Consider the following 72,089-nt stretch of genomic DNA (forward strand, 5'->3'; position numbering starts at 1 on the left):
ACCGAGTTACAACCATATGATGTCACTCCATGCTTTCGTTCTTTTTTAAACACAGAAACAGTTTTGTTTACCTGTTTGTAGCTACGGTTTCGCCGACAGCTGCCGGCTTCTTCAGGCTGACGCTGATGGTGGCGCGTCACTTCCTTCTCCGTTTATCTGCGGGCAGCAGAGGACGTTGTCGCCCTCTACTGCCCGCTCTCCCCTCTCCGACGATGCAGTCCCATGCGTGGTCCAGCGTGTAAACTCCGTCGTCCCTGTTCATGGTCCCACATCCAGGTCTCCTTATCTCTATTGCTTCCTTGATCCATCTTTTGTATTTTTGTTGTTCAGTGGTTATGATCCGTGTGCTGTCCCAGTCCATTATATGGTTTTCTCTTAAGCAAGTAGAGGGCGACAACGTCCTCTGCTGCCCGCAGATAAACGGAGAAGGAAGTGACGCGCCACCATCAGCGTCAGCCTGAAGTAGCCGGCAGCTGTCGGCGAAACCGTAGCTACAAACAGGTAAACAAAACTGTTTCTGTGTTTAAAAAAGAACGAAAGCATGGATTTACAAAGACACAGCAAGAACACACCTAAGATATGATGTCACTACTCAGAGTGCATTGCGACGCTAACGACAATGGCGACCTACAAGTTAAACTATTTTTACAAATTTTAAACAAAAACGTTAAACAAAAACCTATGTGAACTTACTGGAAACTCATGTTCTCGAGCATTTTCCTACAAGATCAGGAATTGTTGACCCAGTTTCTAAAAACATTTGTTGCTGAAATGACTTGATGGGATCTGAACCTGATGGAAAACATCTTTTGATTTGACAGAAATTGTTTTCAATTTTGAGAAGTTGGAAACCAGCTGCCTAAAGAGCCAAGAGGTTCAAGTTAAGAACCCAAATGTTAGAGCTGAGGTTGAACTCTGCAAATCCCAAAAACATTGTTTCTAGATGAGTCACACTAACAAGGCTTTAGGGCACAGTCTGATAAAAGAAAACATTTGGAGACACATTTTTCATCCCAAACCGGACCTTTGTAACACTTGAAGCTTCAGAACAAGCCTTTACCATCAAATATTTTATTTTCCTCGTACCAGTCACAGCCCAGTCAAACGTAGAAGCTATGACCATTTTTTACAGCAGCATCACAAATCTGATCCAGCTTACAAAGAACTCATGATCAGAAACAGAACAGTTCCTCAGAAACGGCAGAAAACTCCAAACAGGACGGAAGCAAGATGATCATCTCGGCAGGCGGATTCTTCAGAACCCAGCTCTTCATCTTTATTGAAGCCTGCCTTTATCCATCCCAGTGGTGGTGCTGAACATGTCCATCCTTCACTGTCCCATGATGCTTCATTATTTCTGCTAATCCACTGAACAAACAGCCTCTAAAACACCAAGCTAACACGGAGAAGAAAACTGTGACGCACAGGAAGTAGAATTCTAACTGTGTGATGAAGCGCTAACAACAGAACCTATTACTGAAGTTTTATATTGATCTGTATTGGCTGTTTGATGATGAGAGTATTGATACGGAGGCATAGGATGGGTAAAGTTAGAGGACCACACCGAACCTGCAGGAGTTCTGCCCATTGATCATTAAAAAGGTTTAAGTTCTTATTAAAATGCCTCAGAGGATGAAAATGAATGTCAGAATAAAACAAGTTTTTTTTTTTCACAACATAGACATTGTAAACATTGTCAACTGTTGTCTGAATTAGGTGCTTTGAGTTTTTTTAAAGGGGAAATATTATGACTTTTATTCTTAAGTTATAATATTTCTATGGTTGTTACCAAACATGTCCGTGGAGTTCTTTGTACAAAATCCCTCTCACATAAAGCTATTTCAGCATTCCTGACAGTTTCAGTATCTTCCAAAATTAGATGTTTCAGCTGGAGCTGGCCATGCCCACCCATCCCAGGGAGCTATTATATTAGCAGAGAAGATGTGATATTCAGGAGGGGCTCGAAGTAGAGCCGCTGCTCCTCCAGCAGCAGCTCTCTCTTGCATGTGAGCGGTGGTTATATTCTACTTTTCCTGTTGTGATGTCACAAACAGGGATTTTTTTAAAGGTTTGTTTCAGACACATAATTCCTAAAACCAAGCACTGACCAAAAATGGATGGACACATTTTTTCCATTTGGAGTGTTAATGGAGGCAGTAGGGACCCACGAGGTAACTTTAACTTTGTGAAATCTCCTTTTGGAGCAATTCAGTTTTGTGTGAGACTTTGTTATCTTTGGTATTTTTATAGCTTCAAATGAGAACTAATGTTTCTCTGTGACAAGTAGATCTGATTTATAATCTTTGCTAAGTCATAAGTCATTTGGTAAAATATTTCCAGCTCATCCCCTGGATTAGACACCTTTTTATGGCTGAATGAGTGAAAATGTTCAGGTACGAGGATTGAAACCAAGTGAGAAGAGTCTGGAAAACGTTTGATCCTGAACCACTTTAACAGATTACCTGGACGTCTGGCTGCTGGGATGGGAAATACAAATAAATCAGGAATAAACCAGGAGTTCTAAACCGGAATTCAACTGGACTGAACATATTATTTTAAAAAAAAGAGAGAGAATAAAATTGAGTTAAAATTAAATTATTAAAAAAGGTTGAATATTTCAGGAAAAAAATAAATATTTCAGATTTTCTTTGATATATTTTTTAGAAAAACAAACATTACACAAAAAAATTTAAATATAAATAGTAATAATTTCTGAAAATAGAGGATAATTGGCGTATTAGCAGGAAGTCCTGCTTGATCTGATCCTATAATAAAGGGGGATCAATAGATCAATGGGCAAACATGGAAACATTCATATTGTCCATGAGTTTAGTCTTTCAGTGCATTAGCCTGCAGAAAAAAAAACTGCTCATCACAGTTGGACCAACAGAACCAGAGTTCTGCCTTATTGCTGAAGACATTCAGACTTTGGCTTTTCCAGCTGCAGGTTCAAACACCCAGCAGCAGTTTGACAGTGGAGAAGACGTTCAACAGATCTGTCATGCAGGTTTCAGTCCATTAGGAGGTGAAGAGATGAGGAGCAGCAGGGAGGAGAGAGCTGATGCTTGGAGAAGGAAGAGGAGGTTGGCGTCGGACCGATGCCTCGCTGACTGTGATCTCCTATGGGGGGTCGTCTAGAAGGTCAGCACTGAAATGGGGAGGACAGTCATTCACAGTGGTAGGCTTTCTGCTTCGTGTGGTGGGAGTGGCATGCAGGAGTAGGAAGAGGAGGAGGACACGCAGGCCACTCACTTACAGTCAACCTCCAGGATGGATCTGACAGACCGTGTCAGCTCCTTCGCCTCCTGGGCGAGTGAGGCTGCCGTCCCGTGACTCTTCCTGTAGCGAGAAGGGATGCTGTGAGGTGAAGAGCCGACTTTCACATCTCCAGCGCTGCAAACAGAAAGGAGGGAAGTCAACAGAGAAAAACAGGAAGCACCACCACAGTAGGGGTCAGAGCAAACCTGTATAACAATCCATCTGATTGGCTGAGACCTTCAGACAAGATGGAGATTTTAATATAGAATGACCTCTGACCCCATTGCTGAGGATGTCATTGGGAACAGCTGCTTGTAAAAAGGATTTCACGATCAAATTAAGACGAGACAAGCAAGAAGAAACCGAAAAAGAATAAACACCAACAGGCCAAATACACACAAACAAAACACACATAATCCCTTTTGGTCTACTAATTAAATCTGTTTGCTTCTCTCAGGGGAAATTTGGGACAAAAATCCCACTGAAGTGATAAAATTCTATAAAAATCACAGCAGATTTAGCAACTAGCTAACTCTAAACAGTAAGGCTCATGATAGAACGTCTTTTCATAAAGCTGCAGGTTTGTCACAAACACCAAACTGCTTCCTGCATTTCCTCCTCTTCCTCACACAGAATACAGACAGAGCACTGGACTGTTCATCTGGACCTTCCTCAGAGGTTCTGTTGGTGTTTAAACAAACAAACATCTCACTCGCATCTTTGGTCTCTGTGGTACTTTGAAGGTGTCATAGATCCCCTGATGACTGTTTCTCACTTAACCGCCGTGCTCTACGCCGCTGCTTCTCTCAGAAGCTAACCTTGTTATTTTCATATTTTATTTTCTGTTGGAGCTTTGAACACAAAACGAAGCTCAGCTTTAATGTGAATCAGGAACCAAAAACTCTTGAAATCAGCAAAACAAAAAATAAATAAATAATTTTTTCTTTCTTACAACACGAACAAAGCTTCAAATGTTCCTCCTTTAATGAACTGATGATTCAGCTGTACGCTTTATCAGGCGAGTGACCCAGATCAGACAAACAGGTGAGTAAAAATAAAGCGAGGACCAAGGGGGGTCCGGTGGGGTGGGGGGTCCAGCAGTTATGAAAGCTGAAGTGTCCCACTGACCTGTAGTGAAACAAAATGTAGACGGCAGGAGATGTGATGGATGACTTAACAACATGACCAAGTGACCGGATTTCCAGCTTACACAACCCACCAGACGGAGCTGATAAACTGGGATTAAACACCGCAGAGGAAGAAAGAAGGAGCTGCGATCAGGATGGCAGATGGAAGAAAATAAAGATAAAATCTTTAAACAAAAGATGGCTGGAGAGAAGAAGGAGCAAAGAAAAAAGCAAAAATAATAAAAAACTAAAAAAGAAAGAAAGGAAAAAATAAAATCTGTTTGATAAAAGGTTGGAAAATAATTAAATAAATCAAGAAAAATAAATAAGAAATTTAATCTGTATAAATATATAGTGACAGTAATAGTATAGAATAAAAAAACATTTATAAAAAGGACAGAAGTCCAAACAAGACCAAGACAACGTCTGGGAACCAGTAAAGGGAACAAAAGATGAAGAGTTGCTGATAAACTGGTGAACTCATTATTGAACTAAGATGTCTCTGACAGCATTAAAGTCTGAACGACTTTTAATGATTTGTTTCTGAACTTAGACAAAAGTGAAACGAGCCAGATATTTCCTCTATGTTGTTTTATTCGGAAAACACTTTCCATATTGCATCTGAACAATATTATTAAAATCAGGAACTTCCTGAAGAATGCATATAAATGTAAATAATATGCATGTATTGCTTCTAGACTCAAAAACTCGTAAACACCTCCAGCTAATCCAGAACGCTGCTGCAGAGCTCAGATGAGTTAGGCCGAGATGTCAGATTTCTACTAATTTTGCAACAATCCTGTCAAATGCAGATTGGAGCTTTTAATTTAGGAAACTCTAAAAGATCAAGCTCCATCTTATTACAGATCTTATTGTTCCATAAGTTCCCAAAAGAGTGTTTCCCTCTCAGTCATGCAGGTCTACTACGTTCTAAAACTAGCACAGGAGGCAGAACCTTTTCAGGCTCCTCTCTGGTGGATCCAACTTTTGGTTTCCATCCACGAGGCAGCCATCCTGTCCAATTTTAAGACTAGACTCCAGACTTTCCATTTTAATAAGAATGGATTATCCTGGCTCATCCCTTTACTTATGCTGTTATGCAGCTGGAAGACACACTGGGCACATGTCTACTTCTGCTAGCTTTACTCACCCCGTGTCACGGTCCGTGGTGAGCCTCCTGCATGTAACCCTGTTTTCCTCTGAGCATTGTTTCAGGTGGGCGTGTCTGAGAGTCTCCAGCTGCAAATCCTGTCATCAAGGTCCAGGGTATTTAAGGAGCAGTGTGACACTTCACTTCACCGGATGATTACTCTGTTTGGGTAGCTCTAGCCTTTTACCTGTCTCGATCTCGTGGTTTTTCTAGTTCCTGTGCGCCTGTTTGATCTTATGAATTTTTGCTGCATTTCCTGTCGCCAGAAAACCCTGACTACTCTTCCCTGCTCTGCTCCAGGCTTCGCTCCACACCCCACCATCTCCATAACCAGCTTGGTCTCCTGCAACCCAGATCACGCTGTCTCCTCCCCTGGCCGCCAGCTCTCAGCCGCTCACCTGCTCACACCAAACCTCTGCTCCTAACTCCCCTCTGGTTCAACGGTTGCTTCACCTTCTGGATCCTTCCTGCTCACCCGGACCTGACCTAGCCCTCCCTGAGCCTCGGACCTGACCTAGCCCTCCCTGAGCCTCTCACCACCACCTACAATCATTCTTAAGATTACCCTCTGTCATTCCCACCAAATACTCACTCTGTCTCCCTTCTCAGAATCTCCTCCTGGAATCTTGCTGCCAGTCCTGCACTGCGTCTGTTCCCGTTTTTTCCGTTACTCTTCATCTAAAAATAAAGATGTTTTTACGTACTCACCTGTTCTCAGTGTTGTGATTCTGCATGTCGTGGGTCAAGAAACTGCCACCCACCATGACAGAATCATTCGGCCTAAACGTTGACTCCATTGCAGAATCCAATCCGTCCACTAACTTTCCGTTTGCTGTTTCAGATATACTCACACGCCATGAACACGCCATCCATGGCTTACTGGAACAATTCTCCGACTCTCACCGACGGTTACTCCAGATGGACACTATGTTACACAACCTCACTACTAAATTAACTCCTCCGGAACCTACAGTTCAGCAGCTCCCAGTTTCTCCTCCGTCCGCACTTCCGGTTCTGCCTCCTGTTGTAAACTTCCGGATACCTAACTCTCCTCCTTCAGACACCTATTCGTGAGTTCGGCAAATGCCGTGGGTTTCTATTTAATTGCCAGTTAGCTTTTGAAAGTTCGCCTGAAGCTTTTACTTTAGATTCAGTGAAAATGTCTTATATTATCGGGCTACTCCGTGGCAAGGCTCTAGATTGGGCTGAAGGCAGGAACCATGACACCGGTTTTCTGCGCGGTCCGCTCTCATGATTCCTAACTGAATTTAAGCAAACATTCGATCATTCAGAATCCCCAGCTGAGGTAGCCAAGAGATTGTGGAAACTCTGTCAGGGAAATCAAACTGTAGCCGATTTCGCTATAGAGTTTCGCACGCTGGCAGCAATTTCCTCCCTCGATCATGGGTCACTACTCGGGGCATTCACTCAGGGATTAAATGACTGTCTCCAGGATCAGTTGGCATTATGCCAAGCCCCCCCCCCACCCCACCCCACCCCCCACCCCCGACCTGGAAGCTCTTATAGCCTTGTCCTTAAAGATTGAGAAACATCTCAAGGAGCATTCTAAGGACTCTACAATGTAATTTCCACCACTAACTCAGACCAGAACTTCTCAGCCACCAGTCGCATCATCTTCTGGAGGTGAGCCTATGCAGATCGGCAGAACCCAGTTAAGCCAGGAGGAGCGGCAACGTCGTTTTGCCGCCACCCTTTGCCTATATTGTGGTCAGCCGGGGCACAGAATCTCAGGTTGTTTCTTGCGGTTAATAGGGGAAGCCACCAGTAGTTCCGGGATTACTGGTGGGTGGTAATGGTGGTTCAAATTCCCAATGTACGCTTTCCTGTACAGTGATGTGTAATCAAAGAAGTCGTGTGTTGAAGGCCTTGTTGGATTCTGGATGCGAAAGTAATATGCTGGACCAGTCATTCAAGATCTGGACATCCCCACTATTCCCCTTCCGACTCCTCTGCGAGCATCATCCCTGGATGGCAATACCCTCACTACTATAACCCACCAGACCGTGCCAGTCAGCTTACTGGTGTCAGGCAACCACCAGGAAAGTATCACGTTTTTTGTTTTTCCATCTCCTCACTCACCCGTAGTCCAAGGATATGATTGGCTGGTGACTCATAACCCGCAAATAAATTGGAAAACATCCCAGGTTACTGTTTGGAGTACCCACTGTCTAACTAATTGCCTTCGTTCTGCTTCACCTATCTGTTCAGCACCAACATCTGATTCCCCGGTTCTCCCCGACCTGTCAGGAGTGCCGGAGGAGTACCATGACCTCTCCCTTGTGTTCAGTAAGGACCGAGCCTCCTCTCTACCTCCTCACCGACCTTATGACTGCGCTATCGATCTCCTGCCAGGCGCCACACTTCCATCCAGCAGGTTGTATAACCTTTCCAAACCCAAACAGCTCAGGATGTCCACCTACATTAATGAATCCCTTGCATCCGCTATTATCACACCATCCACTTCACCACTGGGGGCAGGCTTCTTTTTCGTCTCTAAGAAAGATGGCTCACTTAGATCATGCATTGACTACAGAGGTCTCAACCAAATTACCGTAAAAAACAAATATCCGCTTCCGTTACTGTCATCCATATTTGAACCAGTCCAAGATGCTACCATTTTCACAAACTGAATCTACTCAACGCATACCATCTCGTCCGTATCAGAGGGTGATGAATGGAAAACAGTGTTTAAAACTCCCCTGGGTCATTTTGAATACTTAGTCATGCCTTTCGGTCTCACAAATGCCCCCGCAGTATTTTAATCCCTGGTAAATTCTGTTCTTGGCGACTACCTCAACCAGTTTGTCACTGTCTATTTGGATGACATCATAATCTTTTCCAGATCCCCTGCAGAACACCGACGGCATGTTAGAAGTGTACTTCAATGCCTCCTGGAGAACCGGCTTTATGTTAAGGCAGAGAAGTGTGAGTTTCGCGTCTCTTCAGTTAAGTTCCTCGGTTTCATCCCTGAGAGCGGGCGGTTGAAGACAGATCCGGAAAAAGTCAAGTTGGTTCTCTCCTGGCCAACTCCCACCACACGGAAGCAGCTTCAACGCTTCTTAGGATTTGCAAACTTGTATCGTCGCTTCATTAAAGTCTACAGCCAGACTGCCGCCCCACTCACTCAGCTCACATCCATAAACAAACCCTTTATTTGGTCCTCCTCTGCTGAAGAATCCTTTCAAACCCTAAAAGACAAATTCACACAAGCACCTATCCTGACCAGTCCCGACACTTCCGCCCAGTTCACCCTGGAGGTTGACGCTTCAGACTCTGGCGTTGGTGCTGTACTGTCGCAGGTTTCCCCCTCAGATCACCGTCTCCACCCATGCGCCTTCTTCTCTCGCCGCCTCTCGTCAGCTTAGCGGAACTACAATGTTGGGGATCGGGGTCTGCTGGCCATTAAATTAGCCCTAGAGGAGTGGCGACACTGGCTGGAGGGAGCGGAACATCCCATCATCATCTGGACCGACCATAAAAACTTGGCATGTTTAAAAGAAGCAAAAAGAATAAATCCCCGACAGTCCTGCTGGTCCCTGTTTTTCTCCCGTTTTCACTTTCTCATCTCTTTCAGACCCAGTTCAAAAAACACTAAACCTGACGCCCTGTCCAGACTACTCGCCCGACAAGGATCCTGAATCAGCTCCTATTCTGCCACCATCCTGCATCGTGGGCGCAGTTGCTTGGGACATCACAAAAAGGGTTCAGGAGGCCCAGCAGACTGAACCCGATCCAGGTACCGGTCCACCACAAAAGATTTATGTCCCTACCCGAGTTCGTGGTGACCTTATACATTGGGCCCACACTGCTAAATTCTCTATTCATCCTGGGGTCGGTCGCACTCTAGCTCTCATCCGCAGAACCTTCTGGTGGCCCTCCATGTATAAAGACGTCCGTGAGTACATCAGTGCCTGTTCCATCTGTGGCCGAAAGCCGAAACAAATGCAGTAATCAACCTCCAGCTGGCCTTCTCAACCCTCTTCCGGTACCCACTCGCCCTTGGTCCCACATAGCCTTGGATTTCGTTACCGGTTTGCCCTCCTCTAATGGTTTTTCAGTCATTGTCACTGTTGTTGATTTTTTCTCCAAGTCCTGTCACCTAGTTCCTCTCGTCTCTCCCCTCATCTGCCGAAACTGCCAATCTACTAATCAAACATGTTTTCCGTCTTCATGGTATTCCAGCAGATATCTTGTCTGACCGTGGTCCTCAATTCCTGTACCGCGTATGGAGAGACTTTGCCAACCACCTGGGGGCCCGTGTTGCCCTGAGCTCCGGATTCCATCCTCAGACCAACGGGCAATGTGAGAAGATAAATCAGGAGCTCGAAGCCATGTTAAGATGTGTGTGTTCATCCAACCCCTCTGGATGGAGTTCCCAACTGCCCTGGGTTGAATATGCCCACAACGCTCACACCTCCGCATCCACAGGTTTGTCTCCAATTGAAACCGTTCTAGGTTACTAGCCCCCTCTATTTCCATCCAATCAGGACCCTCCTACCTCAGCCCCCCAGTTCATTTGCCATGCCAGGTGCACCTGGGCTCAGACCACAGCGGCTCTTCAAAAGACAGCTAATCGCAACCGCCGCCTGGCGGATCGCCACAGACGACCCGCTCCTGTATATGTCCCTGGGCAGAATGTCTGGCTCTCCACAAGGGACATCTGGCTAAAAGACACCAGCAAGAAATTAACTCCTCGGTTCATTGGTCCTTATCCCATCACTGACGTCATAAACCCCTCCATTGTCCATCTAGCCTTGCCCCCGTCCATGAGAGTCCACCCAGTGTTCCACGTCTCCCTGATAATGCCTGTTCTGTCCAGCCCTCTGTGTCCTGCTCCCACTCCTCCTCCACCAGCTCGGCTCGTCGGAGGTGGCCTGGTCTATCCGGCCCGTCGTCTCCTCGATGTCCGTCCCCGAGGCAGGGGTCTCCAGTACCTAGTGGAATGGGAAGGGTATGGTCCGGAGGATTGTTCGTGGGTGCCTCGCTCCTTCATCACTGATCCGGATCTCATCAGAGACTTCGAGGCCTCTCGGGCTTCCTCCTCCTCCTCTGCTCGGCCGCCAGGTGGTGTCCGTTTGGGGGGGGGGGGGGGGGTACTGTCACGGTCCGTGGTGAGCCTCCTGCATGTAACCCTGTTTTCCTCTGAGCATTGTTTCAGGTGGGCGTGTCTGAGAGTCTCCAGCTGCAGCTAATCCTGTCATCAAGGTCCAGGGTATTTAAGGAGCAGTGTGACACTTCACTTCACCGGATGATTACTCTGTTTGGGTAGCTCTAGCCTTTTACCTGTCTCGATCTCGTGTTTTTTCTAGTTCCTGTGCGCTTGTTTGATCTTATGAATTTTTGCTGGATTTCCTGTCGCCAGAAAACCCTGACTACTCTTCCCTGCTCTGCTCCAGGCTTCGCTCCACACCCCACCATCTCCATAACCAGCTTGGTCTCCTGCAACCCAGATCACGCTGTCTCCTCCCCTGGCCGCCCGCTCTCAGCCGCTCACCTGCTCACACCAAACCTCTGCTCCTACCTCCCCTCTGGTTCAACGGTTGCTTCACCTTCTGGATCCTTCCTGCTCACCCGGACCTGACCTAGCCCTCCCTGAGCCTCTCACCACTACCTACAATCAGTAAGCTCCCTTCTTAAGATTATCCTCCGTCATTCCCACCAAATACTCACTCTGTCTCCCTCCTCAGATCTCCTCCTGGAATCTTGCTGCCAGTCCTGCACTGCGTCTGTTCCCATTTTTCCTGTTACTCTTCATCTAAAAATAAAGACGTTTTTACGTACTCACCGGTTCTCAGTGTTGTGATTCTGCATGTCGTGGGTCAAGAAACTGCCACCCACCATGATACCCTGCTGGTAATTACTGTTATCGCTGCCCCTAACTTTGTTTTCCTTCCTATTAAAAATAAAAATGGCCCAATCCTGCCATCTTTATTGATCTGTAAAAGTGAAGCTTCATTCCAATCAGATGTCTCTTTCACGTAGAAAACCTCTTCCTAATCAGCATTTTATTTGATCAAAAATTGACTAAATCTGACAGCACTTAGGATAGAAATAGCAGTAAACCTTTATACTTATTTCTGAGATGAATTCCTTGTTGAATTTCTGCAGTTTTTCAAGATAAAACCAATAATTGGAAGTGTTAGAGGGAGCAGCGGACCCTCAGTCTCCCTGCAGGTCAACACGTTTCGTAACGCCACCACTGCCTTTTTGCTGCTCACTGCAGGTGCCCATTAACAGGTGCCAACTGCTGTCCTACCTGAGCTGAAGTGGGCCAAGCTGGACCACTGAGTGTGTGTGAAGCCCAGACTAATGGGCTCTCTGCTGGAGACATCATTACATGGCTGCTACACACTTACACACTTCTGAGGAAGTCACTTCCACTTGAATCCATTTCCTAAACACTTATCGTTCAATTATTTTTTATACCTCATTCTAACCTGGTCTAAATTATGTAAAAACACAAGTATAATGTGAACTTTCATGAGTAATACATGTCAAACAGTGTTCAGGTCTACAGAAAAAATAAGGAAGCCAAGGAGAGGAAAATGACATAACAGTCAATTTGAAACCATAAAAACACAAAAATGATGATAAAAAGTATTAAATTGGCCAGCTGTTGCTATGACAACAACTGTCAGAGGAATAAAAACTCATTAGCTGGTGTGCAGTGTTGCTATCGAGCAGCAGACTGCCAATCAATGTCTTCTCACTCTGTCATAGAAATGTACACACACACACACACGCACACACACACACACACACACACACACACACACACACACACACACACACACACACACACACACACACACGCAGGCAGGCACCATCATACACAGACACACACTTTACCTGAAGCTCTTTGTGGGTCTGTGACTTTCCAACAGAAACTCTTGAACATTCTACAAAAACAATCAGAAAAACAAACAACACTTTGTATATTTTTTTAGATTCACCAGTTTTGATTCATAAAGGACAATTCTGTTGTGCATCTTGATTTAAAATAACGTTACAACGCAAAAAAAATTGTAACTAACGTCCTGTTTGCATCAAAACTAAATGCAGCTGTGAAGTGAAAGTTTCTGTTTATTGTTTGTTTTGACTGTTTACCTCCACAAAACTTAGCAGTTTTCCTGTTGACATCTCGAAACTCTTTTTTGCTGCGTCACTCTTCCGTAGTTGACACTCAAGAACAGCCACCCTCTTCTTCAGCTCCTCTGTCTCCTCCTGAAGTAAACAACAACAACAACAACATGAGGTTGTTTCATGAGATTTTGGAAAGTTTAGACTAAACCTGAATGCATGCTAATGCAACAGCTGATCACAATAAACAAACATGAGTGGCGTTTTCAGATTTTACACAATAACATTTGAATGCTGCTCCTGTTAATAAAGAAGACATCCCTCTTTAGTTCCAGAACTTTTGGGCAACTTTGTGATTCTTTACATCAGAGATGTAAAGCATCTAAGAAGATGGGAAAAAGTCTCATTGTCAGTGAAAACATGTTGATTTTACAAGATCAACTATCAGAACTCAGTGATGAATCAAACTAGATGAACTGACTCGGGGGAAGTAGAGTTCACAGTGAATCAGCTAGAATCTCTGTAAAAGATCTCCAAAGAATATTAACAGGATTCAAGCTGGCTGGTTTGGATTCAGCAAATGAAAGCTGGTTCAGCTGGAGGTCACAGAGGTTACCTTCTTGGGTGCTGGGTGGTCCAGACTCTGAGTCTTCAGCTCAGCGATCTCAGCCTCCAGCAGGTGGATGACTTCCTCATAGTCCATCTCCATCCCCCTGGCTTGCTTCTGAGCTTCCTCAGCCAGCTGGATCTGAGTCTTCAGGGCACGGCTCTCCTCTGCTCCAACTTTCACCTCCTGCAGGGCGGACGACGAAGATGAAGGGCAGGTTTACAGGTGAGGAGGAATGCATTCAGGGCCAGCATGGCTCATAGCGTGACCATGATGAGACTTTTCGAAGCTCAGGAATGTTTCTCTGAATCAGCAGGTCACTGAGCTCCTGTCACTGTGCAGCACCTCCCTGAGTTTGAAAAGGTTAAACTTATTTAAAAAGAAGCGTCACTGAGAAAACCAGGATACGACTTGAGACAAAGGAAAAAGCTCTTTCTTAATGCGGTGAGAGTTGTGAACTTTTCCCCTTTATGTTTATTATTGATTTTTGGTGAGTGTATTTTTTGTTTAGGTTGTTCAGGTGAACACACTCCATCCTCCTGTTTGAATTGCTGGTAAACGACAATAAAAGAGAATGAATCTGAATCTGAAACTTGAAATGAGGGCTCCATGGTGGCACAGTATAAGTCCTGTTGCCTCACAATAAGAAGGTTGCAGGTATGAGCTCAGACTGCAGCCTTTCTGAATGCGGTTAGCATATCCTCCTCGTTTTGATTGGAGAATATACAATAAGAGTGAGGTTGAGTTGCCTGTCTTGTTTGTGTGGCTATGTACGGGTGACGTCTCCAGGGTGCATCTTGCCTGGCAAATGACCTGTATTTATGTAGCACCTTCAATGGTTGTGAAATCACAATGCAACCATAGAAACACTACTTGGTAGGTGTGTGTGTGTTTATGTTTATGTTTATTCATTTAGCTGACGCTTTTATCCAAAGCGACTTGCAATTTATAACCTATAGGGCATGTTGCGATCTGTGGGGGAAACCGAAGCACCCGGAGGAAACCCACGCATGCATGGGGAGAACACGCAACTCCACGCAGAAAGGCCGCAGTCGAGCCGAGTTTCGAACCTGCAACCTTCGTGCTGCGAGGCAACAGTGCTAACCACTGCGCCACCATGCACTGTGTGTGTGTGTGTGTGTGTGTGTGTGTGTGTGTGTGTGTGCGGGTGTGCGCGTGCGCTCTCTCTTGTCTGGCAGATGGCTGCTTATACTGAGCCAGGATCCTCTGGAGGTTTCTACCTGTTAAAAGGGAGTTTTCCTCTCCACTGCTGCTGCATGCTTGCTTAGTATGAGGACTGCTGTAAAGACTCTGACACTAGTCAGTAACTTGATGCAATTTGCTGGGTTCCTTATATAGGAAACTTTTTACTGATTGGCTTAAAGAACTGACCCTATATTGGAATGTTTACTATGTGAAGTGCCTTGAGACGACTCTTGTCATGATTTGGCGCTATATAAATAAACTTGAATTGAATTGAATAAAACCAGCTATCAAAACAAAGAGCCTTAAAACATCTAAGAGAGCAAAAACAAGCATATAAGGTGGTCATATGCCAAAGGCCAGTTCATAAAAATGGGTCTTCAGTCTTGACTTGAAGACAGACACCAATGATGACTGCCAAATGGTGATGGGGAGGGCATTACGAAGGATAGGTGCGGCATGCACAGAAGCCCCCTCCCCACTTGTTTTATATTTCATTTTGGGGGTGTACAGCAGCAAGCGGTCGGCTGACCTCAGAGAGAGCTCTGGCACATAGGGTGTGAGTAATTCTGTAAGGTGAGCAGGTGCCAGGCTGTTCAATGCCTTATAGGCAAAGAGAAAGATTTTAAAACAGACCCTAAAGGTCACGACCAGTGCAAATGTGCCAAGACCGGTGAAATGGAAGTACGTCTACTCGTGCTTGTCAGAAACCTCACAGCAGCATTCTGCACAATCTGCAGCCGGTTCAAGGCTGAGGAGCACCAAAGTACAGTAAATTTGCATAATCCAAACATTAGGTAATAAATGCATGTGTCACTGACTCTTTAGAAAAATATTGTCGACTTTGTGACACATAGCACATATGACATATAAAGTACATCAGGAGCTGATCTAGCATCTTTAGGGGCATCTTATTAAATGCCATGTTTCCTTCTGGCCGGCCTCAGGGTCCTGCCAATGATGTCACACTAGATGATTGGCTGTATGTACGACCTACATATCAAAACCTGGATGGCTGGGAGCTTTCTACAGCTGAATCAAGATAAGACTGAGATCTTCATCTGTGCCCCAGACAAGCTGGTTCCCAAAGTCAGAGACTCTCTTGGTCAGCGTTCTTCTCACACCAAACCCTCTGTCAGGAATCTTGGTGTGACCTTTGACCCAGCTCTCACCCTGGATTCTCATGTCAGTTCTCTTGTTCGCTCTTCCTTCTTCCATCTCAGGAACATTGCTAAGCTGAGTCCCATTCTGTCCCGCTCTGAACTTGAGACAGTTCTCCACACCTTCATCTCCTCACGCTTAGACTACTGTAACTCTCTTTTCACGTGTCTGAGCAGAACCTCCCTGAATCGTCTGCAGGTGGTTCAGAATGCCTGTGCTCGGCTTCTGACCAAGTCCTGCAAGCACACCTACATCACCCCACTTCTCCTCCAGCTTCACTGGCTGCCAGTCAACTTCAGGGTTCATTTCAAGATCCTGGTTCTGGTCTTTAGGGCCTTACATGGACAAGCACCATCTTACATTGGTGATCTTCTCAGTCCCTACACCCCCAGCAGGTCCCTGAGGTCCAGTGACCAAAGCCTACTGGTTGTGCAGCACCAGGCTAAAGACCAAAGGTGACAGATCATCTGCTGCTGTGGCCCCCAGACTCTGGACCTCTCCCCCTGAGCCTGAGATCAGTGGACTCAGTGGTCTCCTTTAAAAATCAGCTGAAACTCACCTGCTCAGGCTGGCTTTGGTGATCTTCATCACCACCCTCTTCTTTTTCTGCTCTTTCTACTTATTCCGCCTTTCCTGTGATCCACCAATTTCCCTCTTTCCTATTGATTTTCTCTCTCCCTTTCCTTTCATTATTGTTTGAATGCTTGAAACGAAAAATACCACCGACCACATCTTTTATAGTACACTAATGATTTTCTCAAATTTAGTAGGTTTTTTGTCAGCTTTAAAGTGATGTCTTCGGTTTAGCTGTTGGTATTACATTTTTTGTGCTACAAGCCCCAGAAGGAGGGCTGTGCCAGCTTTCCTCCATTTAAACCCCTTTAAAAAAAAAGGCACAAGTGGCCGACAGACAGCTGAAATGTTCTCCTCATATCTTCTAGAACATTTGTGATAGGCACACAAGACTTCACACACAGGACCACCAAAGCTTTTTGCCACCCACACTTTTTGAAATTTTCAAATCGGTGTAGTACTTTTCGAATGCTTATGAGAAGTTTGACAGGTCCAATTTCACTTCTGAAGGACAGATTTAAAGGCTTCTCTCATTAATAGGAATACAGCTGCATGTCTCCAACAGCCGGGGGGAAAGGCGGGCAAACAGTGCTGCTCTCTGATTGGTTGAGAGTGTTCAACCATTTTCTGTCCAAGCAGGATCGAGCACCTGGGACGTAATTTTGGGGGGGGACGGGTGGGACATGTCCCCCCCACTTTTTCAAAAGGCAGTTTCGGTCCCCTTCACTTTTTTCCGTCCAAAAACAATATTACGCTCCATTAAATGGATTTGATTGAGCACTAGGACCGAAACGGAAACCGGTTTCCTATTAGACCCACCCAAAAGCTAATCTATTGGCTCTGCTGATACTTGCTAACGTATTATTGGCTGTTGCTGCTGTCACTCCAAGTTGTAAACAGAACGTGCTCACGTTGTTTTGCTAGTTTGGAGCCGCTAGGGAACACCGGTACTGAGTCACATCGTCAACTAGACGCTGTGTAATATCAGAGCTCAGCTCAGCTTCCATTACATAACATTTGAATAAGTGTTCATTTGTGAGTCTTTGGTAGTTATGCACAGCCAGGCGGCAGCATGTCAAGAAACGAAAGTGGATATAAGAGACTTCTTTCAAAGTCAAAACGTAAGTTGGAACATGTGACACCGCTGCATTAAGCTCAGACTCACCTCCTCCTTCACACACATACTCAAAACTAACTTTTACAAACTAATCTCCTCCACATAACTGACTCCTCAGACACAATTTATTCGTATTATTATAATTATTATTATTTATTATTATTATTACTATTATCATCATGATTATTATTACTAGTAGTAGTAGAAGTGTAACTTCAAAACTTTTATCATTTAACTTTATTGTAAACTTATCTATTGCAATGTATATTTTCACATTAAAAAGCTCTGAAAAATTAACAGTATCATCATCGTCAACAGATTTTTTTAAGCTTAATGTCAAAGATGTACTCTTTTCATTAGATTTATCTTATTTTTTCCATTTATTTTTTGTGTGTTGAAATGCAACAACTGTTTAAACACTTTTAAGGGAAAAAACATATTTAATATGTTTTTATACACTCAAATTGGTAATGAATAATTTACACATTATATTAATAATAATTGTGAATCATACTAGAACCATCCTGTAAATATTTCTGTTTGTTCCATTCCAAAATCTCCCACTGTTTATAGTTCATGCATCTTTTTTTCAGGTGAGTGACAGAGATGCAGGAGGAGAGACCGGTGAAGGTACAGCAGGAGAGGCTGTAGGAGATGGAGGACGAGAGCCTGGAGGAGATGGAGCAGAGGCTGGAGGCTCACAGGTGAGGTTGAAATAATGAAGATACGATAGACATAAAATTGATCATTGTGACAAATGTTAGGGTGATGATCATGTGTAAAACATTAGTTCAGCATGTCCTCTAACACAGCAAATGAAATAACAGCAAGATCTCAGGAGGGACCGTTTATGTATAAATAATTTTTATACTTTTGACTAGGCCTGGGAAAGTAACAAATTTTGCTAGACGATATTTTGTCCAACAAATTGTTGATGATAAACGATATCATTGTCAACATTATCTAGACCAAAATAACCACTAATATAATGTTAATATATCATAATAATGCAAGTACACCCTTTAAAATGCAACAAATAAACCTTCATTTAACATTGAAATGTCCAGAACCAGAACTTCTAAATGAATAAAAATAACAAACAAAAATTAAATAAAAAAAAGAATCTCACTCCCTGTTAGAAAATGTTGCACCAAAAACAATAAAAAAAAAGACCCAAAACAATAAATACAATGGCCTATCCATTGTCAACAGCCAAAACTGCACTTCAATAATGATAATAAATATTAATGATAATAGAGTTGTACATTTTTTAACTTTGATATATATATATATACATATTGAGGATGGAAAAATTATTGAGATGGGCATGTGACGTGTCAAAGGGTCTTTACATAACACCCCCACCCCAAATCCGCACAAGCCTGCTGTGTCCCCCCCACTTCTGAAATCAAAATTTCGTCCCTGTCGAGCACCCACACATATGATACATCAAATCGACCAGCTTGGTCTCAGGAATCTCGTATTCAATTTTAAATGTGTTATCTGTTACCATGGTAACACAAGTGCATAAGGACATCCCCAAACTAGTCTCACTGAAATGAATGTGAAAAGCCTAATATTGAGCCTTTAACATACTGCTGTTTCTTATCTTTCTAAGCTATATACACTTAAAACTAGCAGCATAGCTGACATTTTAACACTAGTCAGAAGGCAGGAACTGCCCCCTCCTCCTTCACTGCCCTCTCATTGGCTGAGAGTTTTCAATCGTGTTCTGCCTAGAAGGAAATATGCACCCACACATATGATACATCAGTTCAACCTGCTAGGTCCCAGGAGTCTTGTATTTACTTGATATTGTGTTCTGTGTTACCATGGCAATGTGCTTAACAACAACATTTAACAACATTTTAGACACAACTGTATCAACACACTTTAATATAGAAATGTTAGTCAAAATTTAAAAGAGTCATGTGACATTGTACATTGTTTTGTTAATGCAGACTCCTGCCATCTGTTACCATGGCAACTTAAGGAACTACAAATCACTTTAACCTACTCTCATAGGAATGAATATAAAAAGCTGAATATTGAGCCATTGACAGACTCCTGTTTTTGATCTTTTTGAACTGTTTTTACTTAAAACTAGAAACAAGTTAAATTTGATTGACCGTCAGAAAGTGGGAAAGTGTCCCGCTCCCTCCCAGCTTCCTGATTGGTTGAGACAGGTCAATCATCTTCTGGCTAAATGGACTTACACACCCACACATGTCAGACATCAAATCAATCGGCTTGGCCTAAGGAATCCATCCATCCACATCCATACATTCTTCTATCCATGCATCCATCCATCCATCCATCCAATAAACCATCTAACATCCATCCAACAATCCATTTGTCATTTCATTCATCCAACAATTCATCAATTCCATACCAAGTCTGAAAATATGTTAATCTATCAGTTTCAGATATCAGTAAATGTTTCTGAATTCACAGTTCGGCCAATTGTAAAAATGTACCTATTAAACTATTCTCATTCAAATGCCAGCTGTTTAAACATTTCAACTTTTGAGTTTTTAATCAATGTTCAAAGATTTAAGTTTTCTGCTGTTTAGCATTTTTTGTCCATTCTCCACCTATATTCTGAGCTTTATTACACTTGTTGGTGATTTTTGCTTCTAAATATTTCAATACATTCAGCTCATTTGCCAGTTTAGCTTAGTTTCAGCTTCACTTCAGCTATTCAACAACTTCAGCAATCAGTTACCAAATTTAGCATAAGCTGCTAATTTCATAGTTCAGCTAAATGTAAAGATTAAACTGTTAAACTTGTCCAACTGAAATAACAGGTGTTTAGACATTTTAGCTGTACAGATTTTTATACAGTGTTCACAGATTTCAGTTTTTTGCTATTTAGGATTATTTTTCTCCATTCTTCACTTACTTTTTGTGCTTTAGTGATTTTTGCTTCTACATCTTTCAACACGTTCAGCTCATTTTGCCAGTTTTGCTTATTTTCAGCTTCAGTTCAGCTATTAAGCTGATTCAGGTAACAGTTTAAGTTATCCAGCATTCAAACAGTATTTCTGCAAGAAATGCAATCTATCTAGCTATTTTTAATCACAATTTTTATTGTTTTTTTCTCATTTAAACATATTTTGAAATCTTTTTTATACTTCAATTGTTTCTTTTGTTCGTGAAGGGCCTCATGGTTTTTATCTCGAGAGGCGTTATATAAAGATTGTTTCCTTTTCTTCTGTTACGGAGGTTATGTTACCATGTTCACAAACATTTAGGTAGTAAGAAACATGAATTTAATAACAAAACTGTTACATTTTTTCCAAAACATATGTGAAAGAACAGAATTGGAAAAGAGATGCAATATATTTTGGCCGATTGGTGTTGTAGTAGCATGATGACATCATCAGCAAGCATAGGACCCCGAGCAGATCCAGCGCCAGAAAACTAGCATCAGCGTTGCCGTCCCTCGATGGAATTAACTGAAGGAGCATCCAAGTCTGAGGAGTCACGACGAGGTTGCATGCTTTCTGCTTCACAGGTAACAACATTTACTGTAGTGTTTCAGGAACTAGCAACAGTCACGACCATATGGTGTAAAAGTACCCTGAAATGTATATACTGCCCCCTATATATAAAGCATCAACAAATATGGCCACAAACACTATAAAGGTGGGTGCTCTCTCCACATGCTTCAGTGCTTCAGAAAAGAAAGAGATCCAACTCTCAGCAGGGGCATGAAGAACATAGCAACAATTAGACCTTCTTAGACAGAAGCAGCCCCTCCCAGAAACGTTAGAACCATGTTAGCTCGCTCCAGCTGTGAGCTGCTCCTCCTGCTGTAATGTGATCCAGTGAAGAGGGATTTACAGTCATGTCGTTTGTCACACTACTCTGTGCAACTCTATCTGGGAAACACCAACTCTAACCTGTTAGACCATCAGATCACACACACACTTTTGCTCTGCTGACATCTGATGACTTGTAAACAAAGACTGAGGGAACACTGTGAGGAACCCTTGAGCTCCTGAGCACCCTCTGCAGGTTAAAGCCTTCAAAACCTTTGAGTCAGTGTTTTATCTTTATTTTTCCTGACATCCCTGCAGCAGGTTCAGCTGAAAGCAGAGACAAAAATGTGTCTCTGTTAGAGCAGCATGGGACTGAGATCAGAAATGTTTCTGGGTTTCAGGTAAAGCCTTCTTTGTGTTGATGGATTTCAGCAGGAAAAATCCCTTCTGAAGGAAGCAAGGTTGCAAACAGGAATGAACTTGGCAGCTCTGGTGTTCCTCCTTCAGTGTTGTCGTATTGAATGTGTTTTTTTATCACACAAACAGGGAGGCCACACTCTCCATCTGCCAGCTCTAAGGGCTTCAGGTGAAACTCTGTAAGTCCCTGACGCATGTCTAGAAAGTTAGAGTAGAGATGCACCAGGTAACGCATCTGGAGATCCAAATCAGACAAGTATTATTATGGTTAGCTTTATTATTAGAACAAAAAAAATCTGCTGTTCTTATTTAGTCTGTGAACACACCAAATCACATCACCAATAACTAAACTTCCAAATACCCCACAATCATAAAAATTTTGATTGTGAATTGAATTAAAATTTATTTAAAATTCATTCAGTTTGTTTATGGTTCTTTGTGATAAATCTGAATTTGTCTGAAATCTGTATGGACAGGCCAGACCTGTGCAAGAATAAGAAACAGTGCATTTCTATTAAACTTCATGTAAATCTGCTGAGGAAACACTTTAAAAAAGTATTTTTAAAACAGACTGTTTGTAAAGCTGTAGTTTATTAAAAGTTCTCCATTTGAAATTTAATGTCTAAAAATCACTAAATAAAGTTAACATATTTTTGTTTTAAACCGGAGCTGAAAACACGATGACAAACAGTTTATCTAGCCATCAGCGCCACCATGCATCCCGAATCTCTCTGCTCTGAGAGTCTAAATTACATATGGTAAGTGTCCTGGTCTGCTTTGCTGTTACCGTACATCTCTTAGCTGCATCTGAATTTAGATATTGATTAGTTTATGCAATGGTAGAGAAGCTGAGAGGCAGCAGAGAGAAGGGAGGAAAGCGAGAGAGGCTGAGACCCTAAGCAGTGAGTCACAACAAATGAGCAGAGAAACTATTTTAGAGACAGGAACAGAGGCCTTACAATCCTACTGCAGGAGGCTTGGTGCTGCAGTGTAGGTTTACTGTAACCTCTAACACACACATTGTGTGTGTGTGTGTGTGTGTGTGTGTGTGTGTGTGTGTGTGTGTGTGTGTGTGTGTGTGTGTGTGTGTGTGTGTGTGTGTGTGTGTGTGTGTGTGTGTGTGTGTGTGTGTGTGTGTGTGTGTGTGTGTGTGTGTGTGTGTGTGTGTGTGTGTGTGTTGTGCACGCTAACTTTACGTGAGCAGTTCCTGCACCATCTTTGAAACACAACATGTGCTGGTTTTATTTTTACTCTCAAATCCAGATTTTTTCAACCTTATCTTGAGAAACCATCAAGTTCAGCTTCTACTTTAGGCTACAACAGTGAAGCATCTTTCTGGACCATAGAGAATTTATGAAACTTGGCAACACAGCAGTTTGGTTTGATTCTTTTGGATCCTTGTCTCCACCAGGCCGGCACTGGTTTCCACTGGATTAGTGTAGCAGGTGTGAGACTCACCTGTTTGACTTTGCTGAACTCCTCCTCCAGATCCTGGTGAACCCTCTGGGATTCCACCAGCTGCTCCTGCAGGAACCAGAATCAACAGGAAGCTAAGCCTCTAACCGGTCCGGTTTCATCCTCCAGCAGAAGGTGAAGGTGATATTACCTGCAGCCTCTTGATTTCCCTCAGAGCTTCGATGTGCTCCTTCCTTAGACGCTCCATCTCCTCCAAGTCATCAGAGTCTGATAGTAACGGCTGTGCAGAAACACACATGGAGAAATAACCTGACTCTTTCAGGATATTTTGTTTCTTTCACAGAAAACGCTGACAACTTGAGATGATCACAAAAATATTCGTGCACTCAAATCCTGTAATTTCTAACAGACAGGTGTTTCTATATTGTTCAGTCACCGGCGGCTGCACATTATTCCTAATGAGTGGCCCTGAGTTCATGCTAGAGAGTCAATCAATTCTGATGGCTTCACAACCCTGTGAAGTTAAAAATCTTTACATCTTGTTGATTGGATGGTTCCTCCCATCAGAGCATCAACAGATCAGTGAATGGTGTCAATAAGCTTCCATCACGCTGCTCTGAAAACACAGTTAGTTCTGATTAAAGTAGTACATGTGATGCATGATTTCTGCAAACAGAAACCTCCTCAAGAGAGGCACCAGGAGGTGTCAGAAACACAGGAGAAGAGGGTTCTGCTCAGAGTCTAAACCCAGTCTGAGCCTACTACTGCAGCTTACTCTGCTACTTTGCGCATGTGTCTTTGGTTTGTACTTTGACATCCCACGCTGGGTCTGCAGCTGAGTGTCTTTATGAAATTTCGATGTCGGTAGTGTTCTGGTACCGGTGGGTTGGTGGGAGACTCCAGCAGGCTGCAGAGGTCGTCACAGGTGAAGCTGGACCCTGATTGGGTGCCGAACAGCTCGTCCAGCTGAGGTTTGAAAAGCTCCCGGATCAGGCTCTCAAAGTCTGGAAGCAAGACAAACACACACACGCACGTGCACACGCACATGCACACACACACACACACACACACGCACACGTAAATGTAAGGGTGTTTGTTGGAAAGGATTCTGCATGTTTTCTGTTCACAAACGATGATCTGATCTATCAGACAGACTTGTCTGTGCTTGACATTTTTCACGCTGCTCGTTAGATTGGTTTAACCTGCAACCCTTTCATGTTATCTATCATTTAAATATTGCTTCCAGACTTTGAGAGCAACCAGTCTGACTTTTGAGCAGAACTAATTTATCAAATTGATTCAAATCTCAGTTAAAAATTAATAATATGACACATTTCAAGTAAAATACAGAATCAGCTCAAGGAAACAATCTGGATCCAATAACAGAAACCCAGAAACTCCAAGGTTCCAGAACAGTCAGTGTGTGTGTGTGTGTGTGTGTGTGTGTGTGTGTGTGTGTGTGTGTGTGTGTGTGTGTGTGTGTGTGTGTGTGTGTGTGTGTGTGTGTGTGTGTGTGTGTGTGTGTGTGTGTGTGTGTGTGTGTGCAAGTGTGCATGGGTGTGAGTGTGTGTGTGTGTGTGTGTGTGTGTGTGTGTGTGTGTGTGTGTGTGTGTGTGTGTGTGTGTGTGTGTGTGTGTGTGTGTGTGTGTGTGCAAGTGTGCATGGGTGTGTGTGTGTGTTTTTGTCATACCTGCGAAGGCCACGGTCCCAGTTGCATCCGCTAGTAGTCTGGACCTGAGCAACTGTCGCTGTGTGTCCGTGGGCTTCAAACCAATCAGGTCCAGGGCCTGGACACACACGGACACACACACACACACACACAAACACACACACACACACACACACACACACACACACACACACACACACGGGTCAATACATACTGGGGGCAAAACCATGAACAACTGACACATGCAGACTCTGATCATGATTTGAGGACTGTTTGGTTCCCATGTCTATTTATGTGCAGTCATTTCACTAAAGAACAAAATCAATTTTATTTTATTTTTCTTTGATGTTCATTGCCATTGGTCGCAAACTGTCTTTTTGCTCTCTGTGGAACAACTGACAGACCCAGTTTCAGAGAAATAAGGACCTGCTCGAGCCTCTCCATCTTGAACCGACAGCCGGCACTGAGGGAACATTTCCTCTGAGGTGGCTGAGGACTCGGATCTGAAAACACACCAAAAAAAAAGTTTCATCAATATTTTATCTATTATTATCTGTTCAGATCTCAGCATGAACTCAAAGAATAATTCAAACTGAAGCAAAATGTCAGTAATAGTATAAAAACCAGCAGCTTGTTTCATCTTTTAGCTCACAAAGAGATCAGTCACAGCTTGCCAGAGAAAAAAATAGCAATACCATTACCTTTGTAACTGGAGAGAATAACCTCCCATAAAACCCCATCCCATGTCTCAGTCCCGAAATATGACGTCAAACTCAAGCACCTGCAATAATCTGACATATGGAGGAAGACCTCAGGACTCCTCGCACACAGAGACGTGATGAAGCTTCACACCCAAGCAGCCAATGGGGCAACAGACCTCCCACCGACATCACTTCCTCCTCACCATCTGCTGGGCTTTGATAGTAAACTCAGACTGGATCTTGGGTTTGTAACCAGTCACGATGTTCAGATAGAAAACACACAGATCATCTCTCAGGGAACAAAACATCGTGTTTCTGCTTCTAATGAAGCAAGTGGGTTGCCAGTTCAAACCCAGGCTCCGTCTGATTTAGTAGTTGTGTCTTAAGTAGTTGTGACATTTCACCCGCTTTGCCCGCTGCTGGTGGTCGGAGAGACAGGTGGCTGCTGTTAACGGCGGCCTCGCCTCCATCAGCATGCCCCAGGGCAGCTGTGGCTGTGCCCGCAGAACACCAACCAAATCTTCTACGCTGTGCTCACCCTACTGACTTTTCTGCTTGAGTTCAGGTGAAACAAGTTCTACTTCACTGGTTTAAACTTCATCTCTCACCTGGGTTTGTGTCAGAGCTGCTGTCACTCGCGGGTGGAGATGAAACACACGTAGGTTCTGTTCTGGCTTGAGACACTCGCACCTGCAGGTATGAACAAAAAAACCTTCTGGATGACAGTCATGTGGTCTGGACCAGAGCTCAAGAGAAGGTAAATGAACTGCAACATTCTGGATTCGTTTTTCTGCTTTTACTTTAACCCTTTGATGCATGAGTTATGAAATCTTCAACTATGATTTTTTTAAACAATTTTTTTCATTCATCTTTAGGTGTGAATGAAACAAATTTCAACAAATATCTTTTGTAATGTTTTGTTAATTTACAAATAATTTATTACATGTCCGCCTCAGTGGACAGCGTGCATTCTGAACATGAAATATGTTGGCTTGACTCACTGAAGTCCAAATGGAGGGGCTCAAATGCAATAAAGTCTTCAACACCTGTGCTTAATAGCAAAAATAAATAAATAACAATTTTGAATACCTGTCCACTGTAGTGACCATTATGCATCAAAGGGTTAAAAAATGTCAAGGATGTATAAATCAGCTATTCTTTTTTTTGTTTTGTTTTACAAATTAAATACTGACCGTTAATCTCTCTAAATGTACCCCAACACCTTGATCAAAGGACCACATGGTGATTCTTTGTTCAGGACTCTGCAGCTTAAATAATTTTTGACTCTCTTTTGTACGTTTGCTCTGTGTGTAACTTTATAATCTATTACTTTGTTTTTTTTTACACAGCCTGTGGATTATTTTTGACGCAGTTTCAGAGTCGATATAAAAGCTGAACCGTCAATAAAATATTGTGTTACACGTAAAGGTTTTCATTAGAAATATTCCCTGCTAATTTTCCTAGTCCTCTGACTTGTGTGTGAGCCACACTTGTGCATCATAAAACCATTGAATCAGTGTTTTAAGAAGCTGTTTCTGTAAATAAGCTGAAACGAGAGCCGGTTTGCAGCAGCTCGTGCGTATTTGTCTCCTCTCAGACCTGGGTGATGTTGACTGGGGGCAGCGTCTCACAGGTTGGGTTTCGGCTTGATGTGATCTTGGTGACAACACTTGGCTGTGGAGCCATGGGGCCTGGGCCAGTGGCCCTCGACTGGGGCCCACCTCCACCCCCCTGCAGGCAGACAGGGCTGTGTGAGCCGCTACTGGAGCTGGAAGACGATCTCCTTCTGATGAAGGCAATTTCCACGGTAGGGTCAGGTCTGAAATACAAGGTCAGGATGAATTCAAACTCTTCCCCATTGGTTGGTGAATAACTTCCTGCTCCAAGTGAGTTGGACCTGAGCTTGGTGCGAGTCAGGATGCTCCTGGCCTCCTCATATGTCACACCAATCAGAGACTCTTTGTTGATGGACACCAACTGGTCTCCCACCTGCAGGCGGCCATCCTGAAACAGAACAAATCCAGCAGTCAGGTTCTGCTGTGTACCAGGTCTCCTGACCCAAAGTCTAATTGGAAAAATCATCTCCAAAATTTTACTACTGAAGATGTTTTCAGACTTTAAGTTGGAGGAGATTTCACATGAAAACAAAAATGCACAGCAGATGATCTTCAACAAACTTAAAGATGAGTCTGGAAAACAAATACCATCCTCAAATGTGTGCTGAACATGGCAGAAGCTGACCTTCTGGCAGTCTCCTCCAGAAACAATTTCCTGAATGAACACCATTGGTCCTTCGGCTCGATTGGCTCCTCCCTTAACGACCAGCCCCAAGCCGGTTCCCTTGGCCACACATATCAACTGAATGACACTGTCACTGAGGAAAAGGAGAAGAGACGAGAGGATGACTTAGTCAGCAGCAGCATGAAATAATCTCTAACCCTCCTTCTCTTGCTCTGCATTTAAAAGAGCTGAAGTAGCGTTTCACTATTTATAGGTTTTGCTGGTGTTTCCATGAAGCAGGTTCACAGTTTAACGTTTGTGTAACCGAGAGAAAAACATTCTGTAGCAGCTGCATTAAACAGGATGAAAAATGGAGAGAATCTCAGTTAGGGATAACCTCAGGTGATTTCATTTTATAAAGGCTGACGACAGGAAAATACCAGCCTTATCTAAACACACTCTTGGAATTCTCTTGATGAGCTCCAAGAGGTAGTCCTTTAAGACTGGTGGAAACCCCTTTTCAGGGGACTACCTCTTGAACCTCATCAAGAGAATGCCAAGAGTGTGTAAAGCAGTAATCAGAGCAAAGGGTGGCTATTTTGAAGAAAATAGAATAAAAAACATGATTTCTGTTATTTCACCTTTTTTGGTTAAGTACATAACTCCACATGTGTTCATTCATAGTTTTGATGCCTTCAGTGAGAATCTCCCAATGTTAATGGTCATGAAAATAAAGACAACACATTGAATGAGAAGGTGTGTCCAAACTTTTGGCCTGTACTGTATATATATATATATATATATATATATATATATATATATATATATATATATATATATATATATATATATATATATATATATATATATATATATATATATACACACACACACACACACACACACACACAGCGTCTCCCCTAGACTATGACCCCCCCCCCCCCCACCCCCCCACCCCCCACCCCCTCACCCACCCCCCCACCCCCCCGAACTTCACTTACTGTGGGTGCAATGGGGTGGTGTGGTGGCATCAGCTGGCATAGGCCAGACGAAGGCCGCACTGCCCGCTCACCAAAGCCATGGAATACACCTCATCAACACACACTAACGCTATATTGGAGCAGGCGGAGGGAGACTAGGGGTCTTTGCACACCTCTATTGTTGCTTGGCTTCCTGGGGCTGGAGGCTAGGAGGGAGATCTGGCCATCTGGTTGGAGTCTGGGGTGGTGGGTTGCTGTGCTAAGCGTTGGGCGGGGGAACCTGCTCATCAGCACCCCAGCAGAAAGGGTCAAACTCTGGGAACCGGCAATGGTTGTACCCCATGTGCAGCAGTACCGGGACCAGAGTGAATAGGGTGTGTATGGAGAGCATGAGTGGGTGTCCAGCGTGCATTTTTGTAAGTCTTTGGTTGTATGTGTATGTGTGAGCATGAGGAAGGGAGTGTGTGACTTGACTGTGTTTGTGTATGACTATATATGTCAGGTGGGGCCTTTGACTCCTCCCTTCTCCTGGGACTTCTTTTGATGATATAGATCTTCGTCTTCCCCCTCCCTGCCACACCTGGTGTGGAGTGCGGTGCCTTGGTCTGCCTGAATGTTCGTGGTTCCCGGGCATGGACGTCATTTTCGCTTTAGAAGTGGGGGGGACACGGGGGTGGGGGGGTATCTTTACAGTATGCTCTAATGGGAAACAGGCTTCAACACAAACGGTTGTTTTCCGCTTGGTCCTAGAGCTCAACCAGTGTCAATTTAATATAAAGTAATATTGTTTTTGGATGGTAAAAAGTGCAGGGGTCAAAACTTGACTTGGAAAAAGTGGGGGGGACATGTCACCCCCCCCCCCCCCCAATTATGTCCATGCTCCCGGGTCAGGGGGTTTAAGATTTTTGGCGTCTGCCTGATCAATCCCGGTGGCTGCCTGGTGGGGTCTGGGTCCCTGGGCTCTGCTGGGTCCCCGGCGGGGGTGGTCGCCCCTGGGTCCCGGGTCGCTGGGTCCTGGGCTCGGCCGGCTAGGGGGTGGGAGGCTGCGGGCGGGCCTGTGGGCTTGCCACTTATATCTCCCGGGATTCTGCCGGCTGCTGGTTGTGGCCCCCTGGGGCAATCCTCTGCACCTCTTGAGGGGGGCGGGGGCCTTTCTGGTTGCAGTCTCCTTGGGGTTCCTGTATTCTGGGGCAGCACCTGGATCTCTGGGACTTGGAGCTCCCTCCATCTCATATGCATCTTTGGGGGGCAGATATGTGGCCCCTCACACTCTCTACTGGATGCTCCCATAGAGAAACCTTACATATACAAGCGCGTGTACGCACACAGGTACTCACATGGTGCTCTCATAAGTATGGCTTTGGGCACGTTCAACACAGGTCTTAAGGCTATGGTGGGCACTAAATGCACTGTGATTAATTATCGTGTGATTGTTCAGTTAAACAATGTTGATTGTTCAAGTTGACGCAGTGATAGCTTGCTCTTGTTGTATTGTTGTGTGTCCCATTTTTTTTATTTTTATTTATTTATTTTTCTCTTTTTTCTCTTTTTGATCACTTTTTATATTAGGTTTATTCTGGGTGTGCAGCACAGACAACCCCATCAGTCTTCTCAAACCCTCTGCAGCTGTTGTACCTGAAGGCGTGCACTGATGTGTGCATGCTGTAGGCGGGGTTGCTAGTGTAGTGCGGCGTGTGGGGGTAGGCAGTGACACCTCCCTCTTTGGGACTGAGGAGTTGGGGGCTCTCTGATCGGGAGGAAGAGGAGGAGGATGCCGTGTCCATCAGTTTCCCTGAGCAGAAACAAGAGAAAGTAGTCAGCAGGGAGAGGGAAATATGAAGGGGGTTAAAGGAGCTAGAGAAACTGGAACAAAAGATCCACCTCTTTATATAAATATGTAGAATATCTTTCACCATCAAAAGACATTTTTATGGCAGAACTTTTAAAAAGGAACATTCATTAAATTAAAGAACAACATTTATTTACTTATAAAGGACAGACTTTTAAAAACTATTTTAATTCGTTTTTATTGTCAATCATTTTAAAAAGGTTCAGAAATATTCAGACACTGATTTCTGACTCAACATAAACATTTTTTGAAAGCTGTGCATTTAACTGCAAATCTGACCTCGTCGTTCAGAACTATAACAGCAAGTTACCAGCCAGACGGTAAAAAACACTTCCTCTATGCTGGAGGCATATTACCGTAGTGCGTGTAGTAAGTGCTTCCTACCATAAAACACCCAAGAATGCTAGCACCAGATATGAAAACGTATTTATCTACTTATCAACTTGTTTAGCTTGTCGTCTAAAACCTTCTGGTGCTGATCCATAACTGGCAACAGCCACGAAAGCTTAAGAATCAGGAGTGAGAGAGTGATTGCAGTAACCAAACCTGACCACAGGGTGTCATCTTACTCTATACAGACTTCACCTTTAAAGTCGTCACGTCAATATTTTGTGAAACAATTAAAAAGCTTTTAAAAAGAAATGCTCAAAATGTCAAACCACATTCCAAGAGAAGTTTTCTCACATTTGTGATACAGCATTGTGAAGAGAAACGTTTTCTTTCGTTTGGTGAAAGTTGCGAAAAACCTTCCATCTGTTTTTTCTTTAGAGAGTTTTGATGTGCGATGTTTATGTTAGTGTGTTTTACCCATCGACAGCTGCGTCGGAGAGATTCGTCCTGAAGCCGTGATGTTGTTGGAGCCGTACTTTTCCATCAGCTCTGCAAACTCCCTCCTGCAGCACTCAAGAACACATCATTAGATCATTTCTGGTTTCCCCCTCATTGTTGACACCAGTGATGAGACTGCTGTAGTTCCCGCATCTCAGACAGTTAAATGACTTGTTCTGATTTAAACTATTCAAATTTGACTCAAAAATCTACAGTTTTATCTTTTCACTGTTTTTTCTTGCACCTGAAAAGCAAATTGATGAAATGTGCTTGATAAATAAACCTGCACACATTGATTATTTCACTTTTACATCTATTATTTTCTAATGTGTCTTTTGATTTCACATTAAAATGTGATTATTTTAAATCCTAGAATAGGATTTTGAAGAAAAATATAAGATTTTTATGAAAAGCAGTGGGAACTTTTGAATATTTAAAATAAAGACTCTGTTTTTTTGTTCTTTGTAAGTTTGCTTGAGGGTAAACTGGTCTGGAAAAATTAAGAAAGCAAAACTGCAGCTCATCTGAGGATTTGTTTCAGTGCCGTTAAGAGCTTTTTGAAGCCGATCTGTGAGGGTTTGTCTCCCTCACATGGAGGTCAGCTTTCCTCACACCATCAACCACCAGTCTGATCAGAAGCTAATCCAGTTCGTTCAGAATGCCTCTTATACCGAATCTGCACTAAGGCAGATGGAAAACACTACAGGTCATGCACCAATTCCTCTCAAATCTTAGAGATTGTCATGGATGAGACCAACATCTGCATCAACATCTCTGAGCTTAGACTGAGAGAGCATCTAAAGGCTCAGGAACCCTTTGCAGGTGTTCTGGAAGAATTAGCTGATTAGAGTATGACACTAGAGATTTTGAATATGTGCTACAATCTAGATTTCACAATTCGATTAAGATGATTGTGTCAATGATTCTGTTTGTTTGCATCACAATTATTTCTAATGGATTTGTTTTCATCGATTGAAAGAAGCCAGATATTTGCTTTTTTTAATAGAAAACATGTCAGACACAACATTCCATCTCCCAAAAGCTCTTCAATCACAACAGTCCTTAAGAAAATGTAAAAGTGCAAAACATTTTAAATATTTAAAGAAATTTAACAAAGAAAAATCAGTTTCCTCATTCAACATCTCAGGATGTGGGAAAAGCATACTCTACAGATGCCAACAAAATCTTAAAAAATACTGAAAACCTAGAACATGTCCAATTCATGTGTTTAATTTAGCATATAAAATCCATAATAGAATAGAATAGAATAGAATAGAATAGAATAGAATAGAATAGATCCCACAGTGAGGAAGGTCACTTGCTACAGCAGCACCACTTGGAGAATAACTTGAAGAAAATAATAAAAGTACATGTATACACATTGTGTTGGTGAGAGCTGCCTTCACCCCAACAGATCACAGCAGAGTGGATAACAGGGCCAACAACAGAGTGATAAAAGGATTTTAGCAGATGGAAATTAGGGCCTTACATGGACAAGCATCTTCATACATTGGTGATCTTCTCAGTCCCTACACCCCCAGCAGGTCCTGGAGGTCCAGTGACCAAAGCCTACTGGTTGTGCCGCACCAGGCTAAAGACCAAAGGTGACAGATCATTTGCTGCTGTGGCCCCCACACTCTGGAACGCTCTCCCCCTGAGCATGAGATCAGTGGACTCAGTGGTCTCCTTGAAGCAGCTGAAACTCGCCTGTTCAGGCTGGCTTTGGTGTGACCTTCATCACCACCCTATCCTTATTCTGCTCTTTCTACCTATTCCATCTTTCCCGGGATCCACAGATTTCAATTGATGAAAGGAGGTTCATGTTTGTGTTTGTGGAGATACAACATCAACCTCGCAGAGCAAATGGAGTCAGTTTTAGAGTCCTGTTGCTGTTAGCCAATCAGAGGTGACATGTGTAATTATCAGGAAATAACACTCCAAATTCTGCCATCTGAAGCTACTTTCTCCTTCATCTGACTTGTTCTTAGTAAAAGAATAAGGAAGTTCACACACACACACACACACACACACACACACACACACACACACACACACACACACACTCATAAGGGATTAATTCATACAAGAGACCACTGCAAATGTATTATAGGAGAGAACCGCAGAAGAAAAATGCTGCTTAAATAGCTTTTTATGAGAGGGATTTTATAGAAAAAACTTTATAAATATGTGTTGTATTTATAACTATTATGATGTAAATTAAAAATCATAAAATATAATGACTGTTTTTATCTTTGCGGAGCACAGTGGACAAAACTCTTTCATAGCAGCTTCTTCACGAATCTTTGACCGTAGAGGAAGAAGCAGAGCGGGAACAGTGCTCCATGTTAAAGTCACTTAACTGCATATTTAAGGCTAAAAGTGCCCGCAAACCTCCTTTAGTTTCAGTTAGCTCAAGTTTTGGTACCCAACAGTCCCACCAACACATCATATGTGACCAAGCTGCGTTATGTTAAATGCACAGGATTCTCCCCCATCAACCAGCAAAATAAAGCACAGAAATGTTACTCATTGCTAAAAATGAAGAAGAGACTTCTTGAGTGATCTCTTAGTGCAATTAACACCACAACTTGCCATCTTTGTCCAATAATTCCATGAATAGTATCCAAACACAGACACAAGTTCAGAGAATCAAAATGGCCGAACATCTATTATTGTCAGGCTGAGGCCTTCCCTGGAGCTAGCTGCTAGTGCTAGCTCTGACTCTCATGCTACTTGTCAATCAGTTATTCAGTTGAATTCAAGCATTGATTTCATCTATAAGGGTGAGTTGCAAAAACATCCACTCCCCTCAGAATTGTCATGCCCTAGCCATTGAAAAATCTCGTCATTATGATTTCGATGGATTTCATTTAGGAAACCAAATAAGAATTGCCTAAAATCCCAAAAAGTTCCAGGCCCTGTTCAGAGTGATAAAATGTTATTCTAATGGTTAACTTAACATTTTTAACCTGAAACAGACTTTCTCTGAAGCAGTGAGGACTCGGAGCCAAATCCCCACTGCGTGATTGCATGTCTGCGTCCTCACCTGCTGTTCCAGCTGCAGATAATCACCGTAATTTGGTTTAAAGTGTGAAACAAATTGCTGCAACAATGGAGGTCGAGCGCTGATGCTTCCACGCCACACTTTTGTAATAATAAGGGTGGAAATGAAAAGACGAAGGTGAGTCGACCTTCAGTCACAACACATCACTTCCCATCAGCTGCTCTAAGCTACTGAACTGTTTTTATTCAGCTCCATCTGTTCGTCTGCGGAGCGTGACCCCTCTGAGGACAAACCTAAACAGCACACAGTCCTGTTTCATTCCAAAGTGCTGCTGCTGGTTTGGAATCAATAAGAAAGATTATCCAGCTTTGTTTTTACAGCTGAACGCGTTGCAGATATTTAAACCGCCATCAAAACTCATCGCAGGAACAACTATTTAACCCTCCAGAGCACGATATATGATATGCAGATTTCTGGTGAGTGCAAGAGAAGCCCGTCAGCCAGCTGAGCGTCCTGCCCGTTGGCGTTTCTGCTGATTTCAGCGTCACTCAGCAGAAACCCTGTGGACAGCCAGCACGGCGTCCTTATTGTGTCAGGCTGTGTTTGGCTTGATGCTGCAGCCTGACACTGAGGAGCATGAGGGCCAGCAGAGGGTCAGGTCAGTCCACCCCCCCAGACTTAACACCAGGGATGTTTCTCTGGCAGAAGCAGGAGCTGTCCGTGCGGTGAAACATCAGCTGGTTCAAGTAAACATCCCACCAGGAAGAACAGCAGATTCTGTCCTAAACACTCTGAGGTTCAGGCCAAGAGGAAGCTGAAACAAGGCTTCTTTCTCATCCGATGAAACATCAGAGAAAAGTGTCAAATCTTGCAAACGTTCCTGCTTAGAGTTGAAACCCACATTTAACCCATGAAGCCAAATTCATGAAGTTAGGTAAGATGGTTTCTAAAACACCTCAGCAAACAGAGTTAAGCCTATCAGCTGTGGGAGGCAAACATTATAAACTCAAACCCAAACAAACCTGCACAGCTGGTCTTCAAATGCGCCAGCCAGCACACGGCCGCAGGCCAGCTTGCCGTTTTATTTAGGAGATATCCAAACATTTACAGGCCGTTCAAAAATTAAGAGAAATAAGAACCTAGAGAGTATCCAGTCACCAAACACAGTGGGTTTCCACCAACCACCAAATTCAGAAACTGACCGTCATCCAGTTTCTTCATTTCAATAAAGCAACCATCACAGTTGTATGTTGATAGATTCAAATAATCTAAAACGATATTTCTTTTTCAGATTTAAAGGTTACAGATCATGCTATTTTGTGAGTTTTACATCAGTCTGTTTTCATGACTTTCCAAATGAAATTCAAAATTTGCAGCTGAAACAGGAAAATACATGCATGCAGCCAAAAACAGGTTTGGGGGTATTTCTCATGAGGAAACATTATTACATGCTGAAAAGCTCGAAAAATTGGATTTTCCATGATATGGCCCTTTAAATTTATTCATAAGGTCTGATTAGATTCTTCTCAGTGAGAAAAAGATGGTAGATACAAATTTTAGGCCTAAGTTCTCCTCTAACCCTTTAATGTCAGCTCTTCTTCACCATGTTTACTCAAAAAAGTTTAAAAGTCTGAATTTTTATGTCAAATTTACCTCATACTGTTATAATAGTTGAGAATGGATTAAATAAACAGTAGGAGGACGAGAGAAGTCACACTCCTACAGCCACCCGAGCTGCATAAGATCAAATGAATATTCCCCAGAGAAGGAGACTGTTTACCTGGATTCATTGTCTCTGGCAATCAACAGAGACATGTGATTAGAGATTGACGCCGTTCTCAGAATCTCCACCGCCCTGAAAGAAAACCCAGCAAAATGTGCCGTCATGAAGAGACACTGCACAAAGGAAAAGACCTGCTAAACACAAAATGTGCCGTCTAAAAACACGACTTCTTTGGGCCTGTCATTAACCAAATAAATACAAATCTAAATTTACTTCTGGCAGAGTAGATTCTCAGAGGGTTTTAGGATCCGAAGGTAAAGTCAGAGTAGAGAAAACAGGTAAAAATGTTCCTACTTAGGTAAAAAAAAAAAAGTGTTAAAAGCATCCAGAAAGTTGAGTCCTGTTCAAATGCTGCTGATGAGAGTGGGGTTAGGGTTAGGTAGAAGAGCCTGCAGCTCCTTACCACCGGGCATGGACTGACCTTCTGGCGGGCAATGCCCGGTGGGCCGTCGTGCTTTTTTGGGCCAGTGTACTGAGGAAAAATAAATTTAAAATATATCTTTAAAAAAATACATTGTAAATATTATGCAACGACCCACTGGGTGTTTTTAACAGGACATTGGGCTAATCGAATGAGACTCTCTCTCAGCCATCCTCGACCCGGCCCTCCCTCCTCATCTCATCTCCGATCAAACTTGGGCAGAGCGTGTTTTGAGAGCACGCAAGTAAAAAATGGACAAACCAAAAAAGCGTAAGGGGGGGGAGCAGAAAAGCAGCGAGAGAAAAGGAAAAAAACTCCTCCAAGCGGATTCAGAACACTGTGCCAAGCTAACAGATATTTTTGCCATTGCATCTACAAGTTGGTGCGGGGCAGCAGTTGCACCTGGCCCAAAGGAAGGAGGAGGAAGATTAGATATTCAGGGAGACTCGTCAGAGGAGAAGCAGAAGGATGAGAGACACGAGTCTCAGCAAGGACACAGGAAGAAGTGGTCAGAAAAGCTTCAGTCAGTCCGATCCTGGTAAGATGTACCATAAATGTTCATGACGAGGGACTTTCATGAAGATAGGTGGGGGTATGTGTGTGTGTGTGCGCGCGTAGGAGCGTGTGTGTGTGTGTAGGGCGGGAGACAGGTGGTCTGCACATAAGCTAGCATGCAGAAACAATAACAGAAACGATAATAATAAATTACAACCAGAAATTGTTAAATGTTATTAATACTGGGAAATTTGAAAGCTAAAAGTGTCCAAATGCTCAACCCAATTGTTTTCTTCAAACGGATTTAAAATATGAATAATAGCCGTAGAATATGGAGTTATCTGTGATTTCTGTAAAACTGTGTGTGTGTGTGTGTGTGTGTGTGTGTGTGTGTGTGTGCGTGCGTGCGTGCGTGTGTGTGTGTGTGTGTGTGCACGCGCGCATTAGTGATGTGAGTCATCGAGTGCTCAATCTGGAGCCTGATGGGAACCTTTAATGATGTGAACAACCACACAGAAAATCAGCTCTTAGCAACAAAAAATAATTATTTTTGTCATTAAGAAATGCAGAATCCTAATTTATCTGCCACATTTTCTCATCAGCAGATAAACTAGTGACAGCTGAATGCAAGTGAGTATAAAATCACCCAAAAACCATGAGAGACAGAAGAAGCACTCTGCTGGAGACACAGTTGAGCTCTGTGGACAAGAGTTTCTCTCTTCAGTGACCACTGGTGTCTCAGCTGCTTTTGGGACAACTGGACATCTGGCTCCACAAACTCATGGTGAATCAGGATGTTCTAGTCTATGGTATCAGCCCAGACCCACAGATGACGGTCCCACTGAGTCAGAAGAGGAAGTCAGAACTTGGAGCGATTCTTTTATTCAGGAGCTCCAGGATTTGTTCTGTTTTCTAAGTAGGATGTTAGATGTCCATTATGAAGTGTGATGGACCTATCTGCAGTCCAGACCTGTCTGCTGATGACCATATTTGCAGGATCATGAGGAAAAGCATCAGACCACAAAAGATTGAGCTGCAGATGAAGAGAAAATGGTCAAATCTGAGTTTTTTTAAATCAGAGTCCTGCAAGTAGAAGGTATAATCCAGCAGCTCATCAGCACTCAGATCAGAAAAAACTGAAGAAAGACGTGCTTTAGGGCACAGCTGCTTCATTTAACAATGCAGACTAAAGTCTGCAGGACAATATCGGCATGTTTGTTTGAACAGCTGAGTCTGACATCATAACACGACTGATATCAAAAAAACTGTTCAGTTCTTGCAGCTGCAAAGAGTTTTAGACAGTTGACACTATTAAACAGCAAAAACAAAAATAGATTTTAGGAGGTGACCATCAGAATCTTGTGGCTTGTTGGCAGATAGAATATAAAATCCAACTCAGAGGATGGCATTAGGTCTGTAGATGACCGATGGCATGTAGGTCAATCTGTAGGTGAAAACTGACCATTTGTGGACATTACAGAGGCGTACGACTGCAAAACAAAGTTAAACATTAGAAACATTTTGGTTTAATCGGGCTTTTTCTGGTTTATACTTGAACTTTTCTAAAACAGAACAAAAAGCTCATTTTGGCAAATTCTTCTGCTCACACACAGGAGCATCTCGCTGAGATGTACTCACCTCTCATTGGTCACCCCAATCAGACTGACGTTATTGACATCCAGAATCAGGTCACCTGACATAAGCCGACCTGGAACAGACGGACCAGCAGATAAGTGGGGTGATGATAACTCGCCTCAAACAAACAAATTACTCAGAGAGAACATTACCATCTAAAGCAGCCAAGCCGCCCGCGATCACCCGCTTGATAAAGATGCCAAAGTCTTCCCCTGTCAGCTCTCTGTAACCTCCGATCACTTTCACACCTGGGGAGCATAAGGAGGAGTTCCAACTGCTTAGAAAACTGTCCAAACAACAAAGCTGGCACAAACTGAGCAGCAGCGAGTCACAAACAGGTCGTCAAGGTCGCGGGTCATAAGCTCACCGAGTCCTTTCTTGCAGTCGGAGAACTCCAGCCTCTGGACGGCTCGGCTGATGCCGTGAGGGCCCATAATCGTCCTGGAGAGACACGCAAACACAGCAGCTTCAAAAACATGTCTACATCATGCCTCAGGCAAAGTCTCTCTGTCCTCAGAGCTCTGCTGCACAAAATAATCAAATCATCAACGGATTTTGTTATTGCCCCCCTCCCTCCTCCAGCCAGCCACATGCAACCAATAATATCTGTCTCCTCCCAAACGCCACAGCAGCTGAACCACAAGTGACCTGGATGTTAGAAGGCGTCGGCAGACTCAAACAGAGACTCGATATAATCAAAGGAACAAAATCTCCTCCGCTGTCCCTGCACGGAGCGTGTGAGTGACAAGATCCAGATTAAAGCGTCAGAGGGTCTTCAGTAGAGTTTAATGTGATGCTGCTGGCTGCTCGTCCTTTCCTGAGGCTCAGGTGTGTGTGTGCATGCGTGTGTGTGTGTGTGTGTGTGTGTGTGTGTGTGTGTGTGTGTGTGCGCGCGCGTGTGTGTGAGACAGCAGATTTGACCGCATGACTCTGGATCCAGACTTTAGGGCTTTTGATCAGAATTGACACAAACTCAGAATCAGCTCATCAGTTCAGTCGTAAAAAAAAGAGGTTATTCATTCTCTCCAGTAAGTGAAAGTTATAAATAGTTCCAGTTGTACCCTTCGTAGGTAGCTTCCGAAATAACCTACGTTAGGAGAAAAAGAGGTTACATGCTTTAGTGCAGATGATCTAATGCTTAGTCTGTGTGAAGGAAGGGTCAAAAAGTGTTGCTGCCATCTTAACCTTTTGACTAATGTTTATATTTAAAATGTTTTATAATCATTTCACTTATATTATATAATCATTTAACACTATAAAGGTAATAAATAGAGATGGCTCTTACCACCTGTAGAATATCCACCAGAGGGCAGCAGACAGGTACAGGTAGGGATAAAGCAGGTTTAGAACCCACTTCTTCAAATTGGCCTTCCCCTAATTCTAACCCAGAATGCCCCCATTGTTCACTATTTGACATCTTGTTTCATTAAAGCCGGGCGTACACTGTGCGACTTTTTCACTTTTTTGAGCAGATTTTCCACTTGTGCGAGAATCCACAAGATCGGGGTGAGTTTTGTGCTGAGCGTCGTGTAGTATACAGGGGGTTACGAGAGGCAATTAACACCACGTGACCAGCTACCGATCAGCAATCGTGAGCTCGCACGGACCTTTGGAGTGTTTGCTATTTTGCTCGTTCCTCGTGAGGGTTGAAGGGGCGCAGCGAGCAGCTGCAACCCAAAAAGTACTAGAACCGCTCAAGGTGCATGCGCAATCATGCATCAACACCGCTCGCCCACTATTTCCCTAATAACAGATGTTGTTTGTTTTTATTTCTACATGTTTTTTTTTTACACACAGTGACAACAAGGATTGTCAAGAAAGTGTGTTTGTCATGTTCATGTCAAATAAAACTGATCAAAAAATCTAGATTTATTTTCTTTATTTCGTTTTCCTCATCCAAACACCATAAATCCCTGTGTGTCCTCCTGAAGCACTCCCGAAGGACAACAGGCAAGACAAAAAAGTCTGACGTGTTGTGTAACAACTGCTATTTTCAGCATATTTTTTAGGTCCAACGTGTTGCTAGCAGACGTACAGTGTGAGCAGTCAGGTCTCATCCGAGAACTGGGTCTTATAGTGTGAACACATGACTCATGAGGTCTGCCCTGCGAGGAAGTCGTACAGTTTGAGCTGAAGCTGAGTGCTACGAGTGAAAAAGTCGCACAGTGTCCGTCCAGCTTTAGTGTTTATTGCCTTTTTGTAAAGCGTCTTCGAGTGACCTAAAAAGTGCTATATAAGTTTGATGTATTATTATTATTATTATTATTATTATTATTATTATTATTATTATTATGAAGGTATGGTCCGCTGCTCTTTTCTTTATACATGCTACCACTTGGAGGAATCATAACTTGGCATAACTTTTGTTTTTATTGTTATGCTGACGATATTCTAATGTATTTACCAATCAGTCCAAATTCTAACATCACAATAACATCCCTGCTGAGTTGCCTCAATGATCTCCAACTGTACTCTCTGATAATTTCCTGTTCTTCAATGAAGAAAAGTCAGAGTGCATAGTTTTTCCCCCTCTCCATACCACCCTGGTATTTACATGCCTAATATTGGTCCTTTGGCCTCCAAGAGCAAGCCACATGTTAGAAACCTTGGTGTCATCTTTGACAGTGAACTGAATTTTGACAAGCAGATGAGCACAGTGGTTAAAGCAAGTTTTTACCAATTCCAGGCTGTGTCCGGGCTCAAGCCATTTCTAAACAGCTCAGACCTAGAAAAAGTCATTCATCAGTTCACGCCTGGACTATTGCAGTGCTCTATATGTTGGTCTGTCTTAGTCTTCCATTGCTCGCCTTCAGCTAGTCCAGAATTCTGCAGCACGCCTCCTCACGAACACATCTAGATACACTCACATTACCCCCATTCTCTCGGTGCTGCATTGACTCCCTGCAGTGGCGGCTGGCCAGTAGAGGGCGATAGGGCGCCGCCCTCCCAGTTTCCCCTGTGTTTTTAATATTTATTTAAAAAAATAAATAAATAAAATTAACAATAATCACATATTCTAAGTTAATTGTGTGTTTTGTAACAAAAATAAATCATATATATATATATATATATATATATATATATATATATATATATATATATATATATATATATATATATATATTGGTTCTGCCATTCTCTGCTGATCTCTGCCGATCTCTGCCGATCTCTGCCGAGCGGTGGAGGCTGTGTGCTGTTTTTCAATTGCCCAAACAAGACGGGACCAGTTGTCCAATTGCTGACAAGAAAATCAAAGGGTAGGAATGGGAATGTATCCAATCAGCGTCGACGTTGTTTCAGAATGTTTCAGAAGCATGATGGGCGATAGAGCTACCGCCAAGGCTTTCGTTGGTGTTCGGCAAGGGCGTCAGTTTGTTTTCAGAATTGCTGGGGACAATAACCATACACTTGAGTGGGGTTTAAAAATTGCTGGGGACAATAAAGTAGGCTAGCACAGGGGTCGGCGGCTCTGGAGCCGCATGCGGCTCTTCCATCCATCTGATGCGGCTCTCTGTGTTTGTAAAATAATGAATGGATATTTAAATAAAATGCTTTATATTTTACTGCATTAATTTTACATCTGTATGCCAATTCTAAATGTAAAGATTGTCTGCGTAAACCTGAACAGGTCCAACCCGGTCTTACTGTGAGACCGGGTTGACGCGTCACGCTTGTGCGTAATCATAGGCGCTTTATGAGCTGAAGAGGATGTGAGATTCTGGGATTCTCCTCAGACGGCTCCTGGATGTGTCGCCACATTGGAGACAGGACCAAGCACTATTCAGCCAAAGTTTCATTGTCAGGGAACATTTTCTAAGTGACAAGTCTCTCTGAGAGACAGGGTTTGGAAAACACTCGCTTCAGTGGGAGGAACCTTCCACATGCGCGCTGGTTCTCTGGGGTTAATCAAGTTTAATTGTTTCTCTTTGCAACAATCTTCACAAGAAGGCAAAACAGTTAAACGGCAGGTTACAGATATTTCCATTTGACTGTTTATTTTGACAGATGAACTCAAGGATGTTGCTTGGTTTGAAAGAATTACCCCGACACACACTAATGCGCATGGAAGAGCTGACATTTTAATACACACATTGCAGAGGTAACTTGATTCCCATCAGAACATCAGAGCTTTATACTGGACACTGTGTTCAGCGTGGCTCGGAGCGCCCACGGTGGACAGTGAGCTGAAGATCTGGGGTTCGCAGCGCAGCGCAGAACCACGGCCATGCGATAAGATTTCCTCCCACTGAAACAGTCTGGAAACCCGGTCTCTCTGAGGGATGTGTCACTTGGAAAAATGTTCTTTTAATGAAATTATGAAACTTTGGCTGAACAGCGCTTGTTCCCGTCTCTAATATGGAGACGCATGACGCTTAGAGACATTTGATCACGCACAAAGTTTATGTGGAGCAGAAGCGGTCGGGCCACGGCAGGTGAAACGTTCCTAGCCTACATGAAGTGAAACTGTTTAATTGTAACATTAATATGTTACTGGACACGCTGGTCTGGTTGGTTAGACCAGTGTTTGAAGTGGAAAACACACACACACACACACACACACACACACACACACACACACACCAATTAAAATAATGCTGATAGCATGGACTAGAAGCCAGGTGATGGTTTACGTATTTAAATGATGATCAGGCTGATGTAAAATGTAATCTCCATCCACATCCAGACACAATTATCCTCTATTCTTTCTCTATTTGCTCTGCTCTTGTCTGGGCTGATCAGCTGATGGTGCGCGCGCGCCTAACTAGCGGCTGATGCACATTTTACGCATTTGGAGAGGTGGTGCTGGATGCTTTGCGTTTACTGGAAGATGGTCCACTTAACGCACGGGTGTAGACTACACATTAATGACAAATGAATGAAAATTAAATTGGGAGTTTTTACTTCATATTTTATCAATAAAAATGACGGGGGAACACATTTATGACATCTTTTTAAACTAAATTTTCTAGCGCGACCTGCCTGCTTCACTTAAGTCACTGCTTATTAAGGTCCGTCCAAAATTACCGTGGGAAACGGGTAATAATAGCTCTTTGATGGGAACAGGTTGCCGACCCCTGGATAAGATCTGAGCTGGTAAAACAAAAATCCTCATCAGCAGGCTTTTTTGAAAGTGGGGGGGACACAGCTGCCAATCACAAATTTTGCCGGGGACATGTCCCCGGCGTCCCCGGTTAAAATGACGCCTATGGTGTTCGGTAGAACTCGGAGAGTCTCGACTCCAGCACGTTTTTGGTCGTGACTCGTGACGGTCATGACGCAGACGTAGACATGGACGCCAGTGCGCCTACAACATGGATACCGGAGCCACTGAATTCATTTCAGTCTCTTCTCCAGTATCCGTTCGAGAGGAGAACTATGGTGGAAAAACTTAATGTCAAAGAGCTTGGACCAGATCAGCCCGACGTAAAGATAAGCCAGCAGGACAAGGAGAAGGGTAAACTGTACACACGACGCTTCTCCCAAAATTGGTACACCAGGAAGCAGTGGCTAGCTGGATGCAATCACGCTAATGCGTTATTTTGCTTTCTGTGTTTGTTATTCAAAACGGCTGGGATCCACAGAAGGTGGATGTGGAACTTGTGTCTCATTGGGGACTCCATTCATTCTCTGACTGAGGAATGCAGCGCATCAGTGCAGCAGCCAACAAAGAAACGGAGGACGTTTGGACAGGGAGAACAGCAGCTGGGTGCAGAGGTAAGCTGTACATTACATTGCTGTAAACAAGACAATCAGAATCAGAAATCCTTGGTTGTCCCACAAACCGGGACATTTGTTTAATAACATGTACATTGTTTAATGTGCAATAACTGTAAAAACTAATTTCAACACACATACCTATTATACATATTTAATCATGTAAATGTGTATTTCAAGTAAATTTGTACATACATCAATCTGATTCCATTTTACTTGTTACACTTCTGCTGCAGCAAACAAATTTCCCAGCTTTTGGGACAATAAAACATTTCTGATTCTCAATGAGATGTTTTTACATTTGAAGTAAAAACATCTCATTGATAACCAGAAATGTTTTATTGTCCCGAAAAGTGGGAAATATGACATTTGTAAGAGGATACTGATGACATTATTTCCTATGAAAGTGTTTCCACTTTCCATAAGTCCTAACAGTGTAAATTTCTGGCATTTTGTCTAAGTAGTGTTTACTACCATTACTGTAACAGTGACCTGCTCATAATTTTTCGTGTTCACTCAAATGTTGAAATTAAACAAAATGTTTTTGTTACTTGCCTCTTGCATTGCCTATTTACCATTTATGGTCGTGTTATTTTATGTGCAATTTAATGCAGTATTTTTCAACCTTGGTCCGCAAGGCAGCGTGCCAATAGTCAGACACACCTGGATTAATCAGTTTGTCCAATGATGTAAGACAGGAAATAAAAGAGCTGTGCTTAATTCAGGAAATAGTGAAGTTGTGCACAAAGCTCAGAAAGCACAAGTTTGTTTAAAAAAAAAATAGCACAGCCCCACCAAAAATATTTTTCACCAGCCGCCACTGACTCCCTGTGTTCTTTATAATACACAACAAACTAATTCTGTTTACATTCAAGTGTATTCATGGCCTAGCCCCCGCTCACATCTCTGACAGCTTATGCCTGCATTGACAGACAAGGACAGCAAGGTCATCAAACAAGCTTTTCCTTGAACTTCCTCAGTCCAGATATAAGCATTGGGGTGATGGCTCTTTTTCAGTGGCAGCTCCTAGACTCAGGAACAAACTCCCCACAGACCTGTGTCTAACTACAGACTAGCCACTTTTTAAAAGCAAACTCAAAATGTATCTTTGCCTGTAGGCTTTATACCAATAGGGATTTTCTTTTTTACAGAGGACCTCTCGTTTTGAGTCTTATTTTATTTTAGTTATTGATTTTAAGGTCTTGCTATTTATGTATTTTTAAGTGGTCTTTAATTGATTTCAATTTTTCTATGTTTTTTTTACCTTTCATTGGCACTTTGGATTTTTGTCCCTAATGACCACCCGTTGGTAAGGTCTTACTCTAACACAAAATACAGGTTGCTTGCAATGATTTGGGTAAAGGTTGGTTTATGCTTGACGCATCCGCGAGGTCCGCACGGCTCCGCACAGAAAAGTTGCGTCATTTAGCGTCATTTTAACAACCACACCCCTCCACCGCGCCTCCACACGGCCCAAAATTTCCGCAACGCGCACTTCGGAAAATTTCTAGCCACGCGGACGGACGGACGCGGAAAAACATGGCGGACCGGCAAGAACTAGTATGGTAGAGGTTCGTAAATACAGACATTTGTATGATTCAGCTCTCAGAGATCACCGTGATCAACATGTTGTTAATAATTCTTGGAGAGAAATAGCTCGCACTGTCGGAAAAGACGAGGACGCTGTTAAAAACTGCTGAAATGCCATGTTGTAAACAGTAATTTCTACTTCTACTATGGTGTAGTGTTGGATGCATGCCGTAGAGCTCCATGCTGCCCCGTTCAATTTGGGAGAATATTGGCTCACCGCAGAGACGAGCCGCACATACCATAAATGCTGCGAGTTGTGAAGCGCGTTCCATCCGCGAGCCGCATCACCGCGCGGAAAGTGAATGCGTCAAGCATAAACCAAGCTTAAGTACTGCGCCCTATCACCAGGGACAATACACACCGTCACTTTAAACTAACATTTCCTGACATTATTTTTATGAGCAAAATTATATTAGCATTTTTGCATTATACTTTTCCTACAGTAACCCTTACTGATCTAAATGAACAAAGAAAAACAAAAAAGTACATTTTTATTGTTTTAATCTTGGTGTGGGATCTAAAGGGTTAAAATCTGGTTGACTTTAAGCTCAGAGCAGTTTTGGTGTTTTGGAGCGCTGATGCTGAGTTAATATCAGAGAGGAGCTGTTATCAGAACCAGAACCAATCTGCACACACTGTGTTATAAAAGGGATTATGGGAAGTGAAGTCGAGGTCACTTTGATCTCTGTGAAGAGGCTTAATTAGAATAATAGCATTATCCATCTTAAGGAGTAACCACCAACCCCATCTACAGCACGGGTGTTCCAACAGCCATCAGAACCAGAACCAGCACATCAGTCCATCCAAATGTTGTAACTGCCGTTTAAACGGTTTCATGTTGTAAAAGGGTTAAAGGGTTAGACATGCATTGCAGGTCAGCTATGGCTTTAAATGTTCGTTTTTGTTTCTACTTGAGGCGTTTTCATGCAAATTAAACAACAAAGAAAGAAAGGAACTCAAAGCATTTTAGTGTTGAAACTGTTAAAAAGATCAAACATTAAAGGCCCCATGTGTGAAATCCATTGAAATTATGATGAAAAAAATGCGACTCTAGCACCATGCAGCTCAGAGAAAGTATTGCAGCTATGGTGGCTCACTCATGAGTTTGACTGTATAATCAATTTCCAACCTGTGTAGCCTAACCCACACAAAGCTTAAAACAAGCTACTTGACCTCTTTAAAAAAGCATTTATAATTATTACTGTTTTATCAACCTACCAGCTCTGATGGAAGCAAGCTAGTTCTGTTCTTGAAGCTGTCATGATTCACTCATGGAGGAGGGGTGACATCAGTCAGGAGGTCAGGTGTTGTGATTGGGTTCCCCTGAAATATTCTGTCCCCCAGATGACTCCCCCTGCCTCATCCAACGACTGGGCAGTTGAAATGGGGAGCCAAAGGCAATGCATGGGCCGACGCACGTCACCCGCAGCTCTTTTGTCATTATTGACTACCTCAATGTTTCAATAGTTGTGAACCACATTGGTCTAGTATGGCCATTTTTGCTCTAGTGTTGTACAGGATAGTGTCCCAAAAGTGATGATTCATGATTAATCTTCTTCCTCTATATTTTTGTCTTCACAGGGTCTGTGAGGGATAAGAAAGTTGGTTGCAGCCAAAATCCCATGGTTAAGGTTAGAGTAAAGGTGAGGGGATGGGTTTAATTAAAAGTGTATGGGTGTTTTAAATTAGATTGAAGTTTATTTTTTAATTGGCTAGGGCTTGGGCAGGTTAGGGTTAGGGTTAGGCTTCAGCCATCTAAATTATCTGTATCTGTACTTGGAGTGGGCGTGACCTAACCCGGAAGTGGGCGTGGTTTACATCAATACATTATTTTAAGTCTGAAATTGCTATGGATTGATCAGAAGTTGCTATGTGTATTTTTTATTTGAAAACTATTTACAGAGCAGCCTCAGAGTTGAGATTAAATGTTTTTGATCACAATAGTAAAGGAACTATTACAGAAAAAGTTTTCAATAAAATCAGAACATTAAAATTTAAGTGCATGAATTAATACAGAGAGAGAGAGAGAGAGAGAGAGAGAGAGAGAGAGAGAAAGAAGAGATCTTTTTTATAGCGCCTCTCAAGATGAAAATCATGAGGCGCTTCACAAAAACAAAAAAGGTAAAATATAAAAAAGAATTTAGAAAATGATTAAAATATATTTTAAATTAGCAAAAAATAGACAATTGTGATTAAAAAATGTAAAGAATGAGAGAGAGTGAATAGAAAAGAGGGAAATCAGTGGATACTGAGGAAGAGGAGAGAGGGGGAAAAAAACAGACCGGAGCGGAGGCAGTGACCGGCAGCCCAAGCCGTTTCCCGCTCTGTCTTGTAAAATGCACCACGAACGTTACGAAAAAAGTTACTTCAAACAGAGGCGAGCTGAAGAAAACCTAGGGAGTACTGAAGAAACGGGAGCAACAGTGAAGCAAGCACAGAGAGATCCGTTACTGTCTGTGTGAGTGCGTGGATGGGCCGAACGGACTGAGCTCCTGGCTGCAGAGTTTTGCGTGTAGGGAGGGGCGGGCGCTCAATGTGACTGGCCAATCACAGAGCGTGAAGACAGTCAGTTACCTAATGAGGATTTTCCTTCAGCACGATTACAGATATTTACGAGTTTTACTCGTTTCATGCTCGTATTCGTCAAAAATGCTTTATCCGTACCGGATACTTGTCCAGCTCATCCCTAGTAAAATGGTAAAAATATCACACACTGGGGCTTTAATGTTCAACAGTGGGTTCTGATATTTTCTTTATTATTTAATTGTCTTTTTTTCTAATGGAAGGTTTTGTTTTATTATTCCAACTGAATGAGGAGCTCCAGTTGGGAGTTTTTAGTCTTCTATCCTTTCTTATATAGTTTTACAAATCAAAGAAGCTCATTCATGACTAGTTTGACTTTATAAAGCAGAACGGTTGATGTGCAATGGGTTTTGGTTAAATTTCAGTTAATCACTAATACATTTCAAATGTCCGAATGCTCTTTGTGGACTACAGCTCAGCCTTTAATACAATCATCCCGGACATCCTCATCAACAAACTGGTCACTCTTGGCATCCCTCCTCTCACATGTGCCTGGATAAAAGATTTCCTCACAAACCTGCCCCAGACTGTGAGACTCGGCCCTCATCTCTCCTCCACTGAGCACCGGCTCCCCACAGGACTGTGTGCTGAGCCCCCTCCTGTATTCTCTGTACACCCACGACTGCAGTCCGACCCACAATAACACTCTCATCATCAAGTTTGCTGATGACACCACGGTGGTCGGACTCATTTCAAAGGGAGACGAGGCAGAGTACAGAGAGGAAGTCCTGAAGTTGGCAGCATGGTGTTCAGAAAACAACCTGTCCCTGGACACCAAGAAAACAAAAGAGCTTATTGTCGACTTCAGAGACACAGCACCGACTTGGCCCCCCTCTACATCAACGGGGAGTGTGTGGAGAGGGTCCACACCTGCCGGTTCCTTGGTGTCCTCATCTCTGCTGACATCTCCTGGGCGGAAAACATCTCAGCGGTCATCAAGAAGGCCCAACAGTGGCTGCACTTTCTGAGAGTCCTCAGGGAGTACAAACTGAACTCCGACCTGCTGCTGACCTTCTACCGATCGTCCATTGAGAGCCTGCTAACCTACTGTATCACGGTATGGTACGGCAGCTGCACCAAGGCAGATAGAGTGAGGCTTCAGAGTGTGGTAAAGTTAGCACAGAAGATCATCGGCTGTCCTCTCCCCTCCATGATGGACATTTATTCCTCCTGCTGTCTCAGTAGCGCAGCAAACATCATCAAGGACAGCTCCCACCCTAGCTTCAACATGTTCAGACTGCTTCCCTCAGGGAAGCGCTACAGGTGCATTAATACAAAAACCCACGGACTCAAAAACAGTTTCTTCCCCAAAGCAATAACCACCCTGAACTCACACATGCACCGATAACACAACCCCGCACTTCCCACTTCCTCCATTGAACACCACTATCTATTGATACCAAATTCCATGTGCAATAATTGTATATATGTAACATTACTGTCCATATGTACATAGCGCTGCAGAACTGTACCCCCACCACCAAGTATGTTTGTTTTACACTGAGTAGGAGATGCTCTGTATCTCACTTTACACCTGTATTGTGACAATAAAGGCATTCTATTCTATTTTATGAGTTAGTTTCAGTGAACTTTCCCAACAGTGACCATCCACCTGAAAATACTGTTCTGAATGCTTCTGAGTCTGTTAAAGCACAAATAAATGAAATCACAGGCAGCTGTACCAGATTTAAATAGTCTAGACCTGATTAAATGGATCAGAACTGGTCTTGGACTTAAGCGGGCCCATAAGGACAGATTCCTCTGATCCATTAGTGGAGAGCTGTCTGACCGACAGAAAGGATGTTTTTCTGGATTTAGATCAAAATGTGATTTTTGTTGTTTTTAGTTTAACTCAAACTTGAATTTCTGTTTAAAAACAGAAACCTTTATCTAAACTAACAAATAAAACAACAGTTTAGATCAAGTTCTGAAGCCATTGCCGGAACGTGAAGTAGCAATTAAACTGATCACTTAATTCCTGATAATCTGCATTACCTGCCACAAATCATTAACATCACTCACAGGCCGAGGGCCAAGCAACACAACAGACTCACAAAAACCAACACTCATCAGGACGGCTTGTAAAACGAGAACAAACTCCAGACCTTCATCAGACACTTAAAGCATCTGATGTTTTAAAGAAACTGAAGATATATGTGTCAAAATTTGTTTAAAATAAACATAAAAGAACAATGAAAAGGAGAATGTTTCACAGTTTCTGCTAAAATAGAAGGCAAAAAGCATTTAAAATATTTCTTTGTTAATAATTCAGTTAAATACAGATGTTAAATTCAGTTTTTAGCTTATATGAGCTGATGAAATAGACTGCAATCAGGAGATCACAAGGTTCCTTGAAGACTTTGAAACCAGTTTGAGGATTAGAGTTAAACAGTTTAAGTCAATTAACTGGAGCAATGTGTAAGAATTCTACTGTGAAGTAATGGCAAAACATCTAATGTCTCAATCATGTTGGGAGGAAGGTTAAAAAGAAACAGATTTCATTCTCAGCTGGCTGGGAGGGTTGTTAAAGCGAGTTGTAGTTTTACACTTAGTGAGTTTGTGCGGTTACCAAACCTGCAGCGAGCTAACACAGCAGCGCAGACAGTGCCGTGGGAAAATATTTTCCTAAGGGGGTGCTGAGATCAGCCACATGCAAAAAACCACACACGTGTTTAACATGTTTATATATATACATTTATGTGTAATAGTAGTAAGCCTTAATTATTCTTGGTTCTTTCATCAACATGACAGCAGCTTACCATCAACACTGCAAAAACTCCACAAATGACAAGTCAAAACTTCCAGAATCCACACTGAACCACATGTTGGCAAGGGAACTGATGCTCTGTTGCTCTTCAGACAACAGATCTGATACCTGAGTGTTTATCAACAGAAACAGAACCACCCTCCAAGATCTCCTTAACCTCTTGAACCCCAGGCCATTTTTCAGAGATTTTCTTGTAAAAGACGTACCCAAAATGAATTAAGTATATGAATTGAATATAGCTCAATGTCCATTATTGGGATTTTCAGAGGTTGAGGACCAACAAACTGTAAGACAGAGAGAAAATGATCTCTGTCTGGCCCCAAAACAATTTCTAATCAGAATCTGGCATACTTGAGCCAGCAAGGCTCCAACGAAAACTCCCCCCTCAGAAGATATGTGGAATGTGCCGTCGCTATGGCAACTCAACTCTGTCTCCTTTCCCAGCCTGGGCGGGACTGCGGGAAGGCCGCTGAAATGTTCCAGGGCCACTGCAACCCTCCAACCCTCAATGCTCCTCCCCCTATCCACACTGAGGTGACATGCGCTGCTTATCGTGGCTGCAGGAACTGAAGTGGGGATAGTCCCAACCCACCACCCCACCTAGTGGACACTTATGTTGTGTTGTCTGAAGTCTGTTGCATTTCTGTCTGAGGTGTTTTTTTGCAGAGCAAAGCTGCCCTCCTGGTGGGAGGGTAACTCTGAAGTGCCTTTTTTTCCCTCCACCTGAACCAATCCTCATGTAACCCTCTTATCTCTATTAAGGTAGTGTGACTCAGGGTTGCGAATGACCACAGTCACCAATTCTTGTCATGTGTCTTGCCCATGTATGTCTGATCTCTGAATTGTGTGTACTGAAACTCTAATTTCCCTCTGGGATTAATAAAGTATCTTTGATTGATTGATTGATTGATTGATTGATGATTGATTGATTTGATTTGATTAAACTACAAGGTTTATTTGAGCTGTTTTGGTATCAAAATAAAGGTAAGACTCTAAAATGTACTCTAAAATTGTAAAAAGCATATTTTATGTCACTGACTGAGAGTAACATGATCTGGAACACAGCAGAAATGAGAAAAATAATCTGTTCTGCCTAAAAAAAATCCACTTTATGATGTTAAAATTCCTTCTAAAACACCCAGTTGCAGCCTAAAACATATAGAAATCTAAAAAATGTGGTCTGAACATTTGCTGACCAAAAGATCATGAAAAAAAGGAAGTATAGAAAAGTTAGGGAGGGTTTAGTTGATAGAAATCCAGGCGGACCTCTCTTGGACCATTTTGAGCACCTTTTGGCGCAGTTTGTGCCATTGGGAAATTCTCTGGTTTTTAACCTTAGGCTCTTTTTTCCCTCATTTTTTACTTATCTTAGAAAGTCTTTCCATCTTAAAAAAATTATGTTTTTGAGGGTTTTTGGGAAAAATCCACCCAACATATTTTATGCTTTCAAAATAAGGGAAAACCATACAGAAGAATTAATTTGGCTCCTAATGGAGCAAATGTATTAACAACAAAATGTAAAACAGTATTTCACAACAGGGAAACTAAGAAAACTGAACAACTATCACTCAATTATCTCACTGTCAGAGCTGCACAAACACATGTGAGGTCACCACTTAGGAAAGATGAGTTTGGGGCTCCTCTTTCCTTTCCTTTCCTTGGGTTTGGAGCAGAAGAAGATGGGCTTGGCTTTAAGGCAAGCCGAATGAGCATTAATTCTGATAACAGGATATCAGGCAGAATTGTCATGAACATGTAAGCCATTTCTGTCCACTAGTTAACTAGTGAGCCATGTTTGTATCAACAAGTTAACTAGTGAGGGTCAAAATGTGCACACTAGTTAACTAGTGGGAGACGGAATTGAGCACTAGTTAACTAGTGAACATATTTTGGCTTCACTAGTTAACTAGATGACACAAAATGGCTTACTAATTAACTAGAAAAGGCCAAAATGCATACCAGTCAGCTAGTTGAAGGTTTTTGTGTCTCAATAGTTAACTAGTGACAGCCAAAAGTGTCCACACGTTCACTAGTGAAGGCATAACTCCTAACTAATTAACTAGTTGGAGTAGGTCAATACCACTAGTTAACTAGAGAACCTTAAATGGCTCACTAGCTAGCTAGTTGATGGCAGCAGGCTCACTAGTTACCTAGTTGATGCATCCTTTGTCCAAACTAGTTCTCAGAGTTCCTGCCTGAGAGGGTTAAAGTGTGTCGTCCTGCAGTCAGACGCTGATTTGAGAGTTATTATGATGGAAAACAGGAGTGGAGCTACGTGAGTCTAAAGGAGCTAATCAGACATGTTTCTATTTGTTTTGATCTGAATCCTTGTTAAGTTTCACAAGCTAGCAAAAAAAAATTTCTGCAGAAAACAAAAAAATTGTAAAGATCTTCCTTTCCAGCTTGAAAAATGCAAATAGTCACATTTTTAAGTGGATTTTACAACATTCAGCAAAAATCAACATAAGATTGGGATTTAAATGACAGCAATATATGAGGCTTCTTCTTTAAATCCAAGCCTCTTTAACAAGTTTTGACCTCTATTTTGCCCAAAAGGGAAAAATCCCAAACAGACATAAGAGGAGATGGAGAGACGTGTGTTTTTGGGAGGAAGAGGAGAGAGCCGCTCCGTCTGAGGATTACTGTTCGGTGTTTGCATATTTAATCTTCTCCTGTCTGCCTCTGCCGCCCGCATGTCAAAGTGTTGAATAAAAACAAGACAAGAGAGGAGTAAAACCCTAGTTTCCCTGCAGACTGATCTGTGCGCCGACGGACCCTCTGAGGTCACAGAGGTCACGGCTAATCTGCTGTAGAAGGTATGGCTTCTAACTTTAGTTGTATTTAATAACAAGAATCTTTTGGTCTGATTAAAGGGATCAAAGAGAATCTGGTTACCTGTCTTCCTGCAAAGGTGCTGAGAGTTTTTATTTACAGGTGATCCTTGATCTGAGTGAGTGAGTGAGTGAGTGAGTGAGTGAGTGAGTGAGTGAGTGAGTGAGTGAGTGAGTGAGTGAGTGAGTGAGTGAGTGAGTGAGTGAGTGAACCGACAGATCAGGGCTTCTTCTGCAGTGATGTGGGTGCTGATGTTGCATGTTGTGGTGAAGGAGTCGAGCCAAAAGGAGAAGAGAAGTTCTTGGTCCATTCAAACCCTCAGTTGTGGTCATGAGATCAGAATTGTGGCAGCAAGAAAATGATCAAAGTGGCTGAAATGATCCTCCACCTTAGGGTGGCCTTGTACACCCTTAAAAATAAGGTGAAGATCATCATCCAGAGGAGGCTCAGAGTGGAGCTGCTACAACTCCTCCTCCTCCTAACAAGGAGTCAACCTTGGTAGTTCAGACATCCATGGGTGTCGCACCCGTGGGGGATGTGGGGGATTCAACACCCACACTTTTCTTATTGAGATCGTTCAACACCCTCACTTTTCCAGCCGTTTTGCTCACCTCCACACCAGTCTGGTCTCTACGTCGCACTCACTCTGTTTGCCTCGGGTTTTGGTTTCAAGCAGCAGCAGGAGAGGGAGGGAGGGAAGAGCCCAACAGCTTCCATGGGCTCTTCCCACCCTCCCTCTCCTGTTGCTCTGACACAACTGGCTTTCAACCAATCGATTTGCTTCCCACCACAAATCCCGCCTGTTTGGTTATTGTCCAACATTCATAATAACATAACACCTCAGTCTACCTATCTGCCTCACTCAAAGAGGTTACACAGATTGTTCTTGAAAATAACTTGAATTGCAGACAAGTGTTGGATGTCTTGCTTTTGGATTCATCCAGTGTGACGATTACATCTGTGGAGATGCTTTTTTAAAATAACGCAGTTTTATCTCACCTACTCAGTTACCACACTTCATATGAAACAGGTTTTCACTTCTGCGAGGTATTTGTTGAATCTTACCTCCCCAGTTGTTTTGTTTTTGAATCCAAAGAATGTACAGCTAAATTCTTCATTTTGCAAGTAATGTACTTTATAGGTCGTACCTTGAGCTGTATCTAATTTTATGGTTCAAACTGGATGCAAACTGGAGGAAATAAGACAATAAGTTTTAATTTTTTGGTGATGTGTAATGTACTCAGGTCATTCATACGTTTGTTATCATTAGCAATTCATAAACCAGACTGTATCATTTGCATGTTAGTTAACCCCTGGTTAATGATTAAGTTGTGTTTCCTAAAGTATTATTGATTTGTCTTTTAATGTCTTGTAATATTGTTTATTAGTGTCCTGATATTCACAATCACCAGCACCATTCTCTACTTTTGACTACTTTGTTTAACGATACATTCCTAATATGTTCTTATAAAACAGTAAGTAAATGTAACAAACCATTTGATGGCAAAATAAAAACAAATATCCACACTTTATATTCCTGTAACCACAAGGTCTTTTTCATTACTTTTGGTCACATTATAAAGGGAATTCTTGTGGGATTTGTTCAGATGTGTGAATATTAGAATATGTGTTGCTGATGAAGTGTAAATGTAAATGGAACCAGAACTTCCCAGTAAAATTCTGAAGATGCAAGGAAGACCTCCACATTCCTCAAAATTTGTTTTCACCGAGAAAGCAACAGTTGTTTCATACTGCCCAAAGAAAAACTAAAAGGTTCTTGTCATGAGCACAATGCACACAGATGCATCTCTGAGCACAAGAGAAGACAAAAAAACCACAAATGATCCTGGACTACAACTCCACCAAAGGAGGAGTAGACAATCTTGACAAAGTCACAGCAACATACAGCTGCCAGCGCAAAACAGCTCGTTGGCCCTTGGTGATTTTCTACAACACTGTGGATGTGTCAGCTTATAATGCCTTTGTCCTGTGGACTGAAATCAACCAACATTGGAATGTCGGCAAACTGTACTGACGTCGGCTTTTCCTGGAAGATCTGGGCAAAAGTCTTGTCACCCCCGAGATCCAGAGGCGAGCCAGACCAGCTCGATCCCCAGCAGCAGCAGCTATCATTGAAAAGGTCAGGTCTGCATCATCTGACCAATCTACAATGGATCCAGTGGATACAGGTGCAAAGAAACGAAAAAGATGCCAGGTGTGTCCCTCACGAGAAGACATTAAAACAAGCACCGTTTGTGAGAAGTGCAAGAAGTACATTTGCAGAAAGCACACAGTTACACTCTGTCCATCATATGGACAACACTGAAAATGTTGAACATTGACAATCTGAGAAAAAGAAAAGTGTTTGTAAAGAAGGAAAACTTTTACTAACTAGTTCTTATAAATAGTTCTGGATATTCAAACTTTATTGTATGTCTGTGTTTTAAATGTTTTTTTTTCTAATGGAAAATAAAGTTCCTGTTGTTTTATTGCAGTTTTTTTACAGTTCTAAGTGAATTTAGACTGGGTGGGTCAAAATGACCAGCAAACATAGCCAATGTGATTTTTTTTTTCAAAAAATTTCAAGGGTTAAAAAATGCTTCCAGATTGTGTTTATTTATTTGTTCTGCTGTCAGCTGTGTTTTCTTTATGTTAATTTGTTTTATTTGTCGGGGCTAGACCCAGACAAAGACTGACTTATTTTATCAGCATGGTGGGTTTATGAAGATCCAGTCCCATGAATTCAAATCTAAAATGCATTTCTGTGAAAAGTGTCCACTTTTTTCTTTTGATAGAAAATTATTATTGAGGGGAACAAATGTTTTGTGTCAGACTCCAGATAACAATCTGGTTTAGAGTAAATAGTGCTAACTGAAACTGACCCTGATTTAAACAGAAACGGCTGCACTGAGGTGATCCCGGTTAATTTAATATTTTAATATTACATTCTCTGGTTTTAGGTTTTTACCTTTTTAAAAGAAAAATATTCAACTGTGAGATTTAGTTTTCTGACATTTGTAGGTAATTTCTGGTGAGAAGGAATGATGAATAAAATCAAAGGAAACAAATGACTGACAGCCAAGATCAAGCCTCATGTCTCCTGCAGTCTCTAATAATTCACTAAAACATAAATGTCAGACAAGGACCTAATCAGTGCCATAAATAGGCTCGATTTGAAAACACGGAGGGACGACTGATTCCCTGTGGAATGAAAATAGATGCGGGATATATAGTTGTCCTTTAAAACGTGCGTGACCCAGAACGCGCACAAGCATGCGGACTTAAACTCCGAGGCATCTGTCGCTACCGGGATGTAAATCTACCTCTGAGCTCCGTGACCCACATGGAGGACAAAAACAAGCCCGGGGACGTATCCCGAGGAGTCTGGACCCCCTGTTCTAGAGACATACCCGGAGCGGAGGTGGTGAGGGGGGGGGAGGTGGAGGAGGAGGAATAAACTCACCAGTAAAGCAGAGACAACCCATCGAAGCGCTCCGCGTCCTGAGGGAGGAATGGCATCGCACCCCGGTGTCTGTTAGCGCAGGAAAAATGCCAACACACACATAAAACAGGGACTCTCTCACACACACGCGCGCTCGCGAGAGGCTGTCGCAGAAGGTTGAGAGAAGGGATGAGAGGAGACAGCGGTGGAGGTTCAAATCGGGTCGGTGCGCCGAGCAGAGCGGAGAGGGATGGAAATCCGCCCCGACAGGGAGACGCGCGCTTACCTTTACCCGCTAATCCATCCTGATACCCGTCCGTCACACACACACGCGCGCGCACGCACACACACACACACACACACACACACACACACACACACACACACACACACTGCAGAGGATGAATTTTGAAGAAAAGCTTCGTTTTTCTTTCAGCTGAGACACGGCGCAGCTTAAAGTGTTTAAAAAGCCAAGTCAGTTTTTATTTGTCTGACACAAAACCAGGCTGAGAGTCGTGCTGGTGGAGGTTCATGAGATTAAAACTAGCGCTGGGACTTGATTAAAAATTTTAATCTAATTCATTAGAGGCTTTGTAAGTAATTAATCTAAATTAATCGCATTTTAATCGTTCAGGAAAATGTGCTCTCAAAGCAAAACTTTTAATGAAAATTATGAGACAGAGAATCAAACATTAGACAAGGTTATTACTGTAAACTAAAGCTTTTAATAAAAAATAATGCATTTTAATTATTCAAATGTCACTGTGTGATATGAAACAAGACCCAAATCAACTAAAATTTATAATTACAAATAGAAAACACCTGCAAAGGGATCCTGAGCCTTTAAATAGTCTCTCTGTCTAGTTGAATTACTGAAATAAATTTGACTTTGCACCAGATTCTAATTTTTCCAGTTTCACTTGTTTGTTTAATTGGGAGTTTTTATTAGCATTTCTACTCATAATGCAGTAAAAAAAAACACATATAAATAATAATCCTTCAAAATTACAGTAGAGCAGGCACAAATATGATCTAGGACTTAAATGTACTAACTTTTAACACCAGAGCAGGCGTGACATATTCTGAGAATGATCAGGAACACTAACTGGTTCCAGTTGGATGACTGGAGGATGATGGGAAGATAAAAGTTCATGGCGAGGAAATAATGATCTGACTAACAGGTGAGCAGACCTTCCTTATATGGGAAGTCCTGCTGTCACGTTAAGAAGGGGATGCTGCAGATTCACGCCTGCAGCAGCGAATCTGGTGTGATCTCCAGCCTGATCACAACTTTCTCGTTCCTCGCTGCCCCTGATACACTTATCTGCCCCTAAGCGGATGACAGCTTCAACACACCTGCTGCTTAATGATAGTAATGCATTTGATGTTTAGACAGTGACTCGTCTCAGAAACATATAATTCCCCGGCAGAATAGTTCAGAAAATCATCAGAAAAGTTTCAGAGTGTTTCTGATTTCTGGTGCGACGAGCTACTTAATAGTCCTGAAAATACGGTACGTGAAAAATAGTGAAAACTTGCTCAAAGAAAAATATATTTTCATTAAGGAAATAACTTATAAACTTACCGATTTGATATATTTTTATTCACAGAAAGGTACTTCTCATGAAAAAGTGCCGCAAACCTCCACCTGAACTCCATGCGTTCGATGGGTGTTCCACAGAGTTAGCTCTGGTTGTAGCTAGGTGGCTACATCCGTTTGCTCGGCTCCCACCTCCGCGTTAGCTTTGGGTTAGCTTCAGGTTAGCTTGTAGCTAGTTCGACCGGGTGTCGTCAGTTGATCCCAGCCTTACAGCCCCACCCTCAGCTCCTCCTCTCTTCCCTTTTATGGAATTGTCTGGGCTTGACGGAACCTGTGACACGGTCAAAATGGCGGTGGTGGCCACCTCCCATTTTAGCACAAAAACTTGTTATTGGAGCCTATGGAAACCCATTGTCCATATATGTATGTCAATGGGGAGAACGCACCCACTAAGGTGTGGCACAGACCCATTGCTCGGGATGTGCGATCTTTAACACTTGTCATTGCGTTTGTCACTGCCAGGTGTAAATTATGTCCGAAGCAGTTCAGCCAAGTCCAGCTCAACTGTTTCACTGCTGCGGCGATGTTTGCCCCATTATCAGTCGTTATGCACGCCAGCTTCTTCTCATCCAGGGACCACTCATTAAACACGCTGGGTAGAGCATCTGCAATGTTGTCAGATGTGTGATTCTGGGGCATTAACACTTTTTCGAGGCAGCGCGATTTAAGAGTCCAGTCTGTGGTCAGGTAATGTACAGTTAGACTCATGTAAGGGGTAATATTCACACTTGACCACATGTCAGTGGTAGCAGAGAAAAAGTCCACAATTTTGAGCTCACTCTGAACCGATGCTCTAACTGTGTTGTACATTTTCGGCACCGCAGTTTCGGAGAAGTAGGTTTTCCCTGGCAACTCGTATTGCTTGTCAAATTTCTGAAGAAGTGACTTGAATGCAGGTTTCTCCACAGTAGAAAATGGCACCATCTCCTCCACCAGATACCGGTAACACCGCCTGTCAGGTGTTTATGTCTGTCACTGTCTCTGCTGTACTTGCCGACTCGAGAAAAGGCTTCGCCGAGTCCAAGCTGTCGGCGGGCACTGGCATGAGCTGCCCCGCAGATCTGTGTGGCAGGAGGTGACGGCAGCCGCGCCTTGATAGCTGGATTGTAGGTCGCAAGGTGAGCCCTTAAATTAGTTGTGTTTCCTTGTTTTACTTGAACCGTTTGGCCGCAGATTTTACAGACTGCCTCATTTAAATTCTCTGGCTCGCCCTTTTCATTTGACTGAAAGCCGAAATGTTCCCAAAGGGGTGAAGTAACATTTCATTTTGATGCCAGTGCAGCCATCCTTCTCAGCATGCGCTGTCGCGAGATTTAATCAAGTGCGGTAATGGTGGTGGCACGTCATGCGGCGCGGTGGGGTTCTTAATAATGCGATATTTTCTTCTTGTGGTTATCGCGACAGCCCTATTGAATACCTGTGCGCTGCCGGGCGGGGAAGCTTCCTTGCGGCCTAGGATGATACTAGTTGGCGGACTGATTGTGCTCTGTGGTCTGGCGGTTGGCGCCGCTGTTTCGCTTTAGTGATTTGTTTCGTTCAGTTTTCCGGTTTCTCCCCCCTCCTGTGGGTTCCGGATGGACCTCTGCACAGTGTCGGAGGCTTTCCCACTCTCAGCGTGGGAGTCCAGAGGGGAAAACAACTGTGTTTTATTTAAGTAGTTTTAAATGATTGTTTGTAACCCCCCCCCCACCCCCCCCCCCACCCCCCTTCTTTTGTGCAGGCTGGGATGGGAGGTGGTGACCTCGGTGGTGGCGGTCCCATTTTGTGCGTGTGCTGGTGCTGGGTTCCCTCACGTTGGAGTGAATGTTCACTGTTGCCTGGGGTGATTTTATTATACTTTAATGTGATTGTTTCTTTTTGTGATTTATCACCCCGTGTGTCTACTCCCTCCTTCAGTTGGTCTCAGTCCTGCAATTTATTTCCTGTTTGTCTTGTTGCCCTGTTTTTAATCAGAACATTTTTAAACATCTATATATCTATATGTTATTTGTAAATAAATCAATTGTAACTTTTGGAACCATGTCTCATGCCTCATTTGGTGGACTAAACTTATGTGCCTTCTGATACCTACTTCCTTGGGTGAAAGTCCCAAGCTGGCGTTGTTGACACTGTTCGCTGCTCCCTGAACCAAGGAAAAGGTTACAGCGTGTTGGAGCACGCCATATTTATAGCACCCTCGTGTATTGCCACACATGGAAAGTTTCTACAAAGGGTTTCCTTTGCAACCCTATTGACAGGTAACCATTGTGTGAGCTTGGGATTACAATTATACAAAGTCTATTGTCTACCAGTTGTGCCAATGTTCAAAAGCCCTAATTCAGTGACAGGAAAGAGTAAAAAGTGTAATAGCTGAAAAGATGAATTTACCTTCCTTGATGCCCTTCGTTAACTACCGACCTTGGATAGGTTTGGGGTATTTCAGCAGATCTCTCTCCTCCACCAAGGTCAGATCTTCAATAGACTCGACTCCAAGCTCATCCAGCATGGCAGTAAGAAGGTCATCAGGGAGACCAGGCAAGTATGACCACACTGCGTCCTTGACGTAGTCTCATTAAATGGTGACTCGTGAAACACTGTAATTTCTCATTTTTGCTATCCCTATACTGTATGCATATTTCCTACAATCCTCTGTTCAGTCCACAAAGCAAATTCATGACAAAACCAACTTTATTCAAGGCTACCAAAAATAAAAATAAATAAATAAAAGGTTGTTTGTTATATAGACTACAAAGCCTGCTCTAGTACTCACGTCTCTCCTCACATATCCTGTATCCCCACTTTCTTCCCTGCTCATACTGCCTATGGGAAAAAATGGTGGAGCGCAATAAGGGACTGATCATACACTTTGTATGCTGAAAGAGGATAGAAGTCCAGTAGATCTTCCTGCTTAATGCACACATAATATTCTATGGCCACTCCTAGGTCACAGTACACACCTGTGTCACATAACTTTACAAAAGTATGTTTCTCTGTGACAAAATAGACCAAATCATGAACAACAATAATTTGTATATCTTACCCATAAGAAGCCCTTCATCTCTGTTCTGTAGTAAAATGATATTATAATCCTGTGATAGTATATAATAAGTAATCTAACTTTAAACTAGACACTAGACTGATCACACGTAATGTTAAAGTCACATGACACATTCCTTTTTCTGATCCAATCAGAACCTTCCAGATCTGACGCGAGGCGTGTTTTTGTTGGTGTTTGTTAAATCCCCTTTTGTGTCAAATTCTGATTCGAAAGTAAATCAAAACATCCAAATCATAAAACTATGCCCCATGTCATCCTAACTTGAGTTCCAAGCGTTCTGGAGAAGTTATTGGAGTGGCCATTCCGTAACTTTCCTCTTAAAGCCGAAAGAACCCAGCAACAAGCTGGATTAAATCTGTTGCATGTTCCTGCTGCAACAGTTCCTTCAGAACAAAAGCTGAACCATCACGACTCTTCAGGGTCTCGCTAGATGCCAATAAAACTGTTGTGACCTGGGAGTATCTCAAGACGGGGCTGGTCGGCACACCCATTAGGACGGTGGGAGGGTTAAATAGGACTCTACAAAAATGATTTTGTTCCATTTAAGATGCAGAATAATTCATGCGAACAAACAACAAAGGGATTAAAACTTCTGTCAAGTCCAAAAGCCTGGATATTTAATCACAAACAGCAGATGAGTCACACAAAGTTCCATGGCCAAAGCACAAAACTAATTGTTAAAAAATTCTAACAGGCTATTTTAAAGTCCCAAAATACAGAATCATTAAATCCAAGAGAAACAACAGAAATATTGTGTTTTAAACACTTCCTCATTCTGTTGCACACTTCACCCCCAAACTTAATGAATTTCATAACACAAGTTCCAACAGGATGACCCGCATGACCTCACTGATGACCTAGCACACTTCAAAAAGTAAAAAGCTGATTTATTACATTTAAATTGCAAAGTTATTCATGCTAAACAAATAAAAACTGGAATAAACCATACCTGAATAATAAAATAAAGAAAAAATGTGTAACTTCCGTTAAAGTCCAAAAAGTAGATTTTTTTTCATTCCTAGCAGCAGAAGAATAAGGTGTTGTGTTTTTAAATGTCACTTTATTTTTCCTTTCATATTTTATGGAGCACTGTGAGCAAACTATTTCTCCATTGAGTTCAATAAATGTGTCGGAATCTTGCTTTTTAAATGGAATTTTGAATGTTAGAGTAAAAATAAGAAAAGGTTACCTATAACATTGGACTTCACCAAGAAAGCTCTGCTACAATAAACAACTATCAGATCTTTTTATGTGTGTTAAATGTAATGATTTCATTATTAAGAGTTTGTTTCTTTTACATTTGAAATTGCAAAGCAGGCGTTTGTCCTTTTTTATTCTGTTGTATTTTTTGTAACATTTGAATAAAATCTGAGCCCCTTCAGACGTTTTTCCCTCTGCTCTGACATTTTGTTTGACATTTGGTAAAAATATTTACGCTCATCACTTTTTCTTTAGCTCAGTGTTCTACGACTGTTGCAGCAACATAGGGCCATCCTCCTGAAATACACTATAAATACACCGAACAGGGCTGTTCGTCACACATTTACGTCCAGTTTTCTGTAAATGAAACACTTCCTCTGACTGGTGAGTGGTGGATTAAATTAATCTCATAATCTCTGTCATTAAACGCTCAGATTCACACCTGTATGTAATAAAAACTGTTATTTGTTCAGAAAAATGTTAAGAAGTTTAACATTTTAATGAATTTTAGATTATAAGAGAACATTCTGTATCTATGAAATTATTAAACAAAACAATGTCTATTATTATTAATAATTGTATGCTTGTCTGAGTTTTTTAGGTTAAGGTAGAAAAGGTTCTGAAAATCAGATAAAAGACGCACATATGGTTGTTATTAAAACGTGTAACACACAGTTCTTCGTGTTAAAGTCAGTAGCTTCTTTGTGTGATTTTACAGATGTGTTGCATCAGAAGAAAAGAGGGAAGAACGTGAAGAGGAAGCTGCAAATTCCTGACTTTCTAAACATTTTTGTTGTAACAGGACCCCTCCCTACAAACTAAACCCACAGCTATTTTTATTGTAGCTCATACAATAATCATCTCTCTGCTTTGTTCTAATTTTATAAAAACAAAATGTTTCCAGAAGCAAATGTTACCACAAACCTCACAACCCCAGCGCCAGGGGGCGGATGCCCCCCGGTGGGCATCCAGCTGGAGGGTGTGATCATGCCCCCAGTTCTCATCATTGATGTTATACTGGGGCTGCTGGGAAACATGTTCGCCCTGTGGATCTTTTGCTTTAAGCTGAAGGCCTGGAACCCCAACACCCTTTTTCTCTTTAACCTGGTCATCGCTGACTTCCTGGCTCTTGTGAGTCTGCCCCTGAGGATTGATGCCTTGCTCAGGGGTCACTGGGTCTTTGGAGATGGCATGTGCAGAATCAACCTGTTCCTGATGTTTTCCAACCGTTCGGCCAGCATTGCACTCATGACCGTGGTGGCGATTTACCGCTACTTTAAGGTGAGGAAAGAACAAAGGGTTGTTCACACATTTAAGATCCAGTTAATTATTGATTTTTATTATCTTTGTAGGTCAGAAAAAGCTTGTTTTGGTGAATTAATGAACAAAAGTGATGATAATCTAGTTTAAAAAGAGAACAGGACAACTAGAAGGTGAATTTATTATCCCCGTTGTGTTGCAGGTGGTCCACCCTCATCATTGCATTAACCGTCTGACAAAGCGCCAGGCTGCAGGGGTGTCCGTGGTGGTGTGGCTGTTGGTGGTCAGCCCCCGGATCCCCATGCTGGCCTACAACCACATCAAAGGCAGTGGTGACAGGACCCAGTGCTTCTTCTTTACTTCATACAAAGAAGCTTCACGTGCCATCATCATCCTGGTGGGCATGCACCGCATCCTGACAGTGCTGGAGTTCATCCTGCCCATGGCCATGCTGCTTTTCTGCTCCATCCGTATCTCCACCTTTCTGAGAAAGAGGCAAATGGGAAAACCCGAAAAGGTGCGCAAGGCCATGAGGATGTGTGCTGCCATCGTTACTGTGTTCATCGTGTGCTTCCTGCCTACCACAGTGACCACCATTGGTGTGTGGGTCATCCGCTCATACCGTCCGTGGGACTGCGCCGCCTTCTATACCTTCACCCAGCTCACCATCGTGTCTTTGGGTCTGAACTTCCTGAACTCAGCTTTGGACCCTGTCGTCTATGTCTTCTCCAGCACCATGTTCAGGAAGGCCTTGTTGGATGCGATGCCTCAGGTCCTGCTTTGTAAACGAAATAAAGACAGGAAGGAAGCTTCTTCATCAGAAAGTCAATCCACCACACAGCAGGAACTGAAATCCATCCCAGTCAACGGAGGTAGCGAGGCCATCTAGTAAACCAGCACCTTAAGAATCAGGAGACCAGATGGTTAAACAAATTTTAAGGGCGATAAGGAAAGGGCGATAAAAAAGAGCAAAGTGGCTCCCACTTCTTTCCAGCTGTCTAACAATCAAATTTAGTGAGAACTGTGTCTTCTACTCCTCCTTTGGACATGTTAGCAAGCTGCATTTGATCACGCTCCGTCAATGTGTTCTCTAAAATTTCTAAGTTCTCTTTTTCAAAGCTTTTCATAATAAAAGAGGTTAAAGCCACTGGTCTGAAATATGCTCATGGGCCAATTTTACAAACTGGAACAACCACAGCATTTTTCCAAGTTTAAACTTGTGCATTTATGTGCTAAAATAAAATCTATTAAAACAGTTATTAAACAACTAGGAGGACCCGCAAAATGATTGTCTGTGCTAAATCAGTTTCAAGTTAAAGCTGTGTTAGTTTTGGATGACAGCAATAGCTTTCATGCTGCATCAGGCTAAGTTCAAACTTGTCATGATCCACGAGCCAAGGTGAGCGCTCCTCCTCAATAAACCATCTTTGAGGTTCTCTTTCCACAGGTGAGGAGCGGAGGGGACACCAGCTGTGCTGCATTTGTAATCAGAGGCTCTGGTGTAAAAGGAGGATGGAGACACCACTCGACGCCGGATGATTGCTACAGTTTTGGTTAGCGTCAGCCACTCGTACTTGCTTGTTCGCTTATTTGACTTCTCGTGTTTGGATTATTGGATTTTTGACCTTGGACTGTTTTCTTGGATTACGACTTTGGATTCCCCTCTGAACCCCTGTCTGCTTGCCCTGCTTAGGATTACCATCATCTCCTTCACCTACTCCGCTGAGAACCCGGATATTCAGGACCACGTCCCATTCTCCTCCACGGCTCCTGCTTCCTGCTCCTCTCCTCTCCGCTTCCTCACCAACCCCGCTCTGCTGGACCCCCGCCCTCGCTCACCTCGGCTCATCACCTGCTCCACTGCTCGCTGAGCTCGAACTCTGGACTAACGCCTTACGGCACCCTACTCACTGGACTTCCAGTGCACCTTTAGTTCCCATTCTCCAAATAAAGACTCTATTTTTACTTACCTTCTGAGTCCCGTGTTGATTCTGCATGTCTTGGGTTAGACGCCTCCCGCAAGCCATGACACACTAGTGCGTGCCGTTTTATTCAAACATTCCCCAGCAGTCTGTGCAGTTCCTGAGAGCACTGCATCATTTGTTTGAACTTTAATATTCCTGTTTAGACTTTCCCTTCCTATCTGTTTTACATGTTGGAACAACAAGGAATACCCCTAATGCAAGATTGCAGAAGAGTTTAAACATTTGAAACACGAGGTTGCATCATCTTACATGACAGGGTTTTTTTTTATTTCATCAAAATGTTTTGCAATTTCTTTCTTTAAAAAGTGATTCCCTTCAATCACAAGTTAGTGGTGAAAGAAATGCATTTCTTCAACAAATCAAAGAGTTTATGAAAATGCTGTTTTCAAGTTCATGATTACTTATTGTAGAGAAGAGGTTCTTAACATTTAATTAGAAACCATAAAATGTGAAATATCACCTTAATGGATCTTTAATGCACTAATGGATCTTTAAGCATAATGACACAGCACAAACAACAGCTATTCTCTTGATGAATCACCTCTTCGCCCGGTTCGGCCTTCCCACTCGGGTTGACTCGGATAGGGGAACTCACTTCACGTCTGAAGTGATGGAACATCTTAGGAAACTGTTGGGTGTGAAGGCCAATTTCCACATTAGCCATCGCCCCCAGTCTTCTGGCCAGGTCGAAAGGATGAACCGGACGGTTATCAGCACGCTGAGGATGTATGTGTCCTCTAATCACCAAGACTGGGATGTGAGGCTTACGTTGGTCCTCATGGCCATACGGGCCACCCCTCATAAGTCTACAGGTGTCTCCCCGTTTGAAATGATGATGGGTAGACAGATGACCCTGCCACTTCACCTGCTGTACCAGCCAGTTCAGTCCGAGGCCGGCCCGGCTTACACAAGCGAACAATATTTGCAGGATCTGAAGAACCATCTGCCTGCAGCGTTTTCGTTTGCACAGACAAATCTGGAGAAATTAGCTGAGGGCAGGAAGGCTTATTATGATCAGAAGGCCTCACATTCTCATAGGTGATGAGGCCTGGTTCCACATCTTCGCTCCTAAAAGCGGTAACACAAAGAACACCTCTGGTAAGCTGGCTAAGAAACTTTTGCCAAAGTGGTCAGGCCCATACCTGATATCTGCTAAACTCTCTCCGGTCGTGTATCAGATTAAGATTACCCAAACAAACAAGGAGCCCGTCTATAAGTGGGTCCACAGGGACCAAATCAAACCACACAAGGGTTCCACTAATTTGGACAATGCGACCACCAACAACTTACCGACTTCCAAAGGGGGGTGATTTGGCGCCTCGTTGGTTCCATAGTTCTCTATCTCGAGTTACACAAGTTGTCTGTTTGTGTGTGTGCATGATTGTCTTTCCTGTTTATACATGACGTGCAGACTTGGGTGGTTTGAGATGAACATGCTGCGGGTTCCTGAAGTCAGGTAATCAGTAAGTTAACAGTAAAATGGTTTATTCAACACACTGCTGTTATCCAAATTTGTTTTAATTTTTTCACTAATCGTAATTCCTTATGGGTACATTCACATGTAGGTTGATTACTAACTTTACTGATTTACATTTTTAGTGCTCTTTGACACTCATATCTCCTTTTCTATTGTTATTTACAGTTGATGAAGTGATAACTGTATGATTAAATTTGTCAATTTACCATTATGGGCTAAAACCATTTTTGCCGTTCATTTTGATAAAATTTTGCTTAGTGAAGTGATTATTTTTTCCCTTAAATAGGGTTTTGTTACTTTATTCTTTTTACAACACTTTTTCCGGTACACGTAGTGCATTGCATCCATTTCTTCACTTGGTCTCTATTCACATAATTGCTGCACATAGTACATGCAGGTACACATACTGACAGGTTTCTTTTTCTTTATTGATTTACATTAGACACCATTTTGTTGTGTCTACATTGAAGTGCCCTGTGTTGTGCTCTCTCTCCTCTTCTGAGTTTCGCTGATGATCCTCGATTGCTGGGGTTGGACCTATGATTCGTCATTGGATTCTACTCCGCCTGACTGGTGTTCCGGCTTGTGGGACCTGCACGTCCGTGATTCAGGCTATTGCTGCTGGGATACTTGAGACCAATAAGCTGTGATACTCTATCTAAATATAGAATATTACCTTGCCTGGTCTTTGTTTAGTCAGAAGATTCTAGGATTCTTCATTCATTAGGGAATTGTACACACTTCGTTTTGATTCAAGAAGCAGTCAGGTTTATAAAAGTAAGAATTTATTTTGACAAACAATTAAAACTTGGCAAATTGGTTAAACTATTATTTACTGTGAGTGAATGGAGCTAAAAGGTGATGTCTGGATCCTATGTGTGAATATAATATAGTCAGAATCTCCGTATCTCAGAGAGCTGAATTCTGGATGAAAAAGAATTTGGTTTGAGTTAAGCTTTAAATAGATTTTTATCAAACCACATTCAGACGCAATCTCACTGTGTCCTACGTACCCAAGCGGAGACGCCCTTTGGATCCGAGATGTCAGGAGGGGGTTGGAGACCCCGGTACCGGAGTCCATAGACTAACTCCTCGTACGACCAGGTCAGTCCAGGGTCATCTTCCAGGTAACGACAGTTGGAACTAGTTTGCGTCTCAAGAATAACTCTTAAGGAGTTGGAACAATATCAGCTTGTTCTGCAGGAAACTACCTTGTTGTATCAGCTTCGCAGGTGCGAAAAAGGTTTAAAAAGGTTTTGACGACGTGTCAAAATCCTTGATGGTTAAAGAGGTTTTGCTCAGATGGCCGGTCTGAAGCTTGCTTTCGAACTGCAGAAAACCCAGAGTGGTCTAGTTTTAATGAAACGATATTATGATTGAATAGCCAATCAAAAGTTGACAAGTTTGAGCAATATTACCAAGAATTTCAGAGACACACCCTCTTTGATCCAGAGCAAACTGGGCAAAAGGTTAACTATGTGTCATGCGTTCACTTAACTTCACTTTGTTATTGTGTGAGTGCAGATGGTGATGACCTCGTCAAGTAAACATGCTAAACATATATTATTAAGCACAGATGAATGAAACATTTCATTGTTTTATAATTATTATGAGTAGCAATGAACAAACATTTATTTAATGATTATCTTTAATTTTTAAATCTTCTTTCTTCTGTGAATTGAGGAGTTCACTTAATGAGTTCCTCTGTAAAGGGACCTTGGTAGGAGAGAATGTTATTGTTTGATTTTATTATCTCTTTCAGGGCGCCAGGCTTTCAGCCTCCTGTGAGGGAAAATATTGTAGGTTGGAGTCGTAGCCAGGGCAAAATGACCTGGCTGTGGACTTGACCTGTGGGTCTCAAAATCAGGCCATTTTGTGACGTTTCATATGGGAGTTACTGAGTTTGTGTTGCAGGGCGTATTTTCATGCTGATGGCCTTCAGGGAGTAGTCCCGACCCTTCCAGCTGGTCCACTCCACTCCGACAGCGTAGAGCGAGCCATCGGACCCCCAGCGGTAAAGTCCGTTAGGGTTTGCTGAATGGCAGTTAGAGTACCAGAACGCCCCAATGAAGGACTGAGCACAGTTCTTCTCCCAGGTGTCATTGTCTTTGTCGAATGTAGAGAATTTTTGTCCACTGATGTGAATTATGGAATCTCCTGCAGAAAAACATGATTAAAATCACCATCAAACTAACTTCTACTCATCCATTATCCAAGGTCAGGTCATTGATGTAACAGTTCCACGAGGGAAGTATTTATCTCCCTTCAGCTCCTCCTGAGGTATCTCAGAACATTACCAGGAAAGATATACAGTATGAAATAACCCCCACAGCTGTGTCTGCCCCGGAGTAACCTGGAGGCTTCCTAATCAGATGCCTGAACCATCTCAACTGATTCCATCCAAAATAAATCATCTAAGAAAGAAAAAGGCTGAGCTTGCCACCCTGCCGAGGAAGCTTAATTCCATGGTTTGTATCCTATTTCTAAAACTGCATTTTTGACACACTTGTGCATCTCTGGTTGCTGTTTTACTACAAACTCCACTGATTTATTTACAGTGGTATTCCAACACACTTCCAAGTATAAAAATCTGATTATTGAAACAGTCATGACAACATTTCAAAGAGTTTAAACTACTCTAATCTTTTAGATTATATTGTGTTTCATTTGCTTGTATTTATAAATGCACCCAAAAAATAGCATCCGTACCCTGTAGTTACCTCTAACCCACTTCAGATGTTTTTTATTGGCATTAGGGTTCATTAGAGTTATTTATACAGACTCTACTCTGGATTTCTGCACTTGATTTAAAAAACCTTATCAGAACAAAGCAGATCATTTTACCCACCCGCCCCTCCGTTAATGAACCCAGTGAGTTGTAGTCTGTAGCCGTCTGACTCTGGTCCGATAGAGAATGAGGAGTAACGAGCGTAAGCCTTGCTTCCTTCAAAGTCCTCCATGTCGATCAGCAGCTCGTACTTTTTCCTCTGACTAAGGTGGAACAGACTCTCCAGACCTGAAAACAGAGAAACATACTCCGATAAGATCAGAGGTTTCAGCCCCACCACCTGGGGTCATATCACTTTAACAGAGTTTCATGCCAGTTTGGGTTCAGGCCTCACCGAGCCAGTACTCTCCAGCAGCGTTCCCAAAGCCAACCTTGTACTGATCCCAGGGCCTGTAGAAGCTCACTGAGCCATCCATCCTCCTCTGGAACACCTGGAGGTGGAGACCAAATGGTTTTGTCCAAACTGCTGAGGTGCTACTGTTTGTCTGCAGTCATCCTTCACACGTTTGGATTGAGAAGGCAGAATGCCAACTAGAGCATTTAATAATGTTTGCTGGTTTTAACATCGTGCGGTTGCAGTCCTTCTTATAGTTTGTTGTGAGTATTTGCTGATATTACCAGCCAGTTTAACTGCTACAGACTCAATAAGAAGTAAAGGAACTTTGTAAAAAAAAAGACAAAATGAAATGTGAATTTGTGCTGTTGACCAGGAAAAAAACCCTGGATTCCCTTTAAATGGAAACAGTGCAGTTTTGACTTGCTTTTAGCGCCCCCTAGAGTCTGTTATTAATTCACTATTGTAAAACCATAAGTGAAACGGACCTCCTCACTGTGCATTTGTCTTTTTAACAACTTGACCTAACAGCTGAAATGTCTCCTCAGCCTTCATTAGTTTCTACAGGAGTGATTCATCACTAAATCAAACAAATCAGCCGTGTTCGTGATCTAAAACATGCAGGAAATGGTCTGGAAGCAGCCTACGGCACCAGCACGTCAGCTCCACTTTACTAAGACTAACAGGGAGCGGCTGCTACTCTGAAGTTGCAAATGCCGTATTCTGGCCACAGGGGGCGGTGGGGGCTTGAGTGACATTTCATTAACCCTGTAAACGGTTGTTTTAGCACATTCTGGCTCAAGAAAATGATTTTAAAATATGAAAAAAGTTGCATCTTTAACATCTAATGTGATGATTTTATTTAATTTGGTAAATAAATCAAATCAAATCAAACATCTAACCTGATGATGTAGCGACACAAATCACGCTTTGCAAGTATAAACAAATACTTACCGTCCACTGTCCTTCGAGTGAGGTCATGTCACAGTACACCTGCAGA

At 42.6% G+C, this 72,089-nt stretch overlaps 3 protein-coding genes across 3 annotated transcripts in view; 1 reads left to right on the forward strand and 2 right to left on the reverse strand.

Moving 5' to 3' along the window:
* Positions 1 to 1,055: 1,055 nt before the first annotated feature.
* stxbp4 (syntaxin binding protein 4) lies at positions 1,056 to 57,765 on the reverse strand. The gene is made up of 21 exons (XM_054749439.2): positions 57,430 to 57,765; positions 38,847 to 38,920; positions 38,632 to 38,727; positions 38,483 to 38,552; positions 35,926 to 36,000; positions 31,121 to 31,206; positions 30,100 to 30,256; positions 27,506 to 27,638; positions 27,162 to 27,268; positions 26,864 to 27,083; positions 25,873 to 25,954; positions 24,990 to 25,066; positions 24,585 to 24,681; positions 23,774 to 23,898; positions 23,085 to 23,174; positions 22,937 to 23,002; positions 13,253 to 13,429; positions 12,664 to 12,780; positions 12,406 to 12,455; positions 3,257 to 3,393; positions 1,056 to 3,148 (listed from the first exon to the last, which is right to left on the reverse strand). The coding sequence occupies exons 1-21, from the start codon at positions 57,483 to 57,485 to the stop codon at positions 3,135 to 3,137; spliced, it is 2,106 nt and encodes a 701-aa protein (XP_054605414.2). The 5' UTR covers positions 57,486 to 57,765; the 3' UTR covers positions 1,056 to 3,134.
* A 5,810-nt stretch (positions 57,766 to 63,575) lies between these two features.
* Positions 63,576 to 65,652, forward strand: LOC107387242 (hydroxycarboxylic acid receptor 2). Its single transcript, XM_015962098.3, has 3 exons — positions 63,576 to 63,629; positions 63,964 to 64,526; positions 64,708 to 65,652. The coding sequence occupies exons 2-3, from the start codon at positions 64,140 to 64,142 to the stop codon at positions 65,392 to 65,394; spliced, it is 1,074 nt and encodes a 357-aa protein (XP_015817584.3). The 5' UTR covers positions 63,576 to 63,629; positions 63,964 to 64,139; the 3' UTR covers positions 65,395 to 65,652.
* Positions 65,653 to 69,551: 3,899 nt separating this feature from the next.
* Positions 69,552 to 72,089, reverse strand: part of LOC107387243 (microfibril-associated glycoprotein 4) — a 3,458-nt gene continuing 920 nt past the window's right edge. The window contains exons 3-6 of the mRNA XM_015962099.3: positions 72,044 to 72,082; positions 71,090 to 71,186; positions 70,816 to 70,983; positions 69,552 to 70,124 (exon numbers count right to left, since the gene is read on the reverse strand). Of these exons, the coding sequence (XP_015817585.1) occupies positions 69,862 to 70,124; positions 70,816 to 70,983; positions 71,090 to 71,186; positions 72,044 to 72,082 (567 nt within the window). The 3' untranslated portion in view covers positions 69,552 to 69,861. The remainder of the gene's footprint in view (positions 70,125 to 70,815; positions 70,984 to 71,089; positions 71,187 to 72,043; positions 72,083 to 72,089) is intronic.

This window comes from Nothobranchius furzeri, chromosome 16 (genome assembly GCF_043380555.1).
Source record: "Nothobranchius furzeri strain GRZ-AD chromosome 16, NfurGRZ-RIMD1, whole genome shotgun sequence".
In the NCBI taxonomy this organism is placed as follows: Eukaryota; Metazoa; Chordata; class Actinopteri; order Cyprinodontiformes; family Nothobranchiidae; genus Nothobranchius; species Nothobranchius furzeri.

Coding starts and splice junctions, on each gene's coding strand:
- stxbp4 (XM_054749439.2), bottom strand. CDS start 57,485: ATGCCATTCCTCCCTCAGGACGCGGAGCGCTTCGATGGGTTGTCTCTG. Junction 36,001..38,482: donor ATTGGGGTGACCAATGAGAG/GTGAGTACATCT, acceptor GTTTTCTTTCAG/GGCGGTGGAGATTCTGAGAA. Junction 3,394..12,405: donor AGACCCACAAAGAGCTTCAG/GTAAAGTGTGTG, acceptor TTCTGTTTGCAG/CGCTGGAGATGTGAAAGTCG.
- LOC107387242 (XM_015962098.3), top strand. CDS start 64,140: ATGTTTCCAGAAGCAAATGTTACCACAAACCTCACAACCCCAGCGCCA. Junction 64,527..64,707: donor CGATTTACCGCTACTTTAAG/GTGAGGAAAGAA, acceptor GTTGTGTTGCAG/GTGGTCCACCCTCATCATTG.